Source organism: Hemitrygon akajei, unplaced genomic scaffold (genome assembly GCF_048418815.1).
Source record: "Hemitrygon akajei unplaced genomic scaffold, sHemAka1.3 Scf000061, whole genome shotgun sequence".
NCBI classification, from domain to species: Eukaryota; Metazoa; Chordata; class Chondrichthyes; order Myliobatiformes; family Dasyatidae; genus Hemitrygon; species Hemitrygon akajei.
The window spans coordinates 1,063,790-1,135,878 of NW_027331947.1; the positions used below are offsets into that span (position 1 = coordinate 1,063,790).

Below are 72,089 nucleotides of genomic sequence, written 5' to 3' on the forward strand. Positions count from 1 at the left end.
CAGATGGTATACACCCCAGAGATCTGAAAGAGGTGGCTGAAGAGATGTGGAGGCATTAGCAATGATTTTTCGAGTATCGTTAAGGAAATAAAATCCTAAGTTTTTTTCCCCTTCACTACTCCCCCTCTCGCAGTTTCACCCATCACCGACCACTTCTTCTACCCTTTTCACCCCCACACTTCTTCCTCTGACGTCTCATCTTTTTCCCCCCCAGTCCTGACGAAGGGTCTCGGCCCGAAACGTCGACTGTTTACTATTTCCCATATATGCTGCCTGGCCTCCTAGGTTCCGCCAGCATTTTGTGTTTGTGTTGCTTGGATTCCCAGCATCCACAGAACGTTGCAGTTGATACAGATAAGAGACAGATAGTTTAGAGCAAAGCTGGAGTCTGCAAAAGGTCTTCGACAGGTTCGGAGAACGGGCATCGAAGTCGTGGATGAAATGTACGGAAATGTACAGTGTATGCAAATGTACGGTCATGTTCAATTGTGGAAGGAATAAGGGCGTAGAGAAAAATAAATAAATGGGAGAAAATTCAAAAATCAGAGGTGCATAGGTACTTGGGAATCCTTGAGCAGAAGTCCCTAAAGGTTTGCTTGCAGATTGTGTTGATGAAGGATGACAACTGTAATGTTAGCATATAAGAACAAGGATGTGACACTGTGGCTTTAAAACGCATTGGTCAGATCGCTCTTGGTGTATTGTGAACAGTTTACAACCTGCGAAAACAGATGTGCTCGTATTGGAGCGGGTCCGGAGAAGGTTCATGAGCAACGAAAGGGCTAACGTATGAGGAGCGTTAGCCGGATTTGACCCTGTACTCGCTGGTCTGGAAGAAAGAGAGGGGATCTCATTGAAACCTATAAAATATTGAAAAGCCTCGACAGAGTGGCTATGAAGAAGATGCACCCTGTACTGTGTGAGTCTGGGACCAGAGGCCACGGCCTCGATATATAGGGCATCCACTGACAAGAGATGAGGAGGGATTTCTTTATTCAGTGAGTGGTAAATCTTTAGAATTTATTGCCACGGACGGAGCAGACAGCAAGTCACTGAGTGTATTTTTAATGGATGTCCAAAGATCATGGGGAGAATGCAGGAGAATGGGGTTGAGAGAGATAATCAAGTGGACATGAAAGAATGGCGGAGCAGATTCGATTGGCTGAACAGCCTCTGCGTGAAATCTCATGCTTCATGGTCTGAAGAAGTGGCGAGTGAGGTTGCATTCGGTTTAGGGTATGGTCAGTGTATCCGCGCCTGGATTATTGTATTCAGTTTTGGTCCTTCTGCTATAGGACAGAGGACGTTAAGCTGGAATGAGTGCATTGGAGATTTCCAGGAATAGTGCCAGTACTCGAGGGACTGAGTTCTGGAGACAGGTTGGACAGGTTGGGATTTCACACCTTGAAGTGTAGGAGATTGAGGCTGACCTTGTGCAGGTGTTCCAAACTTTGAGTGTACAGAAATGGGGAATGTGTGCAGTCCTTTTCCCCACTTTTGTGGAATCAGCAACCAGACGGCATCGTTTTAAGGTGAGACGGGATTGATTTAATAGGGATCCCAGGGGAAAATTATTAACCCACTCTCCCTTCCGGTTCATTGTTTAGCTAACACGATGAGTGAACTCTCAGGTTGGAGGAGCAATACCTCATATTCCATCCGGGTAGTTTACAACCTGATGGCATGAACATCTTTTCTTTTCATCAGCCCACACGCCCGTCTCCTCCATTCTGTCTCCCCACTTCTTTCTTCTCCACTGCGGATCGTCTCCCTCTGGTTTCTCTTTTACTTCCGTTTTCCCATTGTCAACTCTCCTTTCCTATCAGATTCCTTCTTTTCAGCCCTTTGCATTTTCCACCTACCACCTCAAAACCTCTCACTTCATCTCCCACCTCCCCCACCTACTCACCTTCACTCTTATCTGGCTTCACCTATCACCTACCAGCTTGGACTCTTTCCACTCCCCGCACCATCTTATTCCGGCTTCTCCCCACTTCCAGTCCCGATGAAGGGTCTCGGCAGGAAATCTCTGTTTTGCTTTATCCCCCTCTATAGAAGCTACCTGACCTCTGGACTTCCTCCAACATTTTGTGTCTGTTACTCTGCATCTCCAACATCTGCAGAATCTCATCGGGACAGAGTGCAGAATGCAGAGACTACATCGGGTCTCACTAATGTCGAGGAGGCCAACCTGGAAAACTGGAAACAGTAGATGACCCCAACAGGCACGATGTTGAAAAGTTGTCTCATATGGAAAGACTGTTTGGGACCCTGACTAGTGGTGAGGAGAGTGGTTTGGTGCAGGTCTAGCACTTCATCCACTTGTAGAGTTAGTTTCCAGCACCTACACCCCTCCTTATCGCTGTAAAACTCTCCCTTTTGTGGACAACACTGCCACTTGGTAGTGATTTACCACAATAACAGGACCCCCTGATTTGTGGACTCCATTGTCACCAGGTGGCGCTCTGCCGCAATACCGCTGAGAGACAGAAATGTGACGCTGCAGCCTGCTGAAATGTTTCTTCAAGATTCAGGGTTGTTTAATTCCATTTCCAGCAGACACGTGTAAAGGAGGTCGAAATAATTATTATTCCGGCTCCAATGAAACACAACAACACAATAGTAACAACATATATCCACAGCTTATATACCGTGCACGGTTTGATTGTATGTTTTTAAGTGAATAAAACCGGGGTGGGTGAGGAAGGGGTATCTATGGTCCACACTGTCAGGGTGTTGATTTTACCAGGAGACAAAGACTGCAGGGGCGAGAGGTTTTCTGTTGACTAATACAACGTGTGTGGACCCCGCTGGCAATTCTGGTGTTGTGACCCGAATCGAGACAAACACCACGCTACAACACACACGAAATACTGGTGGAACACAGCAGGCCAGGCAGCATCTATAGGGAGAAGTGCTGTCGACGTGTCGGGCTGAGACCCTTCGTCAGGACGAAGCGTCCGAAACGTCGACAGCGCTTCTTGTTGTTTGAATTTCCATCTTCTGCAGATTTCCTCGTGCAAACACCACGCTGCCCACTCCACCAACAACACGGCAGAGCCAGACACAAACAGGGGACTTTACATCCCACAACACTGGATTCAGTGATGAAACCCGTGATTAATGTTGTCCCTCTGAAATCATAAGAAACGTCCTTTAAGGTGTTTTGAAATACGAGCGCTCCGCCACATGTGACGTCAAACAGCCCCGCCCCCACGCGACCGACGTCACACATGGGCTCCCCACACCGGGATCTGCCCTCATGTGCCCGGTACCTTCCGTCACCCAGGCGCTGGAGAGTTCGAGCTTTATCGGTTTAACGGCTGGGCTAACCACCCTCTCCTCCACCGTTGAAAAGCAGAACATCAGGAGCTGCCCCTTTGCCATTGGTGCACACGAATGTCAATCACTGGTTACACCCAATAGCGGAGGCGGACCAGCTGAGTGGGCGTTACCCCGCTGTGTCTGTCTCTCGCTGCTGCGCCGGACTCAGGTCAGAGCGGAACAAATCCCAAAGTAAATGTCACGCTTTTTGAATATGGTGTAAAATCCCGCTCCCCATACTAACACGGGTTATACAGACCAAAGAATAAACTACCGGAGGAACTCCGGTCGGGCAGCATCTGCTGAGGGAGATGGACCGTCAACATTTCGGGCCGACATCCTCCCTCTGGACTGAGAGTGGACGGGAAATAGTCAGAGAAAAGAGGTGAGGGGTGGGGATGGGGCAAGAGCTGGGGAGTGAGAGATGGATCCAGGTGAGGGGGGAGGTGGGAAGGTGGAAATAGTGATAGGGGTGGGAGGTGAGTGGTTGGGGCAACACGGGGCTGCAGAAGATGGAAATTAATTCCATAGAGGATTAACAAAGAGGTTAGAGAATATTTGTTATAGAGAGTGCAATGAAGATTCGCCAGAGGAATCCCTTGAGCGGCGGGGTCATCATAGAAGAGAGATCAAATGTAATAACCCTTTCATTTGGAGAATCGAGGACTGAGAGGTGAACACATTGAAATGCACAACATCATTACTGGTTGAACCAGGGATCCCAGTCTCTGAAAAAGGTGGGTGGACTGTCCGGGACTGAGATGAGGAAATGTATCCACTCCGAGGCTGGTGAATGTCTGTAAATCCTCACGGCAGAGGGCGGTAAAGACTCGCTGATCGTCCTAAAGTAAAACAGAGGCCGCCGGATGTGTGGAGACCGAAGGGATCAAGGAAATGAGGATCGGGCAGAAACATGTGGCTGAGATGGGAGAGCAGCCGCCTTGTAGATGGTTAGAGGGGCTGAATGGCCACATCCCGCTGTTTCTCACTTGATGTTTCAGTGTTCCTGTCCAGTGAAGCCGGAGGAATGTGAATAGGAATGTGCTGCGTCTGAAGGCTGAGTCCGGCGGCGCCGTGGAAGTCCATAGTGGGGATATTCCCTTCTGCCGATTGCGTAGTATGACGAGTCTATCGGGACCCTGAGGACTTGTGGAAACTGTCTGGTGGTTTCTTTTGAACTTATAGTTAACATCTTTGGACTATTTTTACTGTGCCCATGGTCTGTTTTTTTTTTATCAATTTGGTGTTGGCTGCACTGTTGTAACTATGTGTTAACTATAACTATATGTAACTATGTGGTTTTGTGTAGGTCTTGTAGCTTTAGTTTTTGGTTTGTTGGGTGGTAGAGTTGTCCCTAGACTTGGTGTGTCTGGGTATTCTTGTTTTGTCTGCTGGATTTGGATCTCTTTCCGGGGACGCGCTGAGATGGTAGCACGATATTAATAAGGAGCAGCCCCTCCGGACTCTGGATTTGGGGATTACCAAACATTATGTAGATTTTCTGGTGTAGTCTGTTTTGTCGTGTGCTTTTTGTGATATCATTCTGGAGAACATTGTCTCATTTTTTAACTGCATTGCATTTGTGGTTTCTAAATGACAATAAACTGAAACTGAAGAAATTAGTGTTGATAAACATAGACTGATTTAAATGAAACCCGCACATTTCCCATCTGGGTCTGAATTGTGTGTTGGACCGGGATGGGAATCAATCCCATGAGTCTGTGACCTGGGGGTGGAGGGAAAGGGACAGGGAAGATATGGAGGAAGAAACTAAACATGTATCTGGTGTAAATATGGATTAATGAGGGAAATGCGGTGGATGGGTTGGGCAGAGTGTGAGGGGCAAGGAGCAGAGTCACAGGTTCAGGTGGGAGACCCTCCACCCATCACCTGATCCCGTTTCCTGTTCACCTTTTCCGCAGATCTGCAGCATCTGCGGGTCACTGCTCTACGTGTACGTGTAGCTTCATCTTTCCCCGTTCAGACAAGACAGTGAGATCCGGATCTGTCACGTCCTCTCATTGTGGGTGAACTATATGTTTTTTTTCCTGCAATATTTTCAGCATGTGTCATTCCACTGTTTTTACCTGCTGAAGTGCTGCCAATGTTTCTGGGTGTCTAACACATTTATGTGAAAATTTAGCCTTTTCTATTTCTCTGAGCTTCTCATAAATGTGTACAGTTCAGTTAAGCTTCACTCCACTACTTCCAAAGCAACAACCCAGTCAGTCAAATAGTCGACAAAATTAAAAAAGTTTATTACATCTTTTTTTTTCATTTGTCTGCTTCCTCAGCTTCAAAACACCTTTTTATTCTGCTTCTTCCCTCTGTTTGTCTGCCTCTCTAGCATCAAGCCCCCTCTGTCTTTCTTTCTCTTCAGCCTCTAATTTAAGTACATCAATCTTCAATTGTTCCAGTCGTAACTGGATCTCCTGTTTACTCACAGGAAACCTCTTTAACACCTCCTTTTCAAACATCTTCATAGATATATGGCGCTCAACTATTTCCCCCTATTTCTGGCTTTCTCATAGCCCCCCCTATGGCGGCTGCAATTACCAGCTGCACCATCAACCGGGCATATTAAAGTGTACTGTAGCCGACCATCCTCCTGATACTCTGGGAAACGACTGAGCAGTTGCATTACACCAGCCTAAGTAGATGGGGCTGGATAATTGGATTGTGCTACAGCTAGAGGGGTGCTCTCTGGAGCTACTTCATTTACCTCGTATCTGTTTAAGGAGTGGAATGTTTTCTCTCCCCTGCAATGTGCTATGGACTGGCCAGTATCGAATATAAACCCACAGTCAGGAGCTGAGTGATGTCTCTTGGTTTGAGGAGTATTTTGTTCTGTTGTAACCCAGTTCTGTTCAGTTTAGCTGATACAAGTTTGGACTCTGGAACAGTTCTGTTGAGTTTGTAAACATTTGGGGTAATAAAACGCCTTTTTTTTCACCTTTACCTGCTCTCCTAGTTTTATGCTTCCCCTGGTCCTTCACACCCCCTTACCTCCTTAAGATTCAGCCCATTAGCAATAGTCAGCAATTCATTCTTTTTGGGTTTTCCTAATGCCTCAGGGGTTGGCGCTTCCAGAAATATATCAATCTCCACTGCTGCTGATTTCCACACACAAGACAGATAGACAGACATTCTTTATTGATCCTGAGGGAAATTGGGTTTCATTACAGTTGCACCACCAAGACTAGTGTAGAAATATAGCAATATAAAACCATAAATAATTAAATAATAATAGCTAAATTATGCCAATTGGAAAAAGACCAGGACCAGCCTATTGGCTCAGGGGGTCTAACACTCCGAGGGAGGAGTTGTAAAGTTTGATGGCCACAGGCAGGAATGGCTTCCTATGATGCTCAGTGTTGCACCACAGCCAGGAAGGTGTTCCACAAATAAATCAAAAGGCATTACCCCAATCGTCGATAATTAATCGATCAATACGTCCCCAAATATGTTCATATCCTAGACGCAGGCCCCAATTTTGTTATTGTTACGAAAACCCCGTAACCAGGTAACTTACCAGCAAAGATAGATGGATCAGCTGAGTCGGATGCTACTATTTTCAAAAGTTTTATTAATAAAGGGGCACAAAAATTAAGGTTAATACAAACATTCAGATAACATGCGTCAATACTCAATCTAAAACGCAGGTACATTAATAATCACTCAGAAATAAGCTCTTTCGTTGTCTAGGGTATAATACTGAGTCCAATTGGAAATATAAAGAGTCACTCTGAAGTCTGCAGGCTTTTCCCTTTTTGGTTTCACGTGTTGGAGAGAGAGAAGAGAGATTGTTAGGAAAAGAGACACTTGCCGTTGTCTTGATGAATCAAATCCTCAGCCTCAGAGGATTTGGCTTCCCTGGTGTTAAATAAAAGCGATCTTCCGTTGGTTCCAGCCACAAACCCCGCATTCGGAATTTAACGCACGTGGCTTATTTCAAAATGGCTTCCCGTTCCCACGGGAAGCGGTATCATGCTTCTTGGTGTCTCCTTGGTGCGTCTGAGGGTCGTCCTCTTTCAGACCCTTCTTTATACTGCCTCACAGGATCTCAGGTGTCAATCAGGTTGCAGGTGATGCAACCTCTCTCTCTCAACCAGCCCACTTTGCCCGAGGGCTTTACAATGTCCCTGCGAGTTGGCACGTCTGCAGTTCCCAGGTGTCTCCTGAGAACAATGCCACAGTCACCAGCTTTTGTCCCAGTGGAATGTCTTTCCATTTCCTGTGTCCATTCAGCCTGTCTCTCTCTCTCTCTTTTGGGTCATTGACCCCCCTTTTCTAGGGCTCTTGCAATTCTCACAAAGGAGGGGGCTGGTATCATAACACCTCCCCTCTTAAAAAGGTTTTTACCAGCGGTTAAAACCCAGAGTGGTACAGTCTTACAGAAATTTTGAATCTAATACAGAGTAATACAGTTATACATTCAAGTCAGCATCTAAACAGTTAACAAGTACAGTGCCCCTTTCCTTTAATACCTTAACCGCATGTGCCCTACTAACGCCTGGTAGCATCAAACTTCAGCTCAATAACCACCTTATTTATTTGCTTTCTTCGGCAACATAACTAAGGAGGTGTGATCTTAGCTTACATACATCTACAAAGGTTCATGCAAAAGACAAATTTTTATGCTACTTTCAAACTTAACAGTCAAGCTTCCATGGGTGTTGTCTTTATTATTCACATACTTTGTCAAAATCCCTTAAAACCGGCTTCTGCTATTTTAAAAATCGCGCCCCCATTAACCCTCGCCTTTTTTCCGGTTAATTCCCTCGTGGCGATCTTGGGCACCCTGGCGAAATAAGCTTTCGCCCGCTCCTTTCATAGGAGTTATTTTATCAGCGTGTTCCAAACTTAGACCACCCAATTCCTTAATTTTAGGCCATTTGTCGTTTTTCTCTTCAGGACCCGTCATGCTATTAGTTTCCAATTTAAGATCCGCAAGCGATCTCGCTTTGTTCAGACAGCATTTCAAATTCTGCCTTTTCACAGCACCCTCTTGAATAACAGTAGCGTGTGGGGCACCTTTACATTCCAAATCAACCTGTAATTGATTCGCAGGCACCGTGTTACCAAGCCATTGTCTCTGCAGCCTGGTTGCTGCTTCTGACATCAATCCAGACATTAAATTTTTTTCCTTTGATTTGGGAATTACAGATTTCCCGTCTCCCTCCACAACAACAGTTATCTCCCCATTCGTAAACTCCACATTAACTCTGAAGACCCCCTTCTGTACAACCCTCTGGGAACTCACACTTCCCAAGGTTAACCCCTTTTCCCCCGAACCAGGTCTATCTGACTCACGAGGACGGCCGCCCCGTCCCCCTGAATCAAACACCTCAGACTTCCCCTGAGCTCTGTTACCAGGTTCAGCACCACGTGCGCCCCCATCTTGGACACACTCAAACGGGACATTGGCCCCTTCCAGGCTTTCAATACCCGTACCTTTTTCAAATTCTAACGTCCCCCGATCCTTCCAGTTACTCTCTAGGCAGCCCCCCGTTGGGGAAGGCGCAACCCTGCGAGCTGAAACAACCTCCTCGGCCATTTCAGCTGACTTCTCCACAGCAAGGGTACCCTTCCTCTCTAAGACTGCCCTCATTTCACTCTCGGGACCATCGAGAACATCTTTAGGACTCTCAACTTCTCCAAACAATTCTGCCAAACCAGACAGATCAACCACGTCCAACTCTGGACGTTTTAACAGCTTTATCCGTTTCTCATCTTTATTTCCTACCTCTAGGACCTTTCTCTTCACTAAGGGGAGGGCTATCTCCTTACCCTTACCCCATTTTACTTTACTACCTTCCGTTTTACCACCCTCTGAACCCTCGTGGTGTAGGGTCGGTAAAAACGTCTGGGCCAATTTCAAACTGCGCGCGGTCCCAGTCGCCGCTCTCGACAGGCTGCGAGTGACCGCGCATGCGCGATAGCTCGGGGACTCCATGGGCGGGGCCTCAACTATCAGGGCGGTTCCCATCTTCCCACCCGCGAGGTCATTACCCAACAGGAGGTCCACGCCCTCCCCCGGTAACTCCGGCAGGACTCCTAGCTCCACAGGTCCCGACACCAACTCGCAATCGAGAAAGACCCTATGCAAAGGCACGACCGTGATCTGGTTCCCGATTCCTCTCAGGGCAACCTCCCCCTTCCGAGGGCCGAAATTTAACACATTACGGCTAATTAACGATAGTTCCGCCCCCGTGTCTCTCCAAATTCGTACAGGGATGGGGGGGTCCCCTTCCCTCAAAGACACGGTTCCTTCGGAACTAAATGTCTCCCGCCCCTCCGGTACTCCATCTACCTGGGGCCCTCTTGTCAACGTCCTGATTACCACTGAACGCCCGATAGGGATCGCTGCTCTCTCCCTCTCTGGCTCCTTTCTCAGAGCAAAGCACTTTGATGCAATATGTCCCACCTTTCCACAATTAAAACAGTTTAAACCAGGAGATCTCCAGGTTTCCTGTCTGTTATCCTCACTTTTTGTGCTAGCTCCCGGTGGAGTCTCTCCCTTAGCCGGCGGACTGTCCCTACCATTCCGACGGTCTCTCGGGTAACTTTGTGGCGAGGAAAACTTTGTCTTGTGGGTTAGGGCATATTCATCTGCGAGCCTAGCCATCTCTGAGATGGACTGATTCGTCCTCTCACTTAAATACATTCGGATCTCTTCCGGAACGCAACTTTTAAATTCCTCAATCAAAACTAGCTCCCTGAGACGCCCATAGTCCTCGGCCACCTTTTCAGCTGTGCACCAACGATTCAAGAGCACACCCTTCTCATGGGCTAGCTCGGTATACGTTTGATTCCACCCTCTTTTTAAATTTCGGAACCTTTGTCTATACGCCTCAGGTACTAACTCGTAACCTCGGAGAATGGCCTCCTTTACTTGATCATAATTCCCGTCCCTTTCTGTGGGCAGCGCGGCATATACCCGCTGTGCTTTTCCTCGTAACACACTTTGTAACAACGCCACCCATTGCTCTCTGGGCCACTGCTGATTCTCTGCCACCTTTTCAAAGAGCAAGAAATAACTATCAACATCCGTCTCCTCGAACGGGGGGACCAACCTCAACGCCCGACTAATATCAAACCCCTCTTTCTCTCCCCCTTGAGTTCTTCGCTCTTGTTTCCGCCTGTCCAGCTCCAATTCATAGTTCCTCTGTTTCTCTCTCTCTTCTGCTTCTATTTCTAGCTGCTTTAGTTTGAACACCTGCTCTCTTTCCCTCTCGGCTCTCTCGGCTTCTCTCTCTGCAGCCTTCTGAGCTGCGTCTATTTCTAGCTGCTTTATTTTAAACTCATGTTCCAGCCTTGCTTTCTCCAACTCTGCCTGATTTGTCCCACTCACTAATCTCCTTTCGGGAATATTTTCCAAATCCTCAGCTGTAAACACCTTCTTCCCAACGTAATGCAGTTGTATGACCCTTAGCACTTCCTGCTTTTTCATTGCTGGCTTCACCGCTGTGAGGTCTAAGGCCTGCGCCAAACTTACTAAGTCTGATTTTGTAGCCTTCCCTAGCGCCTCTACCGTCGGGTTTCTCCTAAATTCCGACACATCCATCTTTGCTGGTTTCCCGTCTGACTACCTGCGTAACCAGATTTAAGTTTGGACTTACAGCCCGATTCACTGACCTCCCCCCTTTTTGGTGTCAAATCCCGAGACGAGAACCCCACTTGTTACGAAAACCCCGTAACCAGGTAACTTACCAGCAAAGATAGATGGATCAGCTGAGTCGGATGCTACTATTTTCAAAAGTTTTATTAATAAAGGGGCACAAAAATTAAGGTTAATACAAACATTCAGATAACATGCGTCAATACTCAATCTAAAACGCAGGTACATTAATAATCACTCAGAAATAAGCTCTTTCGTTGTCTAGGGTATAATACTGAGTCCAATTGGAAATATAAAGAGTCACTCTGAAGTCTGCAGGCTTTTCCCTTTTTGGTTTCACGTGTTGGAGAGAGAGAAGAGAGATTGTTAGGAAAAGAGACACTTGCCGTTGTCTTGATGAATCAAATCCTCAGCCTCAGAGGATTTGGCTTCCCTGGTGTTAAATAAAAGCGATCTTCCGTTGGTTCCAGCCACAAACCCCGCATTCGGAATTTAACGCACGTGGCTTATTTCAAAATGGCTTCCCGTTCCCACGGGAAGCGGTATCATGCTTCTTGGTGTCTCCTTGGTGCGTCTGAGGGTCGTCCTCTTTCAGACCCTTCTTTATACTGCCTCACAGGATCTCAGGTGTCAATCAGGTTGCAGGTGATGCAACCTCTCTCTCTCAACCAGCCCACTTTGCCCGAGGGCTTTACAATGTCCCTGCGAGTTGGCACGTCTGCAGTTCCCAGGTGTCTCCTGAGAACAATGCCACAGTCACCAGCTTTTGTCCCAGTGGAATGTCTTTCCATTTCCTGTGTCCATTCAGCCTGTCTCTCTCTCTCTCTTTTGGGTCATTGACCCCCCTTTTCTAGGGCTCTTGCAATTCTCACAAAGGAGGGGGCTGGTATCATAACATTATGAACCGTAATGCTTTAGAAACAAACCAGCAGCAATTGACTATACCTAGACTCTGGTTTTGATGTTCAAACCACTATCTTTAATGGTGACTACTTATAATATTGTAACTTAAACAAGATAAACAAAAGTTAAGTGTTATGTGTATAAATGTGTGTAAATATAACTCCCAAACTGTTGAGTTCAGGGGAAACAAGGCTTAGAGTCTTGAAATGGTAAAGTAGGAAAGTTCAGATCATCCACGGAATAGGTGATGAGAGAGAGATACTTGTAATCCAGGGTAAATGTTGACAGAAGGCAATTATGTCAAATTCCACAGGTTCCATGGTGGTAAAACGAGAGAACAGTCACTGTAGATTTTATCTGCTGTTCCAAATCAACATAGGAATTATCACCAAAAGTGACTTGTCACAAGGGGTATTGTCTTCAAGTGAACAACCAGGCAAGGGTTAATACATAAGTGGTCTTCACAGGATACCACAAATCAGATACACTCCTATGGATCAAAAGAGGTGACAACCACATATTCGATGTATGCTGAATCGATAATTAAACCACCCTTTTGGGCATAGGAAAGTTCTAAACAGTGATCCTTGGCCCTGATTTCAATCCTTCCATTTTTCCTCCATCTCCATCTGACTCTGAGTGTCTGTGTCCTCTGTTAAAACTAAACAAGCTGCGAGTGATGTAAACAAGCTGCAAGCCAAATTGATTCGACTCCTTGATCTCTCTCTCTCTCTCTCTTAAAATGACAGTCCACAGCAAACAAAACCTAGAGATTCATAACAGCCACTCCCCATTACGAACTGACTGGTGTGCCAGTAGCTGGGATGACTAAGTGAATCCTATCCCACATTCTGAGCAGGTGAATGGCGTCTCCCAGTGTGAACTCGCTGATGTCTCTGTAGGGTGGATGACTGAGTGAATCCCTTCCCACAGACTGAGCAGGTGAACGGCTTCTCCCCAGTGTGAACTCGCTGATGACTTTGTAGGGTGGATGAGCGAGTGAATCTCTTCCCACAGAGTGAGCAGGTGAACGGCTTCTCCCCAGTGTGAACTCGCTGATGTCTCTGCAGAGTGGATGACTGAGTGAATCCCTTCCCACAGACTGAGCAGGTGAACGGCTTCTCCCCAGTGTGAACTCGCTGATGACTCGGTAGGTGGGATGACTGAGTGAATCCCTTCCCACAGACTGAGCAGGTGAACGGCCTCTCCCCAGTGTGAACTCGCTTGTGAGTCAGCAGGTTGGATAACTGAGTGAATCCTATCCCACATTCTGAGCAGGTGAACGGCTTCTCCCCAGTGTGAACTCGCTGATGACTCTGTAGGGTGGATAACCAAGTGAATCTCTTCCCACAGACAGAGCAGGTGAATGGCTTCTCCCCAGTGTGAACTCTCTGATGTACCTTCAGTTTAAATGAGCAAATGAATCTCTTCCCACAGTCTGAGCAGGTGAATGGCCTCTCTCCAGTGTGAACTCGCTGGTGAGCCAGCAGGTTGGATGACTGAGTGAATCCCTTCCCACATTCACAGCAAGTGAACGGCTTCTCCCCAGTGTGAACTTGCTGATGACTCTGTAGGTTGGAAGACCGACTGAATCTCTTCCCACATTCTGAGCAGGTGAATGGCTTCTCCCCAGTGTGAACTCGCTGATGTACCAGCAGGGCGGATGACTCGCTGAATCTCTTCCCACAGACAGAGCAGGTGAATGGCTTCTCCCCAGAGTGAACTCGCTGATGTACCAGTAGTTTGGATGACAGTGTGAATCTCTTCCCACAGAATGAACAGGTGAACGGTTTCTCCCCAGTGTGAACTCGCTGATGTACCAGTAGTTTGGATGACAGTGTGAATCTCCTCCCACAGAATGAGCAGCTGAACGGCTTCACCCCAGTGTGAACTTGCTGATGTACCAGTAGGGCAGATGACTCAGTGAATCTCTTCCCACAGTCTGAGCAGATGAATGGCTTCTCCCCAGAATGAACCCGCTGGTGATTCTGTAGGTTGGATGACTGAGTGAATCCTTTCCCACAGTCTGAGCAGGTATACGGCTTCTCCCCAGTGTGAACTCGTTGATGATTCAGTAGTGAGGATGACTGAGTGAATCCCTTCCCACAGACTGAGCAGGAGAACGGCTTCTCCCCAGGGTGAACTTGCTGATGTCTCTGTAGGTGGGATGAAAATTTGAATCCCTTCCCACATTCTGAGCAGATGAATGGCCTCTCCTCAGTGTGAACTTGCTGATGTCTCTGTAGGTGGGATGACAGTGTGAATCCCTTCCCACATTCGGAGCAGATGAACGGCTTCTCCCCAGTGTGAATTCGCTGGTGACTCTTTAGGTTGGATAACTGAGTGAATCTCTTCCCACACACCGAGCAGTTGAACGGTCTCTCCCCAGAGTGAACTCGTAAGTGTCTATGTAGGGGGGATGACAGTGCGAATCCCTTACCACATTCTGAGCAGGTGAACGGCTTCTCCCCAGTGTGAACTCGCTGATGACTCTTTAGGCTGGATGACTGAGTGAATCTCTTTCCACAGACCGAGCAGGTGAACGGTCTCTCTCCAGTGTGAACTCGCCAGTGTCTCCGTAGGAGGGATGACAGTGTGAATCCCTTCCCACATTCTGGGCATTTGAACGGCCGCCCCCTGGTGTGAGCTCGCTGGTGTGGCATTAGGTCAGATGATCCCCTCCCTGAAATTCAACAGATGACCACCCTCTGCCCAGTGTGATCTGAGTGCTGTGTCCACTGGTAGGAAGACCCACTGAACCCTTTCTCACAGACAGAACATGTGAATGGTCTTGCCCAGTGTGAACTTGCTGATGTACCTTCAATTCAGATAACTGAGTGAATCCATTCCCACTGTCTGAGCAGGTGAACAGCCTTTCTCCTGTGTAAAATGATGGGCGTGCCAGTTGGTCAAATGACTGAGTGAATCCATTCCAACTGTCTGAGCAGGAAGGATGGTCGATTGAATCCCATGCTCCACTTCTTAAATGTCTAGACAGAGACTGCAAAATTGGTGTGCCGTGTTTGAGATTCCAGAAGCCAAGTTCCTTTTCATTTTTAACCTGTAAAGATTTACAAAATCCATCAATGGGTGTAGGAAAACATCTCAGATGAGATTACTTGAGTTGCCAAGGTTTGATGTGGTATCACACTGTTACGAGGAAATTAGATGCAGCATCTCCAAGTTTGCAGATGACATAAAGCTGGGCAGTGGTGTTAGCTGTGAGGAGGATGCTAAGAGGATGCAGGGTGACTTGGATATGTTAGGTGAGTGGGCAAATTCATGGCAGATGCAATTTAATGTGGATATAGGTGAGGTTATCCACTTTTGTGGCAAGAACAGGAAAACAGATTATTATCTGAATGGTGGCCGATTAGGAAACGGGGATGTGCAACAAGACCTGGGTGTCATTGTACACCAGGCATTGAAAGTGGGCATGCAGGTACAGCAGGCAGTGAAAAAGGCGAATGCTATGTTGGCATTCATAGCAAGAGGATTCGAGTACAGGAGCAGGGAGTTTTTACTGCAGTTGTACAAGGCCTTGGTGAGACCACACCTGGAGTATTGTGTGAAGTTTTGGTCCCGTAATCTGAGGAAAGAAATTCTTGCCATAGAGGGAGTACAAAGATGGTTCACCATATTGATTCCTGGGATGGCTTTCATATGAGGAAAGACTGAATCGACTAGGCTTATACTCACTGGAATTTAGAAGATTGAGGGGGGATCTTATTGAAACATAAAATTCTAAAGGGATTGGACAGGCTAGATGCAGGAAGATTGTTCCCAATGTTGGGGAAGTCCAGAATGAGGGGTCACAGTTTAAAGATAAAGGGGAACCCTTTTAGGACCGAAATGAGGAAAAACTTCTTCACAGAGACAGTGGTGAATCTGTGGAATTCTCTGCCACAGGAAACAGTTGCGGCCAGTTCATTGGCTATATTTAAGAGAGAGTTAGATATGGCCCTTGTGGCTAAAAGGTGTCAGGGGGTATGGAGAGAAAGCAGGTACAGGGTTCTGAGTTGGATGATCAGCCATGTTCAGACTGAATGGTGGTGCAGTCTTGAAGGGCCGAAAGGCCTACCCCTGCACCTATTTTCTATGTTGCTATGTTTCTACAGTGAGGGTAAACACAAGTTGAACAGAGAAATCATCTTCTGACTGGGCAGAGTGCTGGGATCTTGAATGACCATCAATTCCCTGATGCTCTTCCTGTCTGTATAAGAATGGGGCATTTCTGCCATCTCCAATTTGTACCTTGGCTCAGTTTAACTCTCTCCATTGGTATTATTCCCTGTTCCTGCTGAGCAGTATGGGGGCCTGGCCACACAGTAACTGAAACAGTCTCACACAAATAGTCTTTCTTGATGCACAGCTCGGAATTCTTTTATGTATCACAGATTTAAAGACTTAAAGTATCACAGATTTAACGCCATGTAGAAAATTCCTGCTGAGATGTATGGTTGGTCCACACAGCTGTTAAAAGAACTTAGAGTGATTTTTTGCAGAATTCCCAGAAGGGGAATACCGAGGATTATTCCCAGACAGGGAGGGAAAAATCCAATAAAACCCTAGAGTTAATGGCTCCACAAAGACAATTGCCTACCCAAATGCTGACCAATCCATGAGCAGGAGGAGAGACATCCCTCAGTGATCCCTGTGTATGCTCCCTGGAAGCCTCCGGAAATGATAATGATCATGAATCAGGCCCCAGATAGAAAAGAAAAACCAGCACAGTTTTCTCAGTGTGTCCACAGTACTACACAAATGTTTAATGCGACCCCACAAGATTTATTCGGTCTCTGCTGCATGATTCTCTCAGCTGATGAGGGGCGGAAATGGAAGGCAGAATTGAGATAACAAACCTGTCAGGATTTACAGGCAGGAAACCATAATGGGAATGAACAGACAGACCAGATTATTTAAGCCTTGGAAAGGGCTCTCCAGCAACCTGTAAACATCACTAAAGTACTTGAATGCAAACCTAAGCCTGGGGAATCAGGACCAGACTACTGGGAGTGATTTGTGGCCTACTATGGCACTTTCACAGGAGACCAAGCCTTTAATGATGGGTATCCATCCCCCTAGTTTATGCCCTACTGTTCCAATGGTTACCAACTGATTGAGCCAACAAGATTAAAACAAATAATATGGATTGGCCTGACAATGGCCGAAATCGAATGCGATGAGCTTTGACATATTACTGGGACCTGACTTTCAAACCTCAATCAACCCCGAAGGGAACTAATATTAAAAGGTGAATACGTTCAGCAGGAAGAAGGACGTGAGTGGGGATCAGAAATGGGATCAAAAACCTACCAAGGGACAGGTGGGGACAACAACCCATTTAGAAATTGACAAGCAAGGATGCTTCCTACCGTGAGCAACACCCCTCAGGAAGAGCCCAGTGTAATATTGCAAGTTGCTGGAATTCCAGTTCCGTTTATGATTGATATGAGGGCAACCACAACACTCTCGATCAGGAAATAGTATCAGAAAAGGGATTCCAGCTATCAGATGCTACAATCACTGTCAGGGTTCGAAGGCACAGAACATACATATTCACGTACCCAGCCACTGCAGGTGGAATTCCAGGGGACCCAGTGTGAGATTTCATTTACAGTCACCACCAGACGGGAGTGTAATCTCATAGGGAGAGACTTGCTCCATCCGTTGGAAGTCGAGATTCTATGCATGGGCAAAGGTATCACCCCGGGGCTAGTGAACAACTAACAGCTTCACCAGTTTCCGATCCCTCCAGTGTTGGGCACTTAATCTGGGCTCCACTGCGTTCGAACCCCCTTTCCCAGCGGCCAAATCTCATGTGACTCTGTGCTGTGACAGGTGTATGGAGGGATATGGGCTGAGTGCAAGTCAATAGGTCGAGGCAGAAAAATGATTCGGCACAGCCAAGAAGGGCCGAAAGGCCTGTTTCTGTGCTGTAATGTTCTATGGTTCAATGAACCTACAGGGTGCTCAAATGAGGAAAGCCCATATCTCGAGGGACAGAACTTCCCAGTCACGGTGTTTGGAGACGTTACAGAAAGAGAGTACAGTGCATTACTGACTGAAATTTCGGATTTCCTTTGGTGACAGACAGGGCTTGTGATGAAAGTAAACAAAGGGGTATGTAACAAACTAGCTATCAAGCAACAAGAGGCAATGGCACTCTGAAGAGTAAACTGGCCAAACTAACAGCAGAGACTGGACTCACTTGGTTGATGGTCCTACCAATACCCAGTTCCACATGAGGGTTACCCCACAGGGGAAAACAGGGTTGTCACCAGCTGAAATCATTTATGGATGGCCCATGAAGACACCCTGGGGACTAAGACCTTGTGTACCATTGTTCCCAGAAAGTCTACCAGCAAAATTGGATATACGTACCTGAGGGGAAGACACTGGGAAATATATATGCCAACAAACCAAAAATTGCTAAGCGTTACATTCACAGGTATGACAGGCTTACAAGGAAGAGAACTACCCTGCAGAGAGGAATGACTATCCCACCATGGAACCTGGGATTTTTTTTCCTGATGAAAACTGGGATTAAGGGAATCTTGGACCTCGGTGGAGAGGACCATATCAGGTGTTACCAACCACTCCCACGGCTGTGAAACTGAAGGAGCAATCTCAGTGGATACAACGATTAGGTGACAAACATGTTACTAAAGGAACTGAGTAGAAGGTCTCTCTCGGACTAATGGAAAATGTATCGGTTGTTAGGGCTTTAAAAAGAGGCCCAGTTTCAGGAGCGGACAGCGTCGGTGCGGGCAGCGGAGCATGTGGGAGCAGAGTGCTGGGCTTTGGCTCAGCGGGCTTCGGCACAAGAGGACTTCGGTGAGAGGAAATCAGTGAGCCTGAGTACGTGCTTGCTGAGGCAAAACGGTAAGGTCAGTCGGTTCTTTTTTTCATTTATTCTGACTAATCTGGGATCAGGTAATGGGGGAGACAGTTAGAGCAGTGGTGTGCTCCGTATGCAGTATGTGGGAGGTCAGGGTCAACACAGTTGTCCCTGATGACCACACCTACAAAAGGTGCATCCAGCTGCAGCTCCTATCACGCCGAGTTAGGGAATTGGAGCAGGAGCTGGATGAACTACGGATCATTCAGGAGGCAGAGGCAGAGGCAGAGAGAGATAAGAGTTATTGGGAGGTAGTCACACCGAAAAATCAGGAGGTAGGCGAATGGGTGACAGTCAAGAGAGGCAGGGGGAACAGACAGAGAGAGCAGAGCACCCCTGTGGCCGTTCCCATCAACAATAAGTATACCGTTTTGGATACTGTTGGTGAGGATGACCTACCAGGAACGAGTTGCAGTGGTCCTGTCTCTGGCACTGAGGTTGGACCCTCGACTAGGAAGGGGAGGAGGGAAGAGAAGAGAGCGGTAGTGATAGGGGATTCTATAGTCGGGGGGTGGATAGGAGATTTGGTCGGGAAGATCGGGAGTCTCGGATGGTATGTTGCTTCCTTGGTGCCGGGGTCCGAGACATCTCAGATCGGGTGCAGGTTATTCTCGAGAGGGAGGGCAAGAATCCAGATGTTGTGGTCCATGTAGGGACCAACGACGTGGGTAGGATGTGAGGGGGTCCTTTGTAGGGAGTTCAGGGAGTTAGGTGCGAAGCTGAAGAGCAGGATTGCTACCTGAGCCACGTGCAAGAGAGGCAAGGAACAGAAAGATTATACAGATTAATACGTGGCTGAGAGGATGGTGCAGGAGGGAGGGCTTCAGGTTTTTAGATAATTGGGCTTTGTTCCAGGGAAGGTGGGATCTGTTCCAAAGGGACAGTTTACACCTGAACTGGAGCGGTACTAACATTCTTGCAGGGAAGTTTGCTAGTGCTTCTTGGGGGGCGGGGGGGGGGGGAGAGAGGGTGTTTAAACTAAATTTGCAGGGGGCGGGATCAAGAATGAGAGAGAGGATAGTGAGATGAAAAACAAAGGACAGGTGGGGACAACACGGTTCCGGAATATTAAGTGTGTAGTAGAGAAACGTGAGGCGGAACAAGTAATAAGGAGGACACATGTATAGAGGGATGGTCTGACGGAACATGGAGTTAAATGTGCAGAAAGAATAGGTAAATTTAGGAATGACAACAAAATTCTAGGGGCGTATAGCCCGATGGGAGTTTGGGGAGCTGGGTTAAGCACAATAGGCAGAGATTCAAACAGGGAGAGGAGAAATGGGTAAAAATTCTATATCTGAATGCACGAAGTGTCAGAAATAAGGCGGATGAGCTTGAAGCTCAGGTGCGAATGGGTAACTATGATGTTGTTGGGATAACGGAGACATGGCTGCAGGGGGATCAGACCTGGGAAATGAATGTACAAGGGTATAAGTGCTATCATAGGGACAGAAATTTGGGCAGAGTGGGTGAGGTGACCCTGTTGGTGAGGAATGAGATTCAGTCCTTTGCAAGGGGGGACATAGGATCAGGAGAAGTGGAGTCTGTGTGGATAGAATTGAGGAACAGTAAGGGCAAAAGGACCCTAATGGGTGTTGTCTATAGGCCATCCAGTAGCATGGATATTGGGTGCAAGTTGAATAGGGAGTTAACATTGGCATGTGGCAAAGGTAATGTCGCAGTAGTTATGGGGGATTTCAACATGCCGGTGAACTGGGAGAATCAGATTGGTGCTGGACCCCAGGATAGGGAGTTTGTAGAGTGCCTACGGGATGCATTCTTGGAACAGCTCGTACGAGAGCCGACCAGGGACAAGGCTATTCTAGATTTAGTGCTACGTAATGAAAAGGATTTGATAAGCGATCTTGAAGTAAAGGAGCCATTAGGAGGTAGTGATCATAATATGATGTTTTGATCTGCAATTTGAGAAGAATAAGGGCAGCTCGGAGTTGTCAGTTTTGCAGTTGAACAAAGGAGACTATGGAGCCATGAGGGAGGAGCTGGCCAAAGTTGACTGGACGGATATTCTAGCAGAAAAGACAGTGGAACAGCAATGGCAGGTATTCTTGGGAATAATGCACAAGGTGCAAAATCAGTTCATCCCCCGGAGAAGGAAGGATTCAAAGGGGGGAAAGGGGCCACAGTGGTTGACAAAGGAAGTCAGAGATTGAATAGCATTTTTAAAAAAAGGAAGTATGACAGAGCTAAGGTGAATGGGAGGACAGAAGATTGGGAAATTTTTAAGGAACAACAAAACTTAACTAAAAAGGCAATACAGGGAGAAAAAATGAGGTACGAACGCAAGCTAGCCAGGAATATAAAGGAGGATAGCAAAACCTTTTTTAGGTATGTGAAGAGAAAGAAGATATTTAAGAACAATGTTGGGCCCTTGAAGAATGAATTGGATGAAATAGTTTTATTTATTTATTTATTTATTAAATTTTTAGAAAATTACGAAGAATAAATGTGATGATAAAATAGTAGGAAAAAGAAAAATAATATTAACCCTCCCCCCCTTAACCCTTATCTAAAGAAAGAAGAAAAAGATTGCCTGGATATCGGAGGATCCCCACATGCTCCATGGAGTTCAAAATAATTTTAATATTTATTTTTACTTTCCCCAATTACTTTATAATTTTATCTTCAAAGGACCTATGTATTTAATCCTATCTTTTGTAGGTATGGGAGCCAAATTTTCAAAATTATATCATATTCATTTCTTAGATTATATGTAATTTTTTCAAGTGGAATACAACTATATATTTCATTATTCCAACGATCCATAGTTAAACATAAATCAGATTTCCAAGTAACTGCGATAACTTTTTTGGCTCCTGCCAATGCAATTTTTATAAATTTTTTCTGATACTTATTCAATTTAGGTTTCGGTATTGTCCCTTCAATATCTCCTAATAAAAATAATATTGGACTATGTGGGAGTTGAACTCCAGTAATTTGTTCCAATCAAAGTCTTAGATTTATCCAAAATGGTTGAATTTTAAAACAAGACCAAGTAGAATGTAAAAAAGTACCAATTTCTTGATTACATCAAAAACATTGGTCAGACATATTTGAATTTAATCTATTTATTTTCTGTGGTGTTATATATAATTGATGTAAAAAATTATATTGTATTAATCTAAGTCGAACATTTATTGTATTTCTCATACTATCAGAACACAAATCTTAACCAACTTTTTCCATCAATTTTAACATTCAAATCAGATTCCCATTTTTGTCTTGATTTATGAATTCCTGATTTAATTGTCTGTTTTTGAATCAAATTGTACATACAAGATGTAAATTTTTTAATTTCTCCTTTTTGAATTAGTATTTCTATTTCACTAGGTTTTGGCATCAACATTGTTTGACCCAGCTTTTCTCGTAAATAAGCCTTTAATTGAAAATAACAGAAAAGAGTGTTGTTTGATATTTTATATTTATTTTTTAATTGATCAAACGACATCAATATACCTCCTTCAAAACAATCACCTATATATTTAATCCCTTTTTGGAACCAATTATGTAAAAGTTTATTATCCATTGTAAAAGGAATAAGCCTATTTTGAATTAAAGTTCTTTATACTAATAAAGATTTCTTTATCTCATCGTCCATATTTACCTTATTCCATAAATCAATCAAGTGTCTTAACATAGGAGATTCTTTTTTTTTTCCTGTATCCATTTGGATTCCCATTTATATACAAAATCTTCTGGTATGTTTTCTCCTATCTTATCTAATTCTATTCTAATCCATGCCGGGTTTTTTTCATCAAAAAAAGATGCAATAAATCTAAGCTGATTTGCTTTATAATAATTCTTATAAAGTTGTAACCCTCCAAAATCAAATTTACATGTCAATTTTTCCAATGATATTCTTGACATCTTTCCTTTCCAAAGAAATTTCCTTGCATATTTATTCAGTTCTTGAAAAAACTTCTGAGGTAATTGTATTGGTAAAGTTTGGAATAAATATTGCAATCCAGGAAATATATTCATTTTTACGCATTAACTCTACCTATTAATGTTATTGTTAACATCATCCATTTATCAAGATCCTCTTTTATTTTTTTTAATAATGGCAAATAATTTTGTTTATATAAATTTTTTACATCATTATCAACTCTAATACCTAAATATTTTATCCCATATATTGACCATCGAAATTGAGTTACTAATCAACATTGATTATAATTTACTTTGGTAAGGGGTAAAATTTCACTTTTATCCCAATTTACTTTATACCCTGATACTTTCCCATATTCTTCCAATCTAAAAGATAATCTTTGCAAAGATTGCAATGGGTTTGTTAAATAAATCAAAACATCATCAGCAAATAAATTAATCTTATATTCTTCTTGATTAACTCTAAAACCCCCAATGTCTGAATCTGTTCTAATTAATTCAGCTAATGGTTCTATTGCCAATACAAATAAAGCAGGTGATAATGGGCAGCCTTGTCTGGTTGACCTCGTTAAGCAAAATGGTGTTGAAATCTGACCATTTGTAACTACTTTAGCTTGAGGATTAGTATTTAAGGTTTTAATCCATTATATAAAAGATTTTCCTAACTCATATTTTTCCAATACCTTAAATAAAAAATCCCATTCCAATCTATCAAATGCTTTTTCTGCATCCAAAGCAACTGCCACACTCATTTCCTCTCTTTTTTGTGCCAGATGAATTATACTAAGTAACCGGGTTATATTATCCATTGATTGTCTGTTTTTAATAAAACCTGTTTGATCCATGTGTATTAACTTTGGTAAATATTTAGATATTCGATTAGATAAAATTTTTGCTATTATTTTATAATCTGTATTCAACAAAGAAATAGGCCTATATGATGTTGGTTTTAAAGGATCTCTTTTTTTTAGCAATACAGTTATGATCGCTGTTAAAAAAGATTGTGGGAGTTTATGCATTCTTTCCACTTGATATATTAATTCCATAAAAGGAATTAATAAATCTTTAAATTTTTTATAAAATTCAGGAGGAAAACCATCTTCTCCTGGGGATTTATTACTCTGAAGTGATCCTAAAGCTTCCTCAACGTCTTTTAATGTAAAGGGCATATCTAATCCTTTCTGTTCTTCCAAATTTAATTTTGGAAGGGTTATTTGTGATAAAAATTTACCTAACTCAGCAATCTTACTTTGTGATTCTGATTGATATAGTTCAGTATAAAATTTTTTTAAAGTTTCATTAATTTCTAAAGGTTTATATGTAACCTTATTTACACTTGTTCTAATTGCATTTATTGTTTTAGAAGCCTGTTCTGTTTTCAACTGCTAAGCAAGAATCTTATGTGATCTTTCACCTAATTCGTAATATTTCTGTTTAGTTCTCATAATTACTTTTTCTGTACGATATGTCTGGAGTGTATTATATTGTAGTTTTTTATTAACAAGTTGTCTTCGTTTTTCTTCTGTCATATATCTTTGAGATTCTTTTTCTAACTTTATAATATCTTTTTCCAATTGATCTATTTCTGCCATGTATTCCTTCTTAATTTTAGATGTATAACATAATCTGACCCCTTAAATATGCTTTCATCGCTTCCCATAATACAATTTCATCCTCAACTGAATGTAAATTTGTATCCAAAAAAATTGAATCTGTTTTTTCATAAAATCACAAAAATCTTGACGTTTTAATAAAATTGAATTAAATCTCCATCTATAGATTGATTCCTCCTTATCCATCATTATCATTGTCATTATGAAGGGGGAATCATCTGACTGTATTCTTGCTTTATATTCCACACTTTTCACTCTATCCTGAATATTTTTTGATAATAAAAAAAATGTGTGAAATTGTTATGGGAAATAGAGAAATGGCAGAATTTAATAAGTACGGTAGATCTGTCTTCACTAAGGAAGACTCAAGCAATCTCCCAGATGTATGGATGGGCCAAGGACATAGGGTAACAGAGGAAATGAAACAGATTGACATTAGGAAGGAAATGGTGATGAGTAGACTGATGGGACTGAAGACTGACAAATCCCCAGGTACGAGATGGTCTGCATCCTAGAGTACTAAAGGAGAAGGCCCTCGAAATTGCGGATGCATTGGCAATCATTTTCCAATGTTCCTTAGATTCAGGATCAGTTCCTGAGGATTGGAGAATGGCTAATGTTATCCCACTTTTTAAGAAAGGAGGGAGGGAGAAAACAGAGAACTATTGACCTGTCAGCCTAACATCAGTAGTGGGGAAGATGCTAGAGTCCATTATTAAGGATGAAATAGTGGCATATCTAGATAGCAGTGATAGGATTGGGCCGAGCCAGCATGGATTTACCAAGGGTAAATCATGCTTGACTAATCTATTGGAGTTTTTCGAGGATGTAACCAGGAAGTTAGACAAGGGAGATCCAGTGGATGTAGTGTACCTCGATTTTCAGAAGGCATTTGATAAAGTCCCACATAGGAGATTGATGGGTAAAATCAAAGCTCATGGCATTGGGGGAAGACATTGACATGGATAGAAAACTGGTTGGCAGATAGAAAGCAAAGGGTAGCGGTGAATGGGTGTTTCTCGGAATGGCAGGTGGTGACTAGTGGGGTGCCACAGGGCTCGGTATTGGGACCACAGCTGTTTACCATTTACTTCAACGATTTAGATGAAGGCATTGAGAATATCATCAGCAAGTTTGCTGATGATACTAAGCTGGGTGGCAGTGTGATATGTGATGAGGATGTTAGGAGAATTCAGGGTGACTTGGATAGGCTGGGTGAGTGGGCAGATACTTGGCAGATGTCGTTTAATGTGAATAAGTGTGAGATTATCCACTTTGGGAGTAAGAACAGGAAGGCAGATTATTATCCGAATGGTGTAGAGTTAGGTATGGGAGAAATACAAAGAGATCTAGGAGTCCTTGTTCATCAGTCACTGAAGGTGAATGAGCAAGTGCAGCAGGCAGTGAAGAAGGCTAATGGAATGTTGGCCTTTATTACAAAGGGAATTGAGTACAAGAGCAAGGAAATCCTCTTGCATTTGTACAGGGCCCTGGTGAGACCACACATGGAGTATTTTGTACAGTTTTGGTCTCCAGGGTTAAGGAAGGGACATCCTGGCTGTAGAGGAAGTGCAGCGTAGATTCACAAGGTTAATTCCTGGGATGTCTGGACTGTCTTACGCAGAGAGGTTAGAGAGACTGGGTTTGTACACGCTGGAACTAAGGAGATTGAGAGGGGATCTGATTGCAACATATAAGATTATTAAGGGATTGGACAAGATGGAGGCAGAAAATATGTTCCAGATGCTGGGAGAGTCCAGTACCAGAGGGCATGGTTTGAGAATAAGGGGTAGGTCATTTAGGACAGAGTTAAGGAAAAACTTCTTCTCCCAGAGAGCTGTGGGGGTCTGGAATGCACTGCCTCAGAAGGCAGTGGAGGCCAATTCTCTGGATGCTTTCAAGGAGGAGCTAGATAGGTATCTTATGGATAGGGGAATCAATGGATATGGGGACAAGGCGGGAACTGGGTATTGATAGTAGATGATCAGCCATGATCTCAAAATGGCGGTGCAGGCTCGAAGGGCCGAATGGTCTACTTCTGCACCTATTGTCTATTGGTGTTCAAGTTTATGTCTTTGAGAGGGCTCACCCCAGCATCCGGGTGCACCCATGTTAACGCATTTCTGTCTTTCTATCATACCTATGCCAAACAGGTAGAACTAGGGGCCTGCCGGGTTTGTGCTGAAATTCCACAGCATGGTAAAACTATGCTTCCAATGTCAGTAATCCCGCTCAACCAGAGTGAGGAACTCTCAGCCTGGGCTTCCTCAAATAACATCCGGGGAAGTGAGATGAGGACCTGTGTTCCAGTCAGAGATTACTGTGGCTGTCAGTGTTTTGAGGAATGGTGTCTCAGGCCCCCACCAAACAGAACTTCCAATACTGGGAAACATGCATCCTGGCCATACCTGCAGGTGCCCAGCAGAAGAGAAGAATAACTGAGACTGCTTGATTTTGGATGATTACTTTTCTCTCCTATGGAGTAGCCAGGAATTCATGACAGATAATCAATTTGGCTACAAGCACTTGAGGAGCTGGCCACAATACTGCAGGGGCCCTGACAGAAACATAGGCCCAAGTAACAGAAATATCCACTGAAATGATTGCAATCCAGCAAACAGTGATACAGAATCGTACGGCTTTAGAGTTTATCCCAGCTGAGAAAGAGGGAACCTGTGCTATTATTGACACAGAATGCTGCACGTATATCCCTGATGAATCTACTAACATTACACCCCTCTCCAAGCACACTGCAAAGGAGATTGACAGCATCAAGAAAGTGGGCAGGATTTACACGGGTTCACCGACGGGTCGAAATGGTGATCTTCGAAGGCCTGTTTGGTAATATGTGGGGCATGATACTGCATTATGTCCTAATAGTTCTACATATCTTTGTTATAATTACTGTTGTACACTGTCTTTACCCACTGATAAGTCAATGCTGTCGTCAGTTGCCTTCTCTGTAAAAAGTTACTGTGTTGTTGATAATGTAATGATCAAAAGGAGGGAATGATAAAGTCTGTAAAATGGTTGACACTTCATTAAACAATAGCAGCCAGATTTTCTGAAAGAAACTGCTGATGATCAACTGATGTGCTGAGCCATGTTTCCTCTTGTGGGTAGCTGGCTAGGGTTTCAAGATGCTTATCTCCTTGCACATTCACATGTAGAGATAGGACAGCTTCAGTCTGTTCTGTGTGTGTAAACCATTATGACTATTTAGTAGTTTGTCTTTAGGGGCTCCAGCCTGTCATGTAGTAAATATGCATTCTTGGAACAGCTTGTACGAGAGCCGACCAGGGACAAGGCTATTTTGGATTTAGTGTTATGTAATGAAAAGGATTCGTTAAGCGATCTTAAGTAAAGGAGCCATTAGGAGATAGTGATCATAATATGATAAGTTTCTATCTGCAATTTGAGAAGGATAAGGGCAGCTCAGAGGTGTCAGTGTTGCAGTTGAACAAAGGAGACTATGGAGCCATAAGGGAGGAGCTGGCCAAAGTTAACTGGATGGATATCCTAGCAGAAAAGACAGTGGAACTGCAATGGCAGGTATTCTTGGGAATAATGTACAAGGTGCATAAGGATTCAGAAGGCTCGATTTTCAGAAGGCATTTGATAAAGTCCCACATAGGAGATTGATGGGTAAACTCAAAGCTCATGGCATGGGGGGGAAGACATTGACATGGATAGAAAACTGGTTGGCAGATAGAAAGCAAAGGGTAGCGGTGAATGGGTGTTTCTCAGAATGGCAGGTGGTGACTAGTGGGGTGCCACAGGGCTCCGTATTGGGACCACAGCTGTTTACGATTTACGTCAATGATTTAGATGAAAGCATTGAGAATAACATCAGCAAGTTTGCTGATGATACTAAGCTGGGTGGCAGTGTGACATGTGATGAGGATGTTAGGAGAATTCAGGGTGACTTGGATAGGCTGGGTGAGTGGGCAGATAATTGGCAGATGACGGTTAATGTGAATAAGTGTGAGATTATCCACTTTGGGAGTAAGAACAGGAAGGCAAATTATTATCCGAATGGTGTAGAGTTAGGTAAGGGAGAAATACTTAGAGATCTAGGAGTCCTTGTTCATCAGTCACTGAAGGTGAATGAGCAAGTGCAGCAGGCAGTGAAGAAGGCTAATGGAATGTTGGCCTTTATTACAAAGGGAATTGAGTACAAGAGCAAGGAAATCCTCTTGCATTTGTAAAGGGCCCTGGTGAGACCACACCTGGAGTATTGTGTACAGTTTTGGTCTCCAGGGTTAAGGAAGGGACATCCTGGCTGTAGAGGAAGTGCAGCGTAGATTCACGAGGTTAATTCCTGGGATGGCAGGAATGTCTTACGCAGACAGGTTAGAGAGACTGGGTTTGTACACGCTGGAATTAAGGAGATTGAGAGGGAATCTGATTGCAACATATAAGATTATTAAGGGATTGGACAAGATGGAGGCAGAAAATATGTTCCAGATGGTGGGAGAGTCCAGTACCAGAGGGCATGGTTTGAGAATAAGGGGTAGGTCATTAAGGACAGAGTTAAGGAAAAACTTCTTCTCCCAGAGAGCTGTGGGGGTCTGGAATGCACTGCCTCGGAAGGCAGTGGAGGCCAGTTCTCTGGATGCTTTCAAGGAGGAGCTGGATAGGTATCTTATGGATAGGGGAATCAATGGATATGGGGACAAGGCAGGAACCGGGTATTGATAGTAGATGATCAGCCATGATCTCAAAATGGCGGTGCAGGCTCGAAGGGCCGAATGGTTTACTTCTGCACCTATTGTCTATATCTTTGGCTCAAGCCTGTCTTGTGTGGGGGGTATCTGGATGGAGATATCTGTGGTGTAAGGGGAATTGTTAGTCAGTTAGTGGATTTGGTGGGTACAGTCACAGACTGTTCCTGTTTGAGCGACTAACTGAGTAAGCCCCGGGTGCTTGGAATAAAGGGTCTATACTATACGGTCTCTGAGTGACTTTATCCGGATTCGACTTCCACAGAATGGGAGTGGTTTTAAAGGGCTGGGCTGCTGGAAGCACATTACCAGACCTGGAGTGATTGCAACTGGGTCTGACAGAGACATAACTGGTACTTATGGGCACTTTCAGTCTCACTCCTACTATATCCCACCTTCCCTTATACAGGTATGTAATGTCTAAAGGACCAGTGTTTGAGTAAATGAGACTCACCAAACTTTCTCCTGACTGAATCAATGGAATCTCAGAGTCTCTTGAGTCAGAAGGCTTTCTCTCCAGTTAATGCTCTCAGTCCTCAGGCTGGTTCACTTGTTGCTGTTCCCTCGTCTTCAGCCGTGGTTTGCTTCTAGTTGGTGTTTTTCTTCAAATAAACCTCTCACTGCAGGTCTAACTTTAACCAGAGAGACAATGAAGCACAATAACAATAAAAAGGAGTACAAACATTTCTGGTTAATGTTACGAAGAACAAAACAATATGGGATAAGGAGGAGCCATCATTCAGTCAGGAACAGAATTAGGTGATTCGATCCATCTGGTCTGCCCCACCATTTAACCACAGCTAATTTTCATTCCAACACCATATTCCTGCCTTCCTCCTGTAACCCTGAGCTACTCACCAATCATGACTATGTTAATCTCTGTCATAAATATACCCAAATGGCAGCCTCAACCAACCTCTGTGGCAACAAATTCCACAGATCAGACATCTTCTGGCCAAATTTTTTTCTCCACTCAGTTTTAAAGGGAAGCTTCTTTATTCCGAGACTGTGCTGTCAGATCACAGTCTAATGGAAATATGCTCTCCATGTCCACTGTATCCAGGCTTTTCAGCATTTGGTAGGTTTACTTAACCAAACATCCCCCACCACCCCCACCGTCCCTCTGAACTCCATTGAGCACAGGTCCAAAACAATCAAATGCTCCTCATACATAATGCCGAACATTCCTGAGATTATTCTTGTAAACCTTGTTCGCAACAACTGTACTGACAACATTTCTAGGAATAACAAACTAATTGGCACCAGGGTAATTTGCAGCAAAAGTTGTGGTTACTTTACTGTTCTACTATCACAGAGTGAGCCATTTCCATGTCCATATTAAAACCGGTACATTTCAGGAAACATAAACCAATCCAGAGTGAATGTAATAAAAAGAAATTGGTATTACCAAACTGCTCAGCATGTAAGGAACAGCTGTGGGGAGAGGAACAATCTTTACAATTCAGGTTAATAACATTTTGTCAGAATGACGTCAAACATTTTCAGTTTTTAGTGCAGATCTCCAGCAACTTGAGATTCTGCCCGATTTCCACCACTTTATCCAGATTTGACTTCCACAAAATGTGAGTGATTTTAAAGGGCTGGGCTGCTGGAAGCACATTACCAGACCTGGTGTGATTGCAACTGTGTCTGACAGAGGCATAAATGGTTCTTCTGGGCACATTCAGTCTCACCAACTATTTCCCACCTTCTATTGTACAGGTATATAATGTATAAAGGACCAGTGTTTGAGTAAATGAGACTCACCAAACTTACTCCTCACTGACTCACTGGGAACTCCAAGTCAGCTGATTCAGAGTTGTTCTCTCCAGTTGATGCTCTCAGTCCTCGGGCCAGTTCACTTGTTGCTATTCCCACATCTTTAGCCATGGTTTGCTTCCAGTTGGGGTTTTTCTTCCAATAAACCTCTCACCGCAGGTCTAACATTAACCAGAGAGATAATGAAGCACATAACAATGAAAAGGAGAACCAAACATTTCTGCTTAATGTTACTAAGAACAAAAGTCACTGAAATTTAAACGTTGAAGCCAAATATAATAATCTCACTGAACAATCTTTTATTGTCCCTCACACATCACAAAACAATATGGGATAAGAAGGAGCCATCATTCTGTCATGGTAATACATAAGACACAGGAACAGGATTAGGTGATTTGATCCATCTGGGCTATAAACGTGCAGGAGCAATGTGTGGTTAAGTGCCATGCTCAAGGATACAACGCACTGCCTGGCCTGAGGCTCAAACTCATGACCTTCAGATTGCTTAACCACTCGGCCACGTGCACATCACATAAAACCACTCTCCCCCCTAGACTTCCCAGTCCCTCGGTAAAGCAGGCAGTGAAATCAAAGATCCCCACAACCTGGGACGTTCTCCTTTCTCACCCACCCCAGTCCGGGAGAAGACACAACAGCCATAAAGCTCAAGGACAAATGTGAGCAACCTCAGGAAACGAGGTGAGTTGGGGGAAGTTAACGGGACTCAGTGACCAATGTCAGATCCCCCAACACAACATAGGGGAAGTATCCTGACCCACCCGGGGACTCTGAGCACACACCACGTCATCTTGCATCACAAAGTGAAGGGCAGGGCAGATCGACAGTAAACAGCCTCACGTGACCTGTTGGTGGGTCTCCCATTTCAACTCTGCGGAAATAGACCGCCTGGGCTCCAGGTTTGGATCATTCAATGCAGATTAAGTGAAGTCTACACATTTTTGACCAGTCCAGATAATCAGAAAATAAATGAGTAATTGGTCCTCAGTTCGGGGCTCACGGCCAACATCGGATCTCCCCGCTTGGGATCAGTCTCAATACTCACGCGATATCTTCGGCCCACAGACAGTGATCCCGACCCCTGGCTCCCCCACCCAGGAGGTGAGGACCCTTCCCTCAATCCCACAGATGATGCACTTCAGCACTGAGCGGAAAAGAAAACACCGCCCGGCCGGAGACAGTGAACATGCGCGAAGTGAGTGTCACATCATCCGGAGGGCAGGGCCTCGGAAACAGATGCACAGGTGCTGCCCATCTGCTGTTAAATGGGAGGGGCAAACGGGATCACGTGACCAGTCGGGTCTCCCACCCCAGGCAGAGTTTTCCAGCTACCCACCATTCTGTGTAAAGAAACAAACTTGCTGCTTACATCTCCTCTCACCATAAATATATTAGACATTTCAACCCCCAGGAAAAATAGATTGTCTGTCCACTCAGAATCAGAATCAGGTTTATTATCACCGGTGTGTGTCATGAAATTTGAAAACTGTGCAGCAGCAGTTCAATGCAATACATATTATAGAAGGAAAAAAAACCAAAATAAAATAATAAAAATAAACAACTAAATCATTTACAGTATATCTGGGACCCTTACTCTTTGTGATTTTGATAAATGACCTGGATGAGGAAGTGGAGGGATGGGTTAGCAAGTTTGCTGATGACACAAAGGTTGGGGGAGTTGTGGATAGTGTGGAGGGCTGTCAGAGGTTTCAGTGGGACATTGATAGGATGCAAAAATGGGCTGAAAAGTGGCAGATGGAGTTCAACCAAGATAAGTGTGAAGTGGTTCATTTTGTTAGGTCAAACATGATGGTAGAATATAACATTAATGGTAAGACTCTTGGCAGTGTGGAGGATCAGAGGGATCTTGGGGTCCCAGTCCATAGGACACTCAAACCTGCTATGCAGGTTGACTCTGTGGTTAAGAAGGCATATGATGCATTGACCTTCATCAATCATAGGATTGAATTTAGGAGCCGAGAGGTAATGTTGCAGCTATATCTGATGCTGGTCACACCCCACTGTGCTCAATTCTGGTTGCCTCACTACACGAAGCATGTGGAAACCATAGAAATGGTGCAGTGGATATTTACTCAGATGTTGCCTGGATTGGGGAGCATGCCTTATTAGAATAGTTTGAGAGAACTCGGCCTTTTCTACTTGGAGCAACGGAGGATGAGAGGTGACCTGATAGAGGTGTATAAGATGATGAGAGGCATTGATCGTGTGGATAGTCAGAGACTTTTTCCCAGGTCTGAAATGGTTATGAAAAGACAGCACAGGTTTAAGGTGCTGGGGAGTAGTTGCAGAGGAAATGTTACGGATGTTTTTTTACTCAGAGAGTGGTGAGTGTGTGGAATTGGCTACCAGCAACGGTGGTGGAGGCGGGTAGGATATGGTCTTTTGGATAGGTACCTGGAGACACTGGAGAAAAATAAAGAAATACTAGCTTAGAAAAATAGAGTGCTATGGGTAACCATGGTAATTCCTAAGATAGGGTCATGTTGGCACAACTTTGTGGGCCGAAGGTCTTGTATTGTGCTGTAGGTTCTCTATGTTTCTGTGAATAAATTAAAAATCGTGCAACAAACAGAAATACAATATATATTTTAAATGTGAGGTAGTGTTCAAGGGTCCAATATCCATTTAGCAATCGGATGGCAGAGTGGAAGAAACTGTTCCTGAATCACTGAGTGTGAGCCTTCAGACTTCTGTACCTCCTTACCTGCTGGTAACATTGAGAAAACCACATGCCCTGGGTGCTGGAGGTCCTTGCTAATGGACGCTGCCTTTCTGAGACATGGCTTCTAATCCTCTGGTAATCTTATAAACGTCTATCCAGTCTCAGCCCAGCCGGCACAGCTCCGGAGAAAACAACACAATTTTGTCCAACCTCCCGTTAAAGCTCAGGCCCTCTAATCCAGGCAATATCCTGGTAAACCTTTTCTGCGCCCACTCCAAAGCCCCGACATCCTTCCGAGAATGGGAGCGACCAGAACTGAATGAAACACTCCAGATGTGGTCTAACTAGTTTTACAAAGCTGCAACACAACTTCCCAACTTTTGAACTCAATGCTTCAACTAATAAAGACAACCATGCCATTTGCCTTCTTAACCACCCGATCAATCTGAGCAGTCTCTTTCAGGGAGCGATGAACTTGGAGTCTAAGATCCCTCTGATCATCGACACTGTTCAGGGTTTTCATTTAACAGTGTACTGTCGCATACATTCGACCTACCGAGCTGCCAAGATAATCATCACTAATCAAATCTCACTGAGATTTCTCAGGTCCTGTTGAATTTATTGCTAAGTGCACAAGTACGGAAAGTACAGGTACAGAGAAACACTGACTTGTGGCAGCATCACAGGCAAGTACATTCAGATAACACATGGAACACAAATTATACATTTCTCTGTCAGTGACAATACAGAAACATGTTTTACTTCATCCTTCTAATAGGACCAGAACAACAGGGGCTGAGCGCCGGCTCATCTCAGACGGTTCGGTGTGAATGTCTCACAACCCGGACCGACCCCGGCAGATTCTGTGAAGGAAGCGAGGCGAGGCCGCCAGTTCGGGAAAGTACATCCCCTCCCCCTTCAGGTTTCACCGATCACCTTGTCTTTCTCTCTCCCTTCCCCACCCCCACCTTTTATTCTCCAGTCCTGCCGAAGGGTTTCGGCCGCTAATGTCGACTGGACTCTTTTCCTGGATTCTGCCCGGACTGCTGAGTTCCTCCAGCATTTTGTGCGCGTTGCTCGCATTTCCAGCATCTGCAGATTTTCTCTTGTTTGAGTTCGGGAAAGTTAACTCACCACCCAACGTCAGACCTCCCCACTCGGGACCGGCTTCAATACTCACCGAAGGGAAATTGTTGCTGCTGCCCCGCAGAGAATAATCCGCCTCCGGCTCCCCGTCCAAGGGGGCGAGAACCCCCTCCGATCCCGATCTCACCGCCGTCCCGCTTTCACAAAGAACGAAAAAACAACACTGACTTTCCCGGGAATGTGAGCATGCGCAATGTGCTTATTGCGTCACGGGCGTTGGGCGGAGCCTCGGAAAATGCTGACGATCCGCTGTAAAACAGGATCACGTGACTCGGTGACTGTTCCTCCCCCTTCACATATTGCCCGACCCACCGCCGCATTTCCCAAATTATTTCATTATTTCCCTATATTTTTTCCATATTTACACCAGACACGTATTTAGTTTTTCCCTCCATATCTTCCCCGATCCCTTTTCAGCCACCCCCAGGTCACAGAGTTCTCAGGGTTATAATTTCGATTCCCATCCCATCCCGACACACAATTCAGACCCACACAGGAAATGTGCGGGTTTCAGTTAAATCAGTCTATGTTTATAAACACTTAATTACTAGCCCAGCCGTTAAACCGATAAAGCTCGAGCACAGCAGCACGTGGGTGACGTAACACACCGCGCCCGTCAGGGCAGATCCCGGTGTGGGGAGCCCATGTGTGACGTCAGGCGAGTGGGGGGGGAGTTGTGTTACGTCACCTGTGGGGGAGCGCTGGTATTTAAAAGCACTTTAATGGATTTTTCGGTGGGACAACAACATTAATCACGGGTTTCATCACTGAATCCAGTGTTGTGGGATGTAAAGTCCCCTGTTATGTGTCCGGCTGTGCCGTGTTGTTGGTGGAGTGGGCAGCGTGGGGTTTGTCTCGATTCGGGTCACAACACCAGAATTGCCAGCGGGGTCCACACACAGTGTATTAGTCAACAGAAAACCTCTCGTCCCTGCAGTCTTTGACTCCTGGTAAACTCAACACCCTGACAGTGTGGACCATAGATACCCCTGCCTCTCAGAGTCAGGGAATCACTCAGACAGCTGATCGCTGAGAGGAATTATATTTATTGCTCATTAAAGTTCACCCAGATTCGTTTGGACGGATTTGATGTGGAGTTCGGGGTGTCACAGTGAAAGGGCCGGACGGTCGAACTCTCTCCGTTGTCCAAACATCCTTCCAGGTGAGGCGACACTTCACCTGTGAATCTTCCAGGGTCGCCCATTGTTTCCGCTGCTCCCGATGCGGCCGCCTCTACACTGGTGACACCAGCTCCTCCGCGGTTGTGCGGGGTAGGGTTTTTTTTTTGGGGGGGGGGCTGTCGACGATATTGTTCCCTTTTGTGTGGGAGGGGTGGATTTTGGGGGTTTGATGATCGGGATGCTGTCTTTTTGATGCGGGGGTTGAGGTGGGAGTTTGATTTTTCTCTCTGAACGACTTTCATGCTCTTTCTTTGTTTCGTGGTTTTCTGGAGAAGAAAAAAAGCTCAAGAATTGTTTACGGACACCTGCTTTGATAATAAATTAACCTTTGAACTATCCGCACCGAGCGGGACTTCCTGGTGTCCAAACATTTTCATTCCGATTCCCACTGGGGAATCTATTGATGTTGAAAATGATCATAACATGATAAGGAACGGCTACAAGTGGCACATGCAACTCGTTCATTATCTGATCCAGAAACACGTTATGCCCAGATTGAAAAAGAATTGCTCAGCATTTTGTTTCCTTGTGAGGCATTTCATCAGTTTGTGTCAGTGCAATCTTTTGATATTGAAAATGATCATAAACCTCTGATTGCATTGTTTTATGCGGGGGGTGGGGTGGGAGTGTGGCTTTTCTCTCTGATAGATGCTGCCCGGCCAGCTGAGTGGTGGTGTGTCCTTTTAGGAAGCAACAATCCTCTCTTCAAATGAATTACTGTCTAATCTTGCTGTTACCATGGTGTTTGTTACAAAGCCCCAGTGTCTGGAAGAGCTGTCACTGTCATTGGCTGTTGGTGCAGATTGAGATGGCGGTGGGGTGTCAGTGACCTCTGTATCAGAGAACAACACGGGTTTCTACATCCTTCTGTGAGATATAAATGTCCTCACAGTGGATTCGGATCAGCTGGCATATCTGGAGTTCGCAAAGGGAAAGGGGATAGGGAAGGGGCTGAGGAGAGAGAGTTTTAATCAGCAACCATCGTCCGGGGTGGAGGGGTACAGGAGCTGTCTGATAGATCGTTCTACAGTGATTGTATTTTTAAAAAATCTCACAGATGGTGACTGAGGAAGAGGCTTGTTGAGGGAGGATACCCGGAGGTGAGCAGGTCAGACACGGTATCAGGAGAGTGACAGTGATGTGATTTCCTGTGTCACGGGTACAGACAGTCGTCTCCAGTGAGGAGTTTGTGTGGAGATGCAGCTTCCCTGGAGGTGGAGGAAAGAGGACACACCAACAGGTGGAACCAGCTGTGGGAAGACATGGTTTTGTCTCCATCAGACCCTCAGTGAGATGGTTCCAGTTATAACGTGCAGGGATGAAAGCACAGTGTTCGGAGTCTGATTTAATCACTGATTCTGACACAGTGAGAGGGTTAGTTTTGCAGTAAGGCAGCAACATTAATGGAAGAAGACACAGAAACTTCATCAATTGCCAGTTGTTTAGCAAAAGTGATCAATTTGTATGTTACCTTGACAGAAACAGATATTCCCAGTGGTGACAAAGGGGTTCAGTCTGGTTTATTTCAGGTTAGAGAGGGATGTGGAGTTTTGAAATCAATGCCTTGCAGTGCCACCATCGTTAATTTAGCATGTCCGGAGTGGTGGATCACACAGCACGGAAACAGGCCTTTGGCCGGCCATACCTGTTCTGACCATCCACTCACTGTCTACACTGATTCCATTTATCAGCACTTGGTTCATAGCTGACTGTATCTCGGCAGTTTCAATGCTCATCCACTTCGTAAATGTTGTGAAGGGACCTGCCTCCACCACCACCTCGGGCAGTGTGTTCCAGATTTCAGCTACCCTCTGAGTGAGAAATCTCCTCCTCAGATCCCTCTAACCCTCTTCATCCTCTGTTTAAATCCATGCCCTCTGATCGGTGACACCTCTGTCCCAGGATCGTGGCCTAGTTGGGCATCAGTGAGGCCTTTGATAAGGTTCGCATGGTAAGTTGTTGTGGAAAGTCAGATCACACGGGATCCAGGGAGAGATGGCTCACTGGATGCACAGTTGTCTTGATGGTAGGAAGCAGAGAGTGATGCAGGGAGACTGTTTATTGGATTCGAGGCCCCAGCCTAGTGAGGTTCCCCAGGGTTACACCACATTGCTCTCATTATTCATTGATATTTAATTATATTTGCATTTGCACAGTTTGTTGAATTCTATGCTCCACTTGATCTTTCATTGATCCTGTTATTATTCTAAAGATTTTCTAAGTGTTCCTGTAGGAAAAACAATCTCAGGGTTGTATGTGGTGACATATACGTACTCTGATAATAACATTTACTTTGGACGTCAACCATTATTGTCATCTAGATCAATAATTTGGTTAAGAATGTACAGGATATGGAGAGTAGGTTTGCAGCAAGTTCAATTACTTTTTTCTGAAAGATATTAAGTATAATCTCTTCACTCTGTTTCCCTCTCTGCACTCGAACACCCCCTCCCCTTACTGTCTTCCCTCTCTGCCCCGTCCTCCCTCTCACCCTGACATTGGGCATACGTTCCGGGTGAAAGTGAATTATTTTAGGGGAATCTGAAGGGGGATTCTTCACTCAGAGGTTGGTGAGAGTGTGGAATGAGCTGCCAGTGGAAGTGGACGATGTGGGTTTGATTTAGACACCAAAGAGGAATTTGGGTGAGGATGTGGATGGGAGGTGTATGGAGGCTCTGGTGCAGGTAGTTGGAACCAGGCAGTAACAACAAAAACAGGTCAGCATGGACTAGAAGGGCCTGTTTCAGTACTGCTGCTCTCTGTGACTCGAATAATATTCTCATTTGTAATTTCCACAGTCAGTACTTTGCTACTTATGAGTGAACCCAGAAATTTACTCAAACAAGAACTGAAAGACTGTTGGTTGGCTACAAATAGTGTTTACAAGCTGTGATACTTGCCAAAGGGGGTGCTACTCAGTAATGACCATGCAGGGCGCCCAAACTTTTGCTTCGGGCCCTTTTCCGTTTTTGTTATTTTGAAATTGTAAAAGATGGAAATAAAAATGTAATCTTGCTTAAAATATATTAAAAAATGTGTCATCTTTAACATTATGCCTTTTGTAATCAAGTCATCGTTTACTCGCTTAGCTATTCACAGTAATAGAAATTTTGAACAGGGGTGCCCAAACTTTTGCATGCCACTGTATATATCCTCTGCCTTCCAAAAATTCCAGACATTGCTGCTCTGTTTTCGTCCTGGCCCATGTTCTTTTAGATCAATTTTGACCAATCTTTCACTCGTGCCTCTCTAATTCTCTTTATTCCACCTGACTTTAGCTTCTCCTTCTCTAATGTCAGGGTGAATTTGATCACATTAAGATCACTTACCCCTAAAGGTTCTTTGGACTTAAGTGACCTAATTAATTCTGGTTCATTACAACACCCAATCCAGAATAGCTGACCCCCAAGTGGGCTCAATCACGAGCTGCTCTAAAAAAACATTTTGTAGGCATTCAAGGAATTCCTCCTCTTGAGACCAACACCATCCCAATTTTCCTAATCACCTGCATGACAATCCCCATGACTACTGTAACATTGCCCTCTTGGCACGCATTTTCTATCTCCCATTGTAATTTGAGGACCTCATACTTACCACTGTTTGGGGGTCTCTGTACAATTCTCATCAGGGATTCTTTTTTCATTTGCTGTTCCTTAATTCTACCCACAGATTTTACACCTTCCAACCCTATGCCACTTCTTTCTAATGATTTTATTTAATATTTTACCAACAGAGCCACACAACCCCACTACCAGCTTGTTCTTGACTTCTTCTTTCAAGAAACATCTGGGAAACAAGAGGACCTGCAGATGCTAGAAATCTAGAGAGCTACACACAAAGTGCTGGAGGAGCTCAGCATGTCAGGCAGCATCTATGGATGGGAATCAACATTTCGGGCCAAGACCCTTCACCGGGACTCTTGATACCCACGTATCTGGAATATCAACAAGTGAAGAAAATAGAAAGTAGTGCAAAATAGGGAAAACCTTTGACAAAATTCAGTTCAAGGCTTTTTAAAAAACTACCAAATAGAGCTCAGTAATTAACAAATACAACACAGGCAATAAACACTTTCATCAATACTGACATCGACATTTTTTTAAAATAAAAATATCTTGGTCCCATTTCAATCAGTAAAATTTAGAAAGATAAACAAGAACTTAAGAAAGCTTTAGAAAAGACTATTTACAGTCAAACCCACAGAGATTAACACTATCTTGGACAGATGGAGGAAGAGAAATAACACACATGAAATAAAAAATATCACAGAATAGTCAGATAAAACTAGGTATATATATTTTCATCAAAAAAGAACTGGATTCAGCACTCCATGTGTTTATATGCAATTATGATAAGAAATACAGACCGGAAATCTTAAATGAGAGGCCAATTCAGAAAAATTAATCATCACTATGGAAGGAAACATTAATCAGTTGAACGAGTATGACCCTCCATGGGAGACATCCCAACGATCTGAGCAGATGAGATGGGATGAGATGAGATGAGACAAGATTATATGTTAATCAATACATTATTTCAGATAGGACAATCCATAATAACCATCCGGATACAATATTACAAGATAAACAAGCAGGAACAACTCCCTTAATAGATAAAGCATTTCCCAACAGACATATGTTCCTCGACCAGTGGAGCACTTCACCACAGGTATTGTTCGTGTCATCAGTCAGACAAACAAAAGATTTTCTCTGTCAATCAGCTTCAAAATGTTTCTACTCTGACATTGCCACGCCCCACTTCTGATTTCCTTCTCCTCGACTTCTTCACTCTGCAGAAAACTCAAAGGAAACCTCTTCACCACAGAGTGGTGTCTGTTTGGAATCCGTCACCACTGGATCCAGTGGTGGATCTCACCACCCAGGGAGAGCGAGAGATGAACAACAGGAGAGGATTTAAAAGGACTGTCGTGGAACTGAATCACTGGCAGGGTCCAGCTGGCGTGAGTTGATTCTCTACTGTACACTAGGTGTGTTATAAATTCAGTAAGTACCAGAGACAGAGTTTAAAATAGAACTGATTTATTTGTCTCAGATCCAGAATATTAAACTCCATTCCCATTAAAGGTGAATATGCAGCAGAAGAAACTCCTCCCATGCCCAGTGACCAGGGTGCAGAACTGGGTGTGGTGAGCAGCAGCAATAATTGCAGAGTTCAGCACCGACAGTCACTCTCAAAATTGCATTCAGCAATGCTGATGGACAAATATCCAGCTTGCAGCTCATTGAAACTTTCTCCCCAGTGTGAACCCAGTAGTGTGTCACAAGTTTTAAGGTTTTATTGTTGATGTAACGACCTCTCAGTAATGTTTCCCAGCTGAGGTAATGGTTTCTCAGTAGCAGCAATGTTTAGGCTATGACTAGAGATAACAGGGTTTTGGAGTTTGGGGCTGTCCAATGACAGAAATGTTCTTTCTTGTGAGTCTGGAAGAGTGATTTTCATGGTCTTTTGCCAGGGAGAGATGAGAAAATGCAAATGGAGAGAGTGGGCCCTTTTTCTTTTTTTTATTTGTTTTCTTTACTAACCCTCTGGTCAAAGTAAGAATTACAAAGCTCAATTGTTTAATCACATATTGTTTACTGTTATTTCAGGGTACTGATTTGTAGCAGGGGACACATCACACAGCATCCATCCAAACGAGATTTCTTAAGTTTGGCCGGGCTGGGGCCTATCACCCCTTATATTAAGCTGCAAGCTGAAGTGAGAGTTACACAAGGTTAATTCACTGAGTGAATCGCTTCCCACATTCACAGCAGGTGAACGGAATCTCTCCAGTGTCAACAGTGATACACATTTGGTGGATTTGGCTGAGAGAATTTTTTCCCAAAGTCTGAGCATGAAATCGGCCTCTACCCAGTGTGAACTCGCTGGTGTCTCTGTAGTTGAGATGTCCGAGTGAATCCCTTCCCACAGTCTGAGCAGGTGAATGGCCTCTCCCCAGTGTGAACTCGCTGATGTACCTTCAGTTGAGATGACGAAGTGAATCCCTTCCCACAGTCTGAGCAGGTGAATGGCCTCTCCCCAGTGTGAACTCTCTGATGTACCTTCAGATGAGATGACATAGTGAATCCCTTCCCACAGTCTGTGCAGGAGAATGGCCTCTCCCCAGTGTGAAATCGCTGATGTATCTTCAGTTGAGATGACGAAATGAAACCCTTCCCACAGACTGAGCAGGTGAACGGCCCTTTCCCTGTATGGGCTGACTGGTGTGACAGCAGGTGAGATAAATGATTGAATCCCTTCCCACAGTCTGAGCAGGTGAACCGCCACTTCCCAGTGTGAACTGACTGGTGTCTCTGCAGGAAAGATGATTCAGTGAATCCCTTTCCACAGACTGAGCAAGTGAATGGCCACTCCCCAGTATGAACTAACTGGTGTCTCAGTAGGTGAGGTGACAAAGTGAATCCCTTCCCACAGACTGTGCAGGTGAACGGCCTCTCCCCAGTATGAACTCGCTGATGTACCTTCAGTTGAGATGAGCAAGTGAATCCCTTCCCACAGTCTGAGCAAGTGAACGGCCGCTCCCCAGTGTGAACTCGCTGATGTAACTTCAGTAGACATGACTGAGTGAATCCCTTCCCACAGTCCGAGCAGGTGAATGGCCTCTCTCCAGTGTGAACTCGCTGATGTACCTTCAGTTTATATGACCGAGTGAACCCCCTCCCACAGTCCGAGCAGGTGAACAGCTGCTCCCCACTATGAACTCGCTGGTGAGCCATTAGGGTGGATGATTGAGTAAATCCTTTCCCACACTCTGAGCAGGTGAACGGCCTTTCCCCAGTGTGAACTGACAGGTGTACCAGTAGGTAGGATGACTGAGTGAATCCCTTCCCACAGTCTGAGCAGGTGAACGGCCTCTCTCCAGTGTGAACTCTCTGATGTATCTTCAGTTTAGATGACGAAATGAATCCCTTCCCACAGTCTGAGCAGATGAACGGCCTCTCCACAGTGTGAACTCGCTGGTGAGCCATTAGGTCAGATGACCGAGTGAATCCCTTCCCACAGTCTGAGCAGGTGAATGGCCTCTCCCCAGTGTGAACTCGCTGGTGAGCCATTAGGTCAGATGACCAAGTGAATCCTTTCCCAGAAATTCAGCAGATGACCAGCCTCTGCCCAGTGTGAACTTGCAGAAGTACCTTCAGTTGAAATGACTGAGTGAATCCATTCCCACTGTCTGAGCAGGTGAACTCCCATGTAAAATGACGGGCATGCCAGTCAGTTAGATGATAGAGTGAATCCCTCCCCACTGTCTCAGCAGGAAGGATGATCGTGTGAATCCCTTGCTGCACTTCTTAAATATCTGGACAAAGACAGCAAAACTGGCGTGTTGTATTTGAGATTCCCGTAGACAAATTCCTTGTCATTTTTAACCTGTAAAAAAGATTTACAAAATCCATCAATGGGTGTAGGACAACATTTCAGATGAGATCACTTGAGTTGTCAAGGTGTGATCTGACATCACACTGTTACAGTGAAGTTCATCCCAAGTTGGAGAGAGAAATCATCTTCTAACTGGGCACAATGCTGGTATCTGGAATGACCATCAAACTCTCTGATGCTCCTCCTGTCTCTGTAAGAATGGAGCACTTCTGCCATCTCCAATCTGTGACTTGGCTCAGTTTGACTCTCTCCATTGGTATTATTCCCTGTTACCATTGAGCTGCATGGGCTGCTGGCCCCACAGTAACTGAACACTCTGACGCAAATAGCCTTTGTTAACATGCAGATGGGAATCTTACACAAATATCTGGAAGTGCATTTCACGCACCCACCAATCTCTGTGTAAAAAACTTACCCCAAAATCCCCTCAGTATCTATTTCCAAGCAGCTTAAAATGATGCCCCCTCATGTTAGCCATTTCTTCCCTGGGAAATTTCAACATCAGAACCATGGAACATTACAGCACAGAAACAGGCCTTTTGGCCCTTCATGGCTGTGCAGAACCATTTTTCTCCCTAGTCCCACTGACCTGCACCTGGGCCATATCCCTCCAAGCCCCTCTCATCCATATATCTGTCCAAGTTTTTCTTAAATGTCAAAATTGAGTCCGCATTCACCACTTCATCTGGCAGCTGATTCCACACTCCCACCACTCTCTGAGTGAAGAAGCACCCCCTAATATTCCCTTTAAACTTTTCTCTCTTCACCCTTAACCCATGACCTCTGTTTTTTTTTTCTCCCCTGGCCTCAGTGGAAAAAGCCTGCTTGCATTCACTCTATCTATACCCATCATAATTTTATACACCTCTATCAAATCACCCCTCATTCTCCTACATTCCAGGGAATAAAGTCCTAACCCATTCAACCTCTCTCTGTAACTCAGTTTCTCAAGTCCCAGCAACATCCTTGTAAACCTTCTCTGCACTCTTTCAAACTTATTAATATCCTTCCTGTAATTAGGTGACCAAAACTGCACAGAATACTCCAAATTCAGTCTTACCAATGTCTAATACAACTTCACCATTACAGTCCAACTCTTATACTCTATACTTTGATTTATAAAGGCCAATGTAACAAACATCTGGCTATCCACACGATCAACATCCCTCATCATTTCATAAACCTAAAAAAGGCTCTAAACATAAACAAGGAAATTAAACATTGCTTTGAGGATTTGTTAGACGTCTACAAAATTGAGGGTATAGATAGGGTAAATGCAAGCAGCTTTTTCCACTGAGGTTGCGTAGGATGTCAACCAGAGGTCATAGGTAAGTGGGGATGGTGAAAATTTAACAGGAACATTTGGAAAAGCTCTTTACTGAAATGGTCGTGAGAGTGTGGAATGAGATGCCAGCACAAGTGCTGAATATGAACTCGATTTCTCAATTAAGGGAAGTTTGATAGGTACCTGGATGGTATGGGTATGGAGGGCGATGGTCCCAGTGCAGGTAGTTGCATTATACAGCTTAAATTTTTTTTTTGTCATTGACTGGAAGGGCCAAATAGCTTGTTTCTGTACTGAACTTCTCCATGTTTCTGTAACAGAGAAGCTGGCCAAACATGTTTGGAAGGGAAAAGGTAGGAGTGACAACGGAGCAGCAACGGCTGGAGTTTCTGGGAGTAATTCGGGAGCTGAGTGACAGATACATCCCAAAGAAGTGGAAGCATTGGAAAGGCAGGAGGACACAACCGTGGCTGAAATGTGAAGCCAAAGCCAACATAAAAGACAAAGAGAGGACAGACAAAAGAACAAAAAACTATTGGGAAGCTTTTAGGAACCAACAGAAGATGACTAAACAAAAAGTCAGATGAGCTCAGGGCTTAGAATGATGATTAATGAGTCAGTCATTAATGAGTCTTGGTAGCACCCAGCAGTCTGAGACATTTAGAGGAACAAAATATCCGAGCTCTCAATATCTCTTGAAACCCAAGTGTCCCTGTACCAGTTACCTTACAACTTTTATTTTGGCAGGCACATACAAACTCTACACCCTCACTTCTGAAGAACTCACACTTACAAGTACTCCTTTGCTAGAAAAACTGCCAGTCCCAATCCACACTTGTTAGATCTTTCTGATACCATCAAAATTGACCTTTCTCCAATTTAGAATCTCAACCCATGGTCCAGCCCTCTCTTTTTCCATATTTACTTGGAACCTTATGTCATTACAATCGCTAGATACAAAGTGTTCCCATACACTAATTTCTGTCACTAATGCTGGATCATTTCCTAACAGCTTATTGCACACCTCTATGTCGGGAATACTACGTCCTGATTTGACAAACTTTACCCCATCTAGTCCTTTTACAGTATGGGAGTCCCAGTCAATATATGTAAAGTTAAAATCACTTACTGAATCAACCTATGTTTATTGACATGGTCTACAATCTACCTACAACATTGTTCCTCTAAATCCCTCAACTGTTGGGTGTAAACAACTCCCAATAATGGCTACAATATCATAATTCCCTGTCCTGAACTCATCTGGCTTTCCTACGATGCTTCTTGCATTGTGATATACACAGCTCAGCACATTCATCACACTATGCTCAACCATTTGATTGCTGACTCTGTCTGAGGTCTGAACAACATCTGTCTGGGTTTCAAGAAAGCAACCTCTTCCTCAATGTCACAAAGACAAGGGAACTGGTTGTGGACTACAGAAGGAATGGAGACAAGCTAACCCCTATTGACATCAATGGATCTCGGGTTGACAGAGTGAACAGCTTCAAGTTCCTCGGCATAAACATCACCGAGGATCTCATGTGGTCTGTACATACCGGCTGTGTGGGACGTGGCCATGCGGCTCTTTCAACTCAGATGGTTGAAGAAGTTTGGGATGGGGCCCCAAATCCTAAGAACTTTCTACAGGGGCGCAATTGAGAGCATTCTGACTGGCTGCATCACTGCCTAATATGGGAACTGTACTACCCTCAATCGTAGGACTCTGCAGAGAGTGGTGCGGACAGCCCGGCGTATCTGTAGTTGTGAACTTCCCATTGTTCAGGACATTTACAGAGACAGGTGCATAAAAAGTTCCAAAGGATCATTGTGGACCCAACTCACCCCAACCACAAACTGTTCCAGCTGCTACCTTCCAGGAAATGGTACCGCAGCATAAAAGCTGGACCAACAAGCTCCTGGACAGCTTCTTCCATCAGGGCAACAGACTGATTAATTTATGCTGATACAATTGTGTTTCTGTTATAACCACTGTCCTATGTATAAACCATTTATTATAAATTACACATTGCACATTTCGATGAAGAAGTAATATGAAGATTTCTGCTCCTCATGTATATGAATGATATAAGTCAATTCATTTCACCCACTTCACTATCTGTTCTGGCATTCTGACTCCAATTCCCCCCTGCAAATTTAGTTTCACGACACACCCTCCCCACCACACACTAGCAATAGCAAGCCTTACCACCAGGATATTAGATCTCTGCTAGTTTTAATCTCCAAACTAACAAATCCCCTATCAACCATTTGACATTCCTCTGCCAGGTAATCCCCCCAACAGTTTCTAAAGTGGTCTATCTGTTGTCGTACGAGATGGCCACAAGAGTACTCTGCAATGGATATTTAACCTCATTCCCCTTCCTGACTCTCACCCAGTTTAATGTGTCCTGCACCTTGGGTGTAACTCACCTCTCTTGATGTCATATCTATCACCCCCTCTGACTCCCAGATGATCCAGAATTCATCCATTTCCAGCTCCTTAAAGTGCAGGGTTACAGGCTGCAGCTGGATGCATATCTTGTAGGTGAGGGTATCAGGGACACTGGAGGTCACCCCTCCTTCCCACCAATGTCCCGCCTAATTTGTAATGACCAGTGTGCTGAAACACCTTGTGCTGTGCATTTTTTACCCACTGACAACAAGACGTGCACACTGAATTTTAAATAGGGAGGTATTTCTTTTAACAGCTAGCAAATCACAATTGATAAGAACTTTGATCTCCTTTGGGTTTGATCGAGTTCATGTGCACTCTCACACAAACTATGCAGCAGGCCTGTAGCGGGTTATGAGGGATTTTTTCACTAGAGCTTTTGTACATCATCCATATGTGATTTGCTTGCTAAATGATACTTTAAAAAGTCAGATTTCCCAATATCACTCCACTTCTTCCCACTTGTAAATTCTCCAACAACTTTTGCATCACAACAATACTGTAACACCAGTTTCTGTATTGTACATAAATATATCCCCTGAACCCTCCCCCAAGTGACAGATGGTGTTGAACTCAGTGGTGGCAATGCCAGTGAACATAAAGAGAAGGGCAGTAGTCTTTCTGTCTCATTGGAGTCTGGCACATTTGTGATGTGAAAGCTATTTGTTGCCCAGGACAAAGGTGCTTGATATCGTTATTTACCCAGAGAGAATGGGTCAAAACATGTTCTCACGGGTAGAACAATGCAGAACAAAAGGAGGTAGCTCAAGCAACACACACAAAATGCCTGAGGAACTCAGCAGGCCAGGCAGCATCTATGGAAAAGAGCACTAATGCTAAGTTCCTGCGGCATTTTGTGTGTGTTGCTTGGATTTCAAACATCTGCAGATTTTCTCTTGTTTACGATTGGAGAAAGAACAAAGGTGATTTTCTCAACTGGTGATGTAAAAGATGTTTCTTCCCTTTCTCCGAGCTCCTAATCCTTGCATTTAGATAGCTGGAGCTCAGCTCTGTCTGAGAGATCCATCGGTTCCCATTCCCTCATCAGCCGGAAGTTCCCCGGGGCCCGCGTACGGATCGTGGGGCTGAGAGAGAGGGAAGAGAGCAGGACTGTCCCAGGATTGCGGACTATGATGTCCAGAGTTGACAGCAAATGTCCCTCTGTGGGTGTTTAAGATAGCAGCCCGGAAAATCATTCTTACCTTTACCGATCCTTCTGAGGTCCTTTGTGTACGGCGCGCATGCGTGCTATTCGGCGACGTCATCGACCTTGATGCCTGCGCATTTGATCGTTGCTTCAGAGGCAGCGAAATTTTAAACCTAGGGTTTTATGGGTAATCGAGCTGCCATTAAACATTCCTGCTAGCACCTGTTTCATGTCCACACCGCAGGGTTTTTACTGTGTAGCTGTTTTAACGTAGAAAGCGGCTCCAAAAACCAATATACTCAATATCAACAGGCATTCCATTTATTTGATGCCTATCGGACAACCCTCTTGCAAAGGCAGATATAAAACACAAGAGATTCTGCAGTGGCTAGAAATACAGACACACACACACACACACACACACACACACACACACACACACACACACACACACACACACACACAATGCTGGAGGAACTGTGCAGTTCAGGTAGCAACTAAGCAGAGGAGTACACAGTCTAGGCATGCTGAAGAGGCTCGGCCTAAACGTTCTCTATTTATTCCTCTCCATAATTGTTGCCTGATCTGTTGATTTCCTCCAGTATTTTGCAGAAATTAATCACCTTTTTTTTCAATCAAGCAGTTTCCAAATGTGTCTGATCTTTCATTTGTAGCCACATCCTGCAGGTTCGATTCCTCTTCTTCCTCCTCCTTGTAAACTCCAGGCCCCATCTCTTTCTGGAGCCCCAAATCCCTGACTGGCAACTTGGTTTCTGACTCTGCTCCATCGAAGATTCACTCGCTAGTCTGCTGTCAGACTTCAGAGGTGCATTGTAACAAACCAGCAGTTCGAGCGAAGACCTTTGAAATTAGTGAGAATGACCTAAAACATTGAAAAGAGCGGAGAAGAAGGAGTTTAACCATCTTCGTCCAGAGCCCTGAAGAACGTCACAACCACAGTGAGCTCATCGTCTTATTCAGCCCGGAGAAAATCATGCAGGGAATTCATGCAGGTGTATAAGATGATGAGAGGCATTGGTCGTGTGGATAGCCAGAGGCTTTTTCCCAGGGTTGAAACGGCTAACACGAGAGGGAATAGGTTTAGGTTTGGAAGTAGATACAGAGGAGATGTCAGAGCCAAGTTTTTTAAACAACAGTGGTGTGTGTATGGAATGCACTGCCAGCGACGGTAGTAGAGGCGGATACAATAGGGTCTTTTAAGAGACTCTTAGATAGGTACATGGAGCTTAGGAAAATAGAGGGCGATGCGGTAGGGTAATTCTAGGCAGTTTAGAGACTAAGTTACATGGTCGGCACAACATTGTGGGCCAAAGGGTCTGTAATGTGTTGTAGATTTCTATAATTCTATAAAATTCAAGGGAAATCTCCTATCAGACGGAGTGGTGATTATTTGCAACCTGTCACTCAGGGAGAGTGAGAGGGGAACGGCAGGGGTAGATTTTGATATACTGATATGGAAAAGAAACATGGGCAGAAACCAGATGGGCCGAATGGCCTCTCTAGTGTACATTGTGAGTGCGGTAGAGACTGTAAGTACCTGAGACACGGGATCTGATACAGAAGTGATTTATCTTTCACAGATCCACAATATTAAACACCAGTCTAGTTTAAGGCTAACATCAGCAGAACAGACTCCTCCAATGCTCAGTGACCAGGGTTCAGTCCTGGATGCGATGAGCAGCCGCAAGAACTGCAGAATCTGACAGTAACAGTCCCTCATGAACCTGCAGCTGCGTTCAGTCACCGTGATGGTTAAACATTTAACACGGAGCTGATTTGAACTTCCTCCCTGATGTGAAGTTGCTGGTGTTGCAGCAGCTGGGATGATTGAGTAAAACTCTTTGCTCACTCCGGACAGAAATGTGGCCTCTATTTATTGTGAACTCACCGGGGCATCACAAGGTGGGTTAACTGAATGAGTCTCTTCGCACACACGGAGCAGGTGAACGGCCGCTTCCCAGTGCGAAGCTGTTGGTGTATCTGCGATAGCAGACGGAATCCCTTCCAAAATGAGAGCCAGTGAATAACATCTCACTGCTATAACGTCATGGCGATGTATCCAATCAGATCACGGACATGGACACGTGTTCGGGCTCTCCTTGTAGCGAGTGGGGCGCTTGTCTTCTCCAACATCTCCGCCTCCACATTCAAGGATTGGCGGCATTCAACGCGCTGGTGAACTGACAGATACAGCGGAACTAACGAGCAAACACAAAGCAACTAACGTGTTTGTGATTCCCATACTCAAATCCTTTGACTTTTCTAAACTGTTAAAAGTTTACAAACCACGTCAGTGGGTGAAGGACAACATTTCAGTTCAGATAATTTTAGTTTCTATGGTGTCTTCTGAGAAAAACACTGTCACAACTCAAAATAATTTGGGGGGACAAGACTTCATCTTCTAACTGGCCACAGTTCCGGAATCAGGCACAATATCAAACTCTCTGCTTCCCTCTCTGTATCAAAATGGATCATTCCTCCCCTTCATCAGTCTGTGACTTGGCTCAGTTTGTCTGTCTCCTTCGCATTCTGAGCATGCGCCACACACCTACTGAGATCACATTTTATTTACACGGCTGCGACTAGAGACTTTCTGATTATTATGTCCCGCCTGGTATTTGACGGTGGTAAACTCAGAGTCAGCAATGGTATTGAACATCGGGAGTAGGTGATTAGGCTTTTTCGTTGGAGATCGATAAACTGCCGGTAGTTTGTGTCTGGATGAGTGGGTCGTTTTCAGACTGGAAGGAGGTAGCGTTTGGAGTACCCCAGAGATCAGTCCCTGACCACAGTTGTTCACAGTTTAATGTCCTGGCGGAGGCAGCGAGATGTGAGATGTCCCAGTCTGCTGGTGACGCTGAAAGTGTGGAGTTGGGGGAGGGGAGGCTATTCACATGCAATTTCGTAGCTTTGCAATCAGTACATAGTGCACTGTGGGGCTGCAGTGGCGGGTTCCAATCTGTTAATTAAATTTGCTGACCACACTACATTGATCCGCCGGATCCCAAATAATAACGAGGCAGCCGACAGAGAAGAAGTCATCACCCCGACACAGTGGTGTCAAGAAAACAACCTTTCCCTCATTGTAGCGAAAAGAAAGGAGCTGGTTGTGGATTACAGGAGAAATGGAGACAGGGAACAAATTCAACATTTCCAAGTCTGTTATTGACACAAAATGCACATTTTAATATTGATCATGACACAATGTATTTTATATATTGTTAATGACATAAAACATATTTATAGATTGTTACTGACCGATATTTTGTATAACTTGTGTTCCGTGTGTTACCTGAATGTACTTGCCTGTGATGCTGCCACAAGTCAGTGTTTCTCTGTCCCTGTACCTTCCCGTACTTGTGCACTTGGCAATAAATTCAACAGGACCTGAGAAATCTCAGTGAGATTTGATTAGTGATGATCATCTTGGCAGCTCGGTCGGTCGAATGTATGAGACAGTACACTGTTAAATGCAAAACCCTGAACAGTGTTGGTGATCAGAGGGATCTTAGACTCCAAGTTCATCGCTCCCTGAGAGAGACTGCACAGATTGATCGGGTGGTTAAGAAGGCAAATGGCATGGTTGTCTTCATTAGTTGAAGCACTGAGTTCAAAAGTTGGGAAGTTGTGTTGCGGCTGTTACGAGCCTGCGGTCGTACTGTGACTGTTTCTTCAAGAGCGTCGGCGTGAGGAGGCGGGGCTATGACGTCAGTCACAGGCTGACAGCGCTAACTGTGGACTGAACCATAAGAGAGAGAGAGCGATCTGCAGACAGGCAGTCGGGAGGGAGGGACGGAGGGGGGGGGGAAGGAGGACGAGGACGAGGACGAGGAGGAGGAGGAGGAGAAGAGAGAGAGAGAGAGGAAAAGCTGATAGCTTCAGTTAGTCGCAGCTGAGGCTTGGAACTCTCCGCTGCCCACAAGAGTGGGTTGATCATCGGTACACGGAACCACAACGAATGTGTGTGGCTGTCACTTCGTATAATCCATAGGAGTGGATTGTGGAATATCTTGTGTTAACCCTTGCCTGGGTATGTTGTGTGGCAACCCCTGGAAGACGGTATTCCTGAGACAGGTCACTTTCGCTGAGAACTCGTATGTAGACGGATTCAACGGATAAGAACTTCGTCGACGGTTATTGTGAAGTAACGGCCTTTTCTCTACGTTTCACCCTGGATTACAAATATCTCTCTCCCGTCACTTATTCCGTGTATTACTGAACTTTCCTAATTTACCATCTCAAGACTCTAAGCTTTCTTTCCTCAGGCTCGATAGTCTGGGAGTTATATTTACACATATATACACTTAACACTGTTAACTTTCCTGTATTTCGTTAAGTTACTATATTATAAGTAGACACTAATAAAGTGAGTGGTTTAAACATCAAAACCAGACTCCAGAGTGAACTCTATTGTTGTTGGTTCGTTTCTAAAACGTTTCAGTTCGTAACACAGTTTTATAAAACTAGTTAGACCACATCTGGAGTGTTTCATACAGTTCTGGTCGCCCCCGTTCTCAGAAGGATGTCGGGGCTTTCGAGAGGGCGCAGAAGAGGTTTACCAGGATACTGCCTGGATTAGAGGGCATGAGCTATAACGAGAGGCTGGACAAACTTGTGTTGTTTTCTCCAGAGCGGCGCAGGCTGGGGTGAGACTGGATGGACGTTTATAAGATTACAAGAGGAATAGATAGAGTGGACAGACGATATATTTTTCCTGGGGGTTGAAATGTCTAATACATTTAAGGTGAGAGGAGATGTGAGCGCAAGTTTACTTCTGTCCAGAGACGAATGAGGAACTAGAGCCCGCATATGGCATATGGCCCGCGGGCCTGAGTTTGCCCATGCCTGAGCTAGAGTCTCTGCCTGGGGGTGGGTCGCCAATCATGGCACGTGATCCCGTTTGCCCCTCCCATTTAATCGCAGATGGGCAGCACCTGCGCGTCTGTTTCCGAGGCCCCGCCTCCGGAATCTCCGCGCATGTTCACAGTCTCCGGGTGGACGGTGTTTTCCTCTCCGCTCAGAGCTGAAGTCGGTCGGCTGTGTGTTCGGGAAATACTCGTCTCTTCCGTCGGATCACTGTCTGCGGGCCGAAGGTATCACTTTCCCTCGGTGAGTATTGAGACCGATCCCGAGCGGGGAGATCCGATGTTGGCCGTGAGCCCCGAACTGAGGGCCAGGAATTCATTTGTTTCCCAACTATCTGGGCTCGTCAGAAATGTGTCCCCTTCACTTAATCTGCATTGAACGATCCAAACCAGGAGCCCAGGCTGTCTGTTTCCACAGAATTGAAATGGAAGTCCCGCCGTCAGGTCACGTGAGGCTGTGTGCCGCAGATTCGCTCCGCCCTCCGCTTTGTGACGCAAGATCACGTGGTGTGATTTTGGCCACTGAGTCCCGTTAATATCCCCGAACTCGCCTCGTTTCCTGAGGCTCCTCACATTTGTCCTGGAGCTTTATGGCTGTTGTGTCTTCTCCCGGAGTGGGGTGGGTGAGGAAGGAGAACGTCCCAGGTTGTGGGGATCTTTGATTTCACTGCCTGCTTTACCGAGGACTGGGATGTGCTGATCTGGATCCAAAGGACTGTGCAGTTCCTCGCAGTCACGGGCGGAGCAGTTACCATGCAAAGCGTGAAGTGTCCGGATGGGAAACTTTCTATGGGGTGTTGATAAAAATTTGGTGAGGGTCAAAGTATATATGGCAAAGTTCTTGTTGTTTCTTCTAACTTTTGTCAGTTTTGAATCTTTTATACAGTAGTATGTATCATTAATTCAATAGCTGTGGTGTGTTCTGACGTCTCCGGACCGGCTTTTCCGTGTTTACAACAGTAGGAATAGACCCGTGAGTCTGGTGTTCAAACTGTGTTTGGAAATTCCCCCACCCCTCTCTGTCACCAGTCTGTCACTCGGTGGAAATCAGGCAGAATCTCAAGTTGCTGGAGATCTGCACTAAAAACTAAATGTTTGAAGTCATTCTGACGAAACGTCATTAACCTGAATTGTAAAGTTTGTTCCCCTCCCCGCAGCTGTTCCTTACCTGCTGAGTGTTTTTGGTAATTCCACTTTCTTTTTATTACATTTAACCTGGAAATGGAAATGACTCGATCTGTGATAGTAGAACAGTAAGGAAAGCACAACTTTTCCCTGTCAATTATCCTGGTACCAGTTTGTCTGTTATTGCTGGAAATTATATCTGCCTTCAACGTTTAAATTTCAGTGAGTTTTGTTCTTAGTAACATTAAGCAGAAATGGTTGGTTCTCCTTTTTATTGTTAATGTGCTTCATTGTCTCTCTGGTTAAAGTTAGACCTGTGGTGAGAGATTTATTGGAAGAAAAACCGCAACTGGAAGCAAACCATGACTGAAGATGAGGGTACAGCAACAAGTGAACCAGCCCGAGGATTGAGAGCATCAACTGGAGAGGACCCATCTGACTCGGAGATTCCAGTGATTCAGTCAGGAGAAAGTTTGGTGAGTCTCATTTACTCAAACACTGGTCCTTTAGACATTACATACCTGTACAAAGGAAGGTAGGAAACAGCTGGAGCGAGACTGAATGTGCCCTGCAGAACCAGTTATGCCTCTGTCAGACCCAGTTTCAATCAGTCCAGGTCTGTTACTGTGCTTCCAGCAGCCCAGCCCTTTGAAACCACTCCCATTCTGTGGAAGTCAAATCTGGATAAAGTCACTGAGAGACTGTATAAGTACAAACTCTTTATTCCAAGTATCTGGGGCTTACTCAGTTAGTCGCTCAAACAGGAACAGTCAATGACTGTTCCCGCCCAATCCACTAACTGACTAACAATTCCCCTTCACCACAGATATATCCATCCAGATACTCCCCACACAAGACAGGCTGGAACCAAAGTTATTTACTACATGACAGGCTGGAGCCCCTAAAGACAAATTACAAAATAGTCATAATGACTTACAGACACAGAACAGACTGAAGCTGCCCTGTCTCTGCGCATGAACACACAAGGCGATGAGCGTCCTGAAACCCTAGCTGGCTACCCTCAAGAAGAAATATGGCTCAGCACGGCTTAGTACATCTGTTGATCATCAGCAGTTTCTTTCAGAAAATCAGGCTGCTATTTTTTAACGAAGTGTTAAACCATACTTCATCATTCCCTGCTTTTTGATTATTACATGAGCAACAAAACAGTAATTTTTTAAAGAGAAAGCAACCGAGTACAGCTTTGACTTCTCAGTGGGTAAAAACGGCACACAACAGTAACTATAACAATGATATGTACAACTATTAGGACATAATGCAATATCATGCCCCACATATTACCAAACAGGCCTTCGAAGATCACCATTTCGACCCTTCGGTGAACCCATGTAAATCCTGCCCTACTTTCTTGATGCGCTCAATCTCCTTTGCAGTGTGCTCGGAGAGGGGTGTAATGTTATTAGACTCATCAGGGATATAGGTGCAGCATTCTGTGTCAATAATTGCACAAGTTCCCCCTTCTCAGCTGGATAAAATCTAAAGCCGTATGATTCTATACGACTGTTTGCCAGATTGCAATCATTTCAGTGGATATTTCTGTTACTTGGGCCTGTGTTTCTGTCAGGGCCCCTGCAGTATTGTGGTCAGCTCCTCAAGTGCTGTAGCCAAATTGATTATCTCTCATGAATTCCCAGCTACTCCATAGGAGAGAAAAACTATCATCAAAGATCGCTCAGTCTCAGTTATTCCTCTCTGCTGCTCGGCACCTGCAAGTATGGCCAGGATGTATGTTACCCAGTGTAGGAAGTTCCGTTTGGTGGGGGCCTGAGATACATCTGTCAAAACACTGTGTCTGTCAGGGCCCCTAGTTCTACCCATTTGGCATAAGTGTGACAGAGACAGAAAGATCGTAACTGGATGCTGGGGTGAGCCCTCTCAAAGGCATAAACACAAACACTACTGTTACGCACTCGTAACGGTTTAAATGAACCATATATATTTACCACATATGTGTAAATATAACTCCCAAACCACTGAGCTCAGGGAATACCAAGCTCAAAGTCTTGAGATGGTGAAGCATGGAATTTCAGTTAAGCCATGGAATAAATGACAAGAGAGATATTTTTAATCCAAGGTGAATGTCGAGAGAAGGCAATTACGTTGAATTCCACAAATTCCACGGTGGTAAAACAGGATAACAGTCGCTGTAGGTCTTACCCGTCTTCGTTCTAAATCCACATGCGAATTATCACCAGAAGTAGCTTATCACAGGAGTACTGTCTTCAGAAGGAACTACCACCCAGGCAAGGGTTAACACACAGGTAGATTCCGCAAGGTACTCCCAATCCAGATCCAACACACAAAGTATTACCGACAGTGATTTCCACAGAATATCCCTTCTCACAAGTGGTTACCACATAACACACCCGAATCCAGCTAAGGGTTAACAAAAGTGGTAGCCACGAGATACTCCAACAAAATCCCCATTTGGATTATACGAATTATCACCAACAGTGATTGGTCACAGGGGTACCTCTTCAAGTGAATTACCACCCCCAGGCAAGGGTTAGCACAAGTGGTCCTCACAGGATACTCCCAAACCAACAGATCCACTCCAATGGATCAAACAAAGTGACAATCACACATTCGGTATACACTGAATCAATAATCAACCCACCCTTGTGGGCATAGGAGAGTCCAAACAGTGACCTTTGGCCACTAGGTCCTTTGTTTCGAGCCTTCCATCTTCTTTCTTTCTCTCTGGCTGACGGTGTGTCCTTGCTTAAACAAAACAAACTTTGAGCTATGTGAACACAAGCTGCCAGCAAGTGTAAACACGCTCCATGGTCAAATAGTTCCAGCCCTCTCTCTCTCTCTCTCTCTCTCTCTGTAAGAATCAAACAGGAGCCGAGAAAGCTGGCGGCTGACATCACTCAGGCACTATCTCTTAAAATGACAGTCCACGGCAAGAAACCTAGAGGTTCATCACTCTCTACTATCAACCAATACAATTTCCTTTAGTCCGAGAGAGTCCTTCTACTCAGTAACACGTTTGTAGTCTGTTCGATGTATCCACCGAGTTTGCCCTTTCAGTTTCACAGCCGTCAGAGTGGTCAGTAACACCTGATATGGTCCTCTCCACCGAGGTCTGAGTTTCCCTCGATCCCAGTTCTTGATCAGGATAAAATTCCCATGTTCTATGGTGGGATAGTCACTCCTGTCTGCAGGGTAGTTCTCTTCCTTGTAAGCCTGTCATACCTATGAATTTAACGCTTGGAAAATTTTGGTTAGTTGGCATATTTATTTTCCCATCTCTTCCAATATCTAATTTTGCTGGTAGGCTTTCTGGGAGCAATGGTGCACAAGGTCTTGGTCGCCAGGATATCCTCACGGGCCATCCATAAATGTTTTAAACTGGTGACAACCCCTCTTTCCCCTATGGGGTAACCTTCGTGGAATAGGGCTAACGGTAGGACCTTCAACCAAGTGAGTCCAGTCTCCGCTGTTAGTCTGGCCAGTTTACTCTTCAGAGTGCCATGGCTCTTTCCACTCTGCCAGCGGCCCGTGGGTGGTGTACACAGTGGAATTGTTGCTGGATAGCTAGTTCGTTACATACCCCTTTGTTTACTTTCACCAGAAAGTGTGGGCCATTGTCAGAGCTCAGCATCTCTGGCAGGCCGTACCTGGGAATTATATCCCATAATAATACCTTCACAACAGTCATAGCAGTATTAATGGTAGTTCGAATAGCTGCAATCCATCTACTAAACACATCTATAATAACTAAGCAGTATCTATAGCAATGTACTCTAGGCAATTCAATAAAATCAACTTGTAGACACAGAAAAGGATCCACTTGTCAAGGGAGTCGTACCCGGTGTGCAGGGTACAGGTTACCAACCATTCCCTCCTTTTCCAGGTGTGTACAATTATGTATATAATCAGCCAATATTAGTAAAAACTGTGTAGGAACACAAACTTGTCCCGCTGGGTGATCCAAAAACCTAGGTCAGGGTCTTTCTGGCACCCCCATCTGGGACCACAGTTTGTGCTCCTCCTCAGAGGTGTCCCCCTGAAAATTACGTACCTCCCACATGTCCGGGAAACCCGTTCTGCTTTAGTCATGGAGGGTTGCTTGACGGGAACCCGAGGAGGCTACAACTACTGAGGATTGTGCCGCACTTTTCACTGTCTGATCTGCTAGAGTATTGTGTTTAGTGACACAGTCGGACATGCGTGTGTGAGCCGCACATTTCATAATAGCCAAAATTCAAGGAAGCTGTAGAGTGGTGAGTAAGTTGTTTACAATGGTGGCATTGCTAATGGGGTGGCCAGAGGAAGTCAGGAATCCCCATGTTCCCAGAGATCCCCGTAGTCATGTACAATTCCAAATGCATAACGGGAGTCTGTGTAAAGGTTTGCACTTCAGTCTGTTGCTGGGATACAGGCACGAGTCAGAGCAAACAGCTCAGCCTTCTGGGCGGAGACAGCTGCTTCAAAAGAAGCTTGCTGAACAATTTCACTGTCTGTCACTATCGCATAGCCAGAATATCGTTTCCCTGCTGGATCCACAAAAGAGCTTCCATCCTCATAAAATTGCTTCGGGCTAGAGGGGGATATTGCAGAATAGATGGGAGAGTCTGTCCTTCCTTCACGGTGATCCGGACAGGGGGACAGTTGGTACGACCGACTTCATGGCCTGAATTTGCTCAGAGATGGGGTACAGCGTCTTGGGATCGGTCAATATTAAAAGTGTGTCTCACCAAATGTCCCGCCTTCACCTCAGACTCCTTCCAGTATCGGAGTTGGACCGCAGCCAAGTCTTGCCAGTCTCCCTCAGTGCTGGAGGCTTGTTTCAGCAAGGTGTAGGCAATGAACTCTGGGCTCTTTGGCTTGAACCCAGGGCAAACACTAACAGTGGTATGGGGAACCACCAGTTCTGTCTGTCGCCAAAGGAAATCCGGAAATTCGGCCAGTAATGCACTGCCCACTTTTCCTTTAACCTCTGCAATCACCATGACTGGGAACTTCTGTCCCTCGAGGGGTGCATAATATTGACTTTCCTCAGCTGAGCACCCCGTAATGTCACAGCACAGAGTCACATGGGGGTCGACCACTGGCAGAAGGGGTTCAAATGCAGTGAAGTCCAGATTAAGTGCCCACCAGTGGGGGGTCGGAAATTGGGGAAGCTATCAGTTGTTCACCTGTGACAGGGTGACACCATTGCCTGTTCAGAGAAGCTCGACTTCCAACAGACAGAGCAAGTCTCTCCCTGCTGGATTACACCCCCGACTGCGGGGTGCTGACTGTAAATGAAACCTCACACTGGTTCCCGTGGAATTCCACCTCCAGTGGCTGGTTATGTGAATACGTATGTTTCGTGCCTTCGAACCCAGACAGAGTGAATGTTGCGTCTGATAACTGCAATCCCTTTTCTGATACTATTTCCCGATTGAGAGTAGTTGTAGTTGCCCCCATATCAATCATAAACGGAACTGGAATAGCAGCAACTGTCAATATTACATTGGGCTCTTCCTGAGGGGTGGTACTCATGGTAGGAAGCATCCTTGCTTGCCAACTTCTAAACGGGTTGTTGTCCCCACCTGTCCCTTGGTAGGTTGTTGTTCCCATTTCTGATCTGCAGATATAGCCCGCTCGCATCCTTCTTCCCACTGAACATATTCACCTTTAATATTCTCTTCATATCTTTTTATTATTATTATTATTCAAAAATAGCACAAGTGCATTGAAGTAACAACACTTACAATGCCTCATAAAAGAGGAAATTATCTTGAGGATTGAAAATTTTGTGAATTAAACAAAAAAGAAAAGTGAGGGGAAAAAAGAAGAAACCCATTGGAGGTACAACCCCAGAGCCATACGTCATACAAAAAGCTTCTAAAAATAAACATCAAACCGCCAAAAAGAAAGAAAAGATATATCAAAAAAATTTACATTTAGATCATGGAGGAAATCTATCAGTTAACTGAAATGATAATAACGAGCAAATGAGCCCCATCTCTTCTCAAAATCAAATAAAGGTACAAAGGTTCGACTTCTAATTCTCTCCAAGACACAGCATCACCTGAGAGAACCATTGTGACAAAGTAGGAGCTGATATATCCTTCCATTTCAACAAGATGGCCCTCCTAGCTATCAGTGTAACAAACATGTTGGTCAGACACAGAAATACCATGGATATTTTGAGGGATTATTCCAAAAAGCATAGTCAGTTTATTAGGTTGTAAATTGATTCTGAGTTGTCGAAAAGATTGACTTCCAAAACAGTTTTCATATAGAACATGACCAGAACATATGTGTCAGTGTGGCTATCTCATTTTTACACCTATCACAATACTTGTCAACATTGGGAAATATTTTCGGAAGTCTCTCCTTCGTCAAATGGTAATAATGTACAATTTTAAATTGAGTCAGTGAATGACTAGCACAGATCAAAGAAGAGTTAACCAGCTTCAGAATCCATGTCCAATCCTCCCATATAAAAGGGAAATTGAGTTCCTTCTCCCAATCCTGTTTAATCTTAAGTAAAGGATGCTTATCCCTTTGTAATAATAAATTATAAATTCTTCCAATAGAACCTTTCAACGAGGGGTTCATATTCATCATAGTATCTAACAAATCAGCCTCCAATATGTAAGGAAAATTATTTAAATATTTTTGTAAAAAATGTCTAACTTGAAGATATTGTAAAAAATGTGAATATAAGAGAGAATACTTATCGACAAATTGTTCAAAAGACATCAATCTGCCTTCTTTAAATAAATCCAAAAAATAATTAATACCTTTATTTTTCCAAAGTAAAAAAATTTGGAACACTCCAAGAAGGTTTAAAAAAGTAATGATGATAAATTATACTACAAAGTTTAACTTTTTTAAGATTAAAAAAATTGCAGAACTGGATCCAAGTTTGTAAAGAGTGCTTAACCACAGGATATAGGTTTAAATTAGCAACTTTAGCTAATTGTATAGGTAGAGTAACTCCTAATTATGAAGTTAAATAAAACTGATTCACAGCACTCAGTTCCTGGTCTACCCAGATTGGCTGTTCATTCCTATCAACCCAATATAACCAGAAGGACATACACCGCGTTAACAGCCCAATAATACATTCATAGATTAGCCAAAGTGAGACCACCATCCTTTTTCAACTTTTGCAAATGACATTTGCCAATTCTTGGTCTTTTATTATCCCAAATAAAAGATAGAATAATAGAATCAATCCAATCAAAAAACTTCTTAGTAAACAAAAACAGGAATATTCTGAAATAAATATAAAAATTTTGTTGGGCGGAAGCAGACATTTTGCTTGCTTCTTCTGGAATAATCCCAAAAATTGCTGTAAGTGGATTAGGTTGAACATCCACACCTATAACTTTAGATAATATTCCAAACACATCCCTCCAAAAATTGTTTAAACTTACACATGACCAAAACATATGAGTTAGAGTAGCCACTTCTGCATTACATCTGTCACAAATAGGGCTTATATCTGAAAAAATATGTGCCAATTTATCTTTGGACATATGGGCCCTGTGTACTATCTTAAACTGAATTAAGATGGCATGTGCAGATAGGTGAATTATTTACTAAATAATAAATTTTACTCCACTGATTATCTGAAGGTGAATGTTGAAGTTGTACTTCCCAGGTGCGTTGAACCCTATCATTAGGCGACACGCGAGCATTCATTAACTGTTTATAAAGGATTGCTATTAATTGTTTTTGACAAGGTTTAAACTGAAAAATAGCATAGGCCAAATTTAAAGAGCAGGCTATGGGGTAAATTGGTAAAAAATCACGTAAAAAATTCCCAACCTGTAAATATCTAAAAAAATGTGTATTAGAGATATAATATTTGTCCATTAACTGTGAAAAAGACATTAAACAGTCTTGTAAAAACAAATCTAAAAAAGTCCACTAAAGGAGGAAAATTGGCTTTATAAAGATCCTGATATTTTTTAGTAATTATAACAGCTAAATATCCAAAAGAATCCATGACTTTAAAAGGAATATGATCATATATAGAGACAGATTCATTTAAAGGAAGTAATTCACTTTTACTAAAATGTATTTTATATCCTGAAAGGGCTCCAAATTTGTCATATAAATTTTAGCAAAGCAGGAATAGATTATTCAGGCTTGGATATATATACCAATAAATCATCAGTGTAAAGAGAGATCTTGTGCATGGTCTCATTCACAAAAATCTCATGAATATTTCCGGCTTCACAAAGAGCAATAGCAAGGGGCTCTAATCTTAAGTTACATAACAAAGGACAATGGACAACCTTGGCTTGTCCCCCGTGATAGCTGAAAAAAAGAGACCTACAGTTATTAGTGACAACAGTAGCAATAGGAGCTTTATATATCATTTTAATCCAATTATTAAAATTAATACCAAAACCAAATATTTCTAAAGCATTAAATAAATATTTCCATTCAATTCAATCAAATGCTTTTTCAGCATCCAAAGATATAAGGCATTGTGGAGTTTTAAAAGGTGAATATATAATGGTAAATAATCTCCAAACATTTGAGAAAGAATAATGACCCTTTATAAAGCCTGTTTAATCTTTAAAAATGATTTTACCCAAAATACTCTCCAACCGATTGGCCATTATCTTTAAGTGAATCTTAGCATCAACATTCAATAATGAAATAGGTCTGTATGAGGCACAATCAGAAGGATCTTTATCCTTTTTGAGAATTAAAGAAATAGAAGCTTCATAAAAAGTAGAGGGTAAATCACTTTTCACAAAAGATTTTTTAAACATCTCCAACATATATGGAGAAAGCAATTTTCCAAATTTTTTAATAAAATTCTACAGGATAACCAGTAAGTCCCGGGGCCTTACCAGACTGCATTGAGAAAATAGCTTTATGAATTTTGGATTCAGTAATTTAGGCATCCAGAGTTTTTTGATCCTCAACAGAAATTTTAGGAAAAGCAATTGTTCGTAAAAAAAAAAACAACATTCATTTCAGAAGAGTCTACTGGACATTGAAATTTATAAAGTTCAGTCTAAAAGTCTTGAAAAATCTTAGTAATTTCTTCATAATGCCGAGCCAGGGTACCATCTTTTCTATGAATTTTCAAAATTTGCCTCTTGGCTCCAGCTGATTTTAATTGAGAAGCAAGTAGTTTATTATTTTTATCTCCAAAGATATAAAATTGGCTCTTTAACTTAAGTAGATAACTCTCAATTGAATGAGTTAATAATAGGTTATATTATGATTGAAGTTCCACCCGTTTTTAAAATGTCAATATTAGGGGAAGTCACATAGATATTATCTAAATCTTTAATTTGTTTTGAAATTTTATCTAATTTTGCTTTTGTCTGTCTTTTAAGTTTAAGTTTTAAGTTTAAGAATAAGAAATAATCTGACCACGTAAAAATGCTTTGAATGTATCAAATATAATTAAATTAGACATACCTCCTATATCATCAAAAAGAAAGAAATTCTTTTATCTGGCTTTCAATAAAACTGGTAAAGTCAGAGCATTGCAATAAAGTCTGAGACATGTGCCATGGTGGACGGCCAAAAATGTCATCGTCAAATTCAAAGGACAAACTCAAAGGCGCATGATCAGATACAGCAATAGCGTCATATTCACAGTTTTTAACATTAGGCAAAAGACGGGAATCAACTATAATATAATCAATCATCGAATATATTTTATAAACATGGAAAAAAAAAGAACATTCTCTGTTATCAGGGTGTAAATGCCTCCATAATTCGATCAACCCAAAATCGGTCAAAAAAGAGTTAATAACTGACCCAAAACGATTTGGAAGTCGTTGATTAGTTGAGCTCTTATCAATCATAGGATTTAAACAACAGTTAAAATCCCCACCCATTAACAACATATACTCATTTAAATCTGGCAGTAAAGCAAATATTCTTTTTAAAAAAGAAGGATCATCTAAATTAGGACCATACAAATTAAACAAAACAACCTTTCTATTACAAATCACTCCTTTAACAATTAAAAATCTACCATTAGAATCTGACTCAATATCCTCTTGAGTAAACATATTAGATTTAATAAAGATAGACACCCCCTTAGTTTTGCTCTGAGAAGTAGCATGGAGTTGTTTTCCATTCCACCAGCGAAAAAAATCTAATTTGATCTCCTGCCTTGATATGCGTCTCCTGAGCAAAAATTATATCAGGTTGGAATCGATTAATAATTTTAAGTCTTTTTTGTTTAATAGGATAATTCCAACCACGTATATTCCAAATTATTACATTAATCCATTTAACTGCCGTACTATAATTTTATTCTAATTTACTTTATACATGCGCAGAACACATACCAATACGGGATTATCAAAGATGGCAGTGATGAAGAATAAAGCCATATAGAAAACACACATGCTCCGGAACCACCCAATGGGAAAAAAACTAACTCTAAACCGACCCACCCTCCCAAAAGCCTGAAAAAAAGGCAAGTGAACTAAGATAGATGCGAAGACATGGACCACTCTGTTGGTCTCATCTCTGCCTCCCCCCAGCCAGTACATAAAATATATAAAATGACCTTGCAAGAAAGACAGTAAAGTCTCAACAAAGGAGAGTGTTTACATTCTATCAGGTGTTAAACAGAAAAAGAACCAAAATAATATAATCTCTTAGAAAGAAAAACCAGTGCCATCTTAAGTTTAGCTTTAAATCCCTAAGAAAACTTTAAATTCAGTTATAGGGCGCTAGAATAAAACAGATTAAAAAAAGTTAATAGTATACTTAACTGAACTAAATTGATGGAAATATCAATTAGTAAAATCATAGTAACTTAACCCTCCCAGATAAATATATAAAAAGAAACCCTGTTGGTAGAAAAAAAACTACGTTAGTAATTTAAGAAACAACAAAAAAAATCAAACCAAATATTAGATAAAAGGAACAAATCCTTTTATCCTCTTTTCTCAGTCAAATATGGAATTAACCATTTGAACAGTCAAACTTGAACCGTAAATCTTCTTTCCAAAAAAAAAATCCAATAGGATGTAATGATGAGCAGGTTTTCTTTTCTTCTTTTATTAATCTGTCAATGAAATATCCAAATAGCCTTCATATATCTTCTTTTTGTAGTGTGAGTAATATACAGATAATCAAACAGCTTTTCAGATAGTTCATTCAGTAGTAACGTCAGTGGCAGTGACAGGTATAGCCTGGACAAAATCCAGCTCGACTTTTGGGTCACAGAAAGTACATGGGGAAGAATTAGGAGGAACATCTTTCATTCTTGTCGGGTAACTCAAAGAGGGAAGTCGTTTCATATCATATGCTTGTTTCATTACCAAAGCAAATCTTGCTCTTTGTTCCATTACTTCTTTTGGATAATCTTCATAAAAACGGAGCTCAGACTCATTGAATCTGAAAACTTTGTTTTCTTGCCTGTCGCATTATTTGATCTTTAATTTTAAAGTGATGAAAACAAACCAAAATAAATCTTGGTCTGGTTGAGTCTTTAAATTTCGAAGTGGACAGCCTGTGTGCTCTTTCAATAGCAGGTAGCTGTGATGAAATAGTCGAAAATATATCATGAAAGAGCTTACCAAAGTAAACCATTAAGTCTCCATTTTCAGCTCCTGACTGCAATCCAACGATTCGTATGTTGTTTCTGCGAGACTTAGTTTCCAAATCAATAATCTTATTAACGATATTTTTCCAAACGGGTTGTAGTATCAGACAGTTTTTGCTTAGTTGACTTCAATTCCTCTTCATGATTAGTAACTTGAGTTTCCATATCTTTAAGTTTTCCCAGAAATAAGTTCATTTCATTATATCCTTTTCCAGTTGATCTTTAATTGCCTTATTCTGATCTTGAATTGATTTCAGTGTCCGAACAATATCTTTAGCCCATGATGGCATTTCATCAGATCTTTCCTTCGGCATCTTTCCTTTTTCATTACCTTTGTCAGTAGGTTCATACAGATTCTTCCCACTTCTCGTAGACATAGACATATCACTCCCCTTCAAGAATCAGCAATTAAAAATTTGAAATTCAAAATTTAAGCTGTGAGCGGGAGAGAAGATGAAGAGCAGCACAGAATTAGTGCTACTCCATCGACAGACAGAGGGAGTCTCCATTCACCTGTAATATTAGTTCCCTTCGGGGTTGATTGGCATTCAAAAGCCCTGTTCCAATGATATGTCAAAGCTCGTTGCATTCGATTTTGGTCATTGTCAGGCCAATCCATATTATTTGTTAATGATGTTGGCTAACTTAGTTGGTAAGCATTGGAGCAGTAGGGCATTAAATTGGGGGGACAGATTCCCATCATTAAAGGCTTGGTCTCCTGCGAAAGTGCTGTAGCAGGCCACAAAACTCATACAGGGTCGATATGCCAGACACGGGTTCGGGATCCCGTGTTTCCCTATCAGTTCTAACTTTAGACTGACATTCCTGCCCTTCTCTCCAATGTAGACCGGCCTTGGTTTGCTTACGTTGTTTTTCCTGCTGTTGTTTTCGGCACCCATCCATCCATTCACGCTCTGTTTTTAACGTCTCCCAACCTTTGGTGTTCCTTCTGCAGTACTTACCTCTATCCTGGTGGTCGCCAACCTGTCGATTGCAATCGACTAGTCTATCTTTGAGACTTTCCCAGTAGATCCCGGAAAAAAAAGAAAAATAAATACACAAATACTGTTGAAAGATTGTTTCCAGGTTGTGGGGTTTTAGTTCCATTCTTTCTACATGCGTGTAACTACACAGTGCACCCAACCACTGGGCCGCGAGGAAACAACATGAGTCATCTGCACCTTTCCTCATTCCCTGTCAGCCCACTGTTGAACTTGAGTGCACGCGAGGTCATCAGTCGCCTAACCGCAGTGACACCCTCACGCCAGAGATCACCAGTTGGCCTCGGGCGGCCGGTGGGAAGTGCCGTCACTACTGGCCTGGAGTGCTGCCTCTAAACCTGTTTAGCACACTGAATGTTCGTGAGGAATCCGGTGCTAAAATATTCGCAGACGACCTAATTCGGGCTCAGCGTTTCATAGGTATCAGAGCAGCTACCGTGCTGTGATCTACTGAAACAAACTTTTGTCGGCTGATAGGTCCTACAAGGGGGGCGGGCATTTTACTAAGGCCAAGGTAGGGGTTCTTCGGCTTAAAATGGTTGGTGACCACTACTCTATCCCTTTATCTCATGCATTATTCCTCCAACTTGCTGATAATATACTGTTCCACTTTAAAGGTATGTCACATCTGGAATTTTTCCAGTCAGCCGAGGATTTCCTTCCACGCCACTGTGTGGTGTTGGGAAATCATGTACAAGGCAAGTTACAGCAGTAGTTTGCCATTGCCTTCTGTTGAGTGAGTTGTTTTGTTCACCAGCTCTAACCCCAGCACAGATGAATGTGTGCAGGGGAGTCAGCTGGATTCGAACTCGGGACCTCTCGCCTCGAAGTCCAACGCTGAAGCCACTAGGCCACCAGTGGCATAGCCGGCAAAGTTCCACTTTACATCTGCCTTTTCCTTCCATTCCCTTTACAACAATTTCCACTTCTTTGCTCAGTTCTTTTTCCAAATCAAATTTACTGCTTGTTCTCATGAGGTAATAACCCAGGCTCCTGCACCCTCCCCCATCCGTGGCCACATTTTGTTCCCCAATTTCTTATTCAGCACTGCAGTCAACATTCACAAACATTTTTCCTTGTCTGGAGAACTCTCACACAAATTGTGTCGGGCTGCTGCTGGCCCAATCGTATCAATTGACTGCAATTGACCAATGGTCTCTAAGTAATTTATTGGGCACAAAGCCTACTTCTCAATTAACAATGAGATAAATTTACCCGGCTGGCACCTCCTGCTTAATTGATCAATTTACCTGGCATGTCTGCCTCCTGGCCACTTAGTAAAATTTTGCCTACCTTATACAAATCTCCCAACAAATTCTTTCCCGATCCTGTCAAGGTATGTGATCAGCCTTGGGTGAGTCACCATACGTCCAAAGGAACTTAACGGTGAGTGACAAATTTAAAATACCCATTGGACTCCCGTTCAGTGTCCACAGTCCCCAGAGTGGTCCAGCTGCTTACTCAGCCTGTCTGCTTGGCACTCCCTATATTGGGCTCCCGTTCGGTCTCCGCAGTCCCCAGAGTGGTCCAGCTGCTTACTCAGCCCGTCTGCTTGGCACTCCCTATATTGGGATCATGTCTGTGATGCCAAATGTTAAAGTTGAATCTGAATAAAACTCAGGAGATCAGCTTCTTATCGACACCATGGTTTATTGTGCATTCAAATGCCTGCAGGAGTTTGAGACCCAGTTGTCAAAGGGAAGGCACATAAGCACTGCCACCTTCTGACAAGTCGAATGACTTAGGTTACAGCCGTATATTTATACATAGTACATCCCATACATTAATATTGCAAGATGTTATTTGAACTGGCAAAACTGTGTGTTGATGCAAAACTTAATTACTTAGATAACAGAGTTTGCTAAATGGTTTTAATTATAGATGGATGTACTATCCAGTCCTTATCAGTTATTACCTTTGCAAGGCCCTGACTTAATTGCAAACAGATGTTCATTCCTGTCCTTATCAGTGAGTCCTCCTCCCTTTACTCAAACGAGGATACAATGTATAATATTATCAGCTCTCAATGTGTCTCTCTGCAAGCCACAGAGAACTGGTAATGAGTCTGTCTTAGCTAAACGCTGAAGACTGAGTTCACTTCAGTTCAAAATTCCTATTCACTCCCAATTATTCTTTTAGCCAGAGGTTACACAGGTTCAAAATGAATTTTTTGTATACCCTCAATTCGTCAGGAGGGTTCAGGGGAAATATTTATGCCCAATATAGAAACTGGTGTTACCTGTGTGTATTGTGGCAATGCAAGAGGTGCTGGAGAATTTGTAAGTTGGAAGAAGTGGAGTAATATTTGCAAATCTGACTTTTTAAAGCATAATTTAGCAAGCACACCACATATGGACAATATGAAAAAGCTTTGGTGAGAAAATCCTTCATTACCCGTTACAGGCCTGCTACGTAGGTTGTGTGAGAGTGCAGATGAACTCGATCAAACCCAGGGGAGATCAAAGTACTTATCAACAGTGATTTGCTAGCTGTGAAAACGATTACCTCTCTGTATAAAATTCACTGTGCACATGTCACTGAGTTCAAAAAAGTGCACAGTACATGATTTATGTGCACACTGGTCATTACAAATTAGAGGGGACATTGGTGGGAAGGTGGTGAGACCTCCAGTGTCCCTGATGTCCTCACATACAAGATGTGCACCATGCACGTTAAGGAGTTGGAACCTGAAATGGATGATTTCCGGATCATTCAGGAGTTGGGGGTGATAGATATGACATGAAGAGAGGTGAGTTACACCCAAGGTGCAGGACACAGGAAACTGGGAGAGAGTCAGGAAGGGGAATGAGGTTAAATAGCCATTGCAGAGTACTCTTGTGCCCATGAAACATAACAAAAGGTAGACCACTTTAGAAACTGGTGGTGAAGGGGATTATCTGACAGAGAAAAGTCAAAGGGGTGATAGGGGATTCATTAGTTAGGGGAACAGAACAAGAGGGGACTGATATCCAAGTGGTAAGGCATGCTAGTGCTAGCGTGGGTTGAACGGGTGATGTGGTTAAAATAAGCTGCAAGGGGAATGGGAGCCAGAATGAGCAAACAGATAATGGAGAGGGTGAATTGAATTGAATTGACTTTATTAGATACATACTTCATAAACATGAGGAGTAGAAATCTTTATGTTATGTCTCCATCTAAATGTACAATGTGTAATTTATGGTAATTTATAATAGATCGTTTGTACATAGGACAGTCAATATTACATCGAAATGCAATTGTATCAGCATGAATTAATCAGTCTGATGGCCTGGTGGAAGATGATGTCCCGGAGCCTGTTGGTCCTTTTGCTGTGGTACCATTTCCTGGATGGTGGCAGCAGGAACAGTTTGTGGTTGTGGTGAATTTGGTCCATGATATCCTTTGGGCCCTTTTTATACACCTGTCTGTGTAAATGTACTGAATAGTGGAAAGTTCACCACTACGGATGTGCTGGGCTGTTCGCAACACTCTCTGCAGTTTCCTGCAATTAAGGGAAGTACAATTCCCATACCAGGCAGTGATGCAGCCAGTCAGGATGCTCTCAATTGTGTCCCTGTAGAAAGTCCTCAGGATTTTGGTCCCCATCCCCAACTTTTTCAACTATCTGAGGTGACAGAGGTACTGCTGTGCTCCTTTCACAACACAGCCGGTATGTACAGACAATGTAAGGTGCTTTGTGATGTTTATGCCGAGGAACTTAAAGCTGTTCACCTTTTTAACCCCAGATCCATTGATGTCAATAGGGGTTATCCTGTCTCCATTCCTCCTGTCGTCCACAATCAGCTCCTTTGTTTTTGTGACAATGATGGAGGGTTTGTTTCCTTGACACCAGTCAGATGTTCAGATCATAGATAGATTCAGCAGTTAGATGGTTGAGACTTGTGCAATGAATGTGCTGAGCTGTGTATATCACAATGCAAGAAGCATCGTAGGAAAGCCTGATGAGCTCAAGACAAGGAATTATGATATTGTAACCAATATTCGGACTTGGTTGCAGCCAACAGCCTGAGGGATTTAGAGGAACAAATTTGTAGAGAGATTGCAGACCATGCCAATAAACAAAAAGGTTGATTCAGTAAATGATTTTAACTTTCCATTTATTGACTGGGACTCCTAAACTGTAAAGGACTAGATGAGGTAGATTTTGTCAAATGTGCCCTTAATCAATACGTAGAATTCCTATGTAGAAGTGTGCAATAAGCTGTTAGGAATTGATCAGGGCTGGTGACAGAAATTAGTGATCATAATGCCATGAGATTCAAAGTAAATAGGGAAAAAGAGTGGTCTGGACCACAGGTTGAGATTCTAAATTGGAGAAAGGTCAATTTTGATGGTATCAGAAAGAATCTGACAAGTGTGGTTTGGGACAGGTTGTTTCCTGGCAAAGGAGTACATGTAAGTGGGAGGCCTTCAGATGTGAATTTTTGAGGGTGTAGAGTTTGTATGTGCCTGCCAAAATGAAAGTTGAAAGGTAACTGGTCCAGGGAACCTTGCTTTTGAAGAGAAATTGAAGCCTCGTATATTTTGTTCCTCTAAATGCCTCAGACTGTTGGGTGCTACTGAGACCCATTAATGACTACAAGTCATGATTCCACGCACTGAGCTCATCTGAATTTTTTTGTTGTCTTCTTTTGGTTTCTCAAAGCTTCCGAATAGTTTTTGTTCTTTTGTTTACCCTCTCTTTGACATTTATGTTGGCTTTGGCTTCTCATTTTAACCACAGTTGTGTCCTCCTGTCTTTCTAATGCTTCCACTTCTGTGGAAGCACTCAGGCCCCGAATTGCTCCAGAAACTCCAGCCACTGCTGCTCAATTGTCACTCCTACCCTTCCCCTTCCAAACAAGTTTGGCCAGCTTCTCTGCCATAGAAACATGGAGAAGTTCAGTAAAGAAACAGGCTATTTGTCCCATCTAGTCAATGCCAAAAAAGCATTTAAACTTGCAGTGCGATCTGGACCAGCTGGCAAAATGGTTTGAGAAATGGAAAATGGAATTTAATGCAGACAAGTGTGAGTTGTTGCACTTTGGTCTGACCTACCAAGGGAGGTCTTTCACAGTGACTGGTCGGGCACGGAGGAGTGTTGTAGAAGAAAGGGACCTCTTGTAGAAGAAAGTCCTTAATTCACTGAAAGTGGTATCACAGTTAGATAGAGATGGAAGGGAAGATTTTAGCCCAATGGCCTTCATGAACAAAAGTACTGACAACAATAGATGGATGTTATGTTGACTTGTAGAAGACATTGGTGAGGCCTAATTTGGAGTACTGAGTGCAGTTTTGGTCACCAACCTACAGGAAAGATGTAAGGACTTTGAAAGAGTTCAGAAAAAATTCACAAGGATGTTGCCAGGTCTGGAGTACTTGGGTTATAAGGAAAGACTGAACAGGTCAGGACTTTATTCCATGGACTGTAGGAGATTGAGGGGAGAT

At 43.6% G+C, this 72,089-nt stretch overlaps 1 protein-coding gene and 1 long non-coding RNA gene across 3 annotated transcripts; both read right to left on the bottom strand.

Annotated features, from left to right (window-relative positions):
- Nucleotides 1-11,848: 11,848 nt before the first annotated feature.
- Nucleotides 11,849-48,199, bottom strand: LOC140721803 (uncharacterized). The gene is made up of 4 exons (XM_073036614.1): nt 48,137-48,199; nt 41,679-42,860; nt 40,166-40,172; nt 11,849-14,531 (listed from the first exon to the last, which is right to left on the bottom strand). Exons 1-4 carry the CDS (start codon nt 48,197-48,199, stop codon nt 12,688-12,690), a joined length of 3,096 nt encoding a protein of 1,031 aa, XP_072892715.1. The 3' UTR covers nt 11,849-12,687.
- LOC140721772 (uncharacterized) lies at nt 14,786-34,797 on the bottom strand. 2 transcript variants are annotated; one of them, XR_012097452.1, is made up of 4 exons: nt 34,653-34,797; nt 30,760-30,932; nt 29,447-29,620; nt 14,786-14,909 (listed from the first exon to the last, which is right to left on the bottom strand). It is a non-coding gene; the product is annotated as an uncharacterized lncRNA (long non-coding RNA). The 2 variants fall into 2 exon arrangements; XR_012097451.1 differs by having other exon boundaries at nt 29,447-29,624.
- Nucleotides 48,200-72,089: the final 23,890 nt, after the last annotated feature.

Excerpts from the sequence above, each read along its gene's own strand:
- LOC140721803 (XM_073036614.1), bottom strand. The coding sequence starts at position 48,199 with ATGACGTCGCCGAATAGCACGCATGCGCGCCGTACACAAAGGACCTCA. Across the intron at positions 42,861-48,136 it reads CCTCAGAAGGATCGGTAAAG|CGAGTTCACACTGGGGAGAG; the intron begins GTAAGAATGATT and ends ATGGCTCACCAG.